Below are 72089 nucleotides of genomic sequence, written 5' to 3'. Positions count from 1 at the left end.
TTCATTGCTACCTATGGGGTCAGAGTCCAGGGTCAGTCCATGTATAGTCTTTAGGTAGTGGCTTAGTCCCTGGAAGCTCTGGTTGCTTGGCATTGTTGTACTTTTGGGGCCTCGAGCCCCTTCAAGCTCTTCCAGTTCTTTCTCTGATTCCTTCAATAGGGGACCTATTCTCAGTTCAGTGGTTTGCTGCTGGCATTCGCCTCTATATTTGCTGTATTCTGGCTGTGTCTCTCAGGAGCGATCTACATCCGGCTCCTGTCGGTCTGCACTTCTTTGCTTCATCCATCTTGTCTAATTGGGTGGCTGTATATGTATGGGCCACATGTGGGGCAGGCTCTGAATGGGTGTTCCTTCAGTCTCTGTTTTAATCTTTCCCTCTCCCTTCCCTGCCAAGGGTATTCTTTTTCCTCATTTAAAGAAGGAGTGAAGCATTCACATTTTGATCATCCGTCTTGAGTTTCGTTTGTTCTAGGGATCTAGGGTAATTCAAGCATTTAGGCTAATAGCCACTTATCAATGAGTGCATACCATGTATGTCTTTCTGTGATTGGGTTAGCTCACTCAGGATGATATTTTCCAGTTCCAACCATTTGCCTACGAATTTCATAAACTCGTTGTTTTTGATAGCTGAGTAATATACCATTGTGTAGATGTACCACATTTTCTGTATCCATTCATCTGTTGAAGGGCATCTGGGTTCTTTCCATTTTCTGGCTATTATAAATAAGGCTGCGATGAACATAGTGGAGCACGTGTCTCTTTTATATGTTGAGGCATCTTTTGGGTATATGCCCAAGAGAGGTATAGCTGGATCCTCAGGCAGTTCAATGTCCAATTTTCTGAGGAACCTCCAGACTGATTTCCAGAATGGTTTTACCAGTCTGCAATCCCACCAACAATGGAGGAGTGTTCCTCTTTCTCCACATCCTCGCCAGCATCTGCTGTCACCTGAGTTTTTGATCTTAGCCATTCTCACTGGTGTGAGGTGAAATCTCAGGGTTGTTTTGATTTGCATTTCCTTTATGACTAAAGATGTTGAACATTTCTTTAGGTGTTTCTCAGCCATTCGGCGTTCCTCAGCTGTGAATTCTTTGTTTAGCTCTGAACCCCATTTTTTAATAGGGTTATTTGTTTCCCTGTGGTCTAACTTCTTGAGTTCTTTGTATATTTTGGATATAAGGCCTCTATCTGTTGTAGGATTGGTAAAGATCTTTTCCCAATCTGTTGGTTGCCGTTTTGTCCTAACCACAGTGTCCTTTGCCTTACAGAAGCTTTGCAGTTTTATGAGATCCCATTTGTCGATTCTTGATCTTAGAGCATAAGCCATTGGTGTTTTGTTCAGGAAATTTTTTCCAGTGCCCATGTGTTCCAGATGCTTCCCTAGTTTTTCTTCTATTAGTTTGAGTGTGTCTGGTTTGATGTGGAGGTCCTTGATCCACTTGGACTTAAGCTTTGTACAGGGTGATAAGCATGGATCGATCTGCATTCTTCTACATGTTGACCTCCAGTTGAACCAGCACCATTTGCTGAAAATGCTATCTTTTTTCCATTGGATGGTTTTGGCTCCTTTGTCAAAAATCAAGTGACCATAGGTGTGTGGGTTCATTTCTGGGTCTTCAATTCTATTCCATTGGTCTATCTGTCTGTCTCTGTACCAATACCATGCAGTTTTTATCACTATTGCTCTGTAATACTGCTTGAGTTCAGGGATAGTGATTCCCCCTGAAGTCCTTTTATTGTTGAGGATAGCTTTAGCTATCCTGGGTTTTTTGTTATTCCAGATGAATTTGCAAATTGTTCTGTCTAACTCTTTGAAGAATTGGATTGGTATTTTGAAGGGGATTGCATTGAATCTGCAGATTGCTTTTGGTAAAATGGCCATTTTTAGTATATTAATCCTGCCAATCCATGAGCATGGGAGATCTTTCCATCTTCTGAGGTCTTCTTCAATTTCTTTCCTCAGTGTCTTGAAGTTCTTATTGTACAGATCTTTTACTTGCTTGGTTAAAGTCACACCGAGGTACTTTATAATATTTGGGTCTATTATGAAGGGTGTCGTTTCCCTAATTTCTTTCTCAGCTTGTTTCTCTTTTGTGTAGAGGAAGGCAACTGATTTATTTGAGTTAATTTTATACCCAGCTACTTTGCTGAAGTTGTTTATCAGCTTTAGTAGTTCTCTGGTGGAACTTTTGGGATCACTTAAATATACTATCATGTCATCTGCAAATAGTGATATTTTGACCTCTTCTTTTCCGATCTGTATCCCTTTGATCTCCTTTTGTTGTCTGATTGCTCTAGCTAGAACTTCAAGAACTATACTGAATAAGTAGGGAGAGAGTGGGCAGCCTTGTCTAGTCCCTGATTTTAGTGGGACTGCTTCAAGTTTCTCTCCATTTAGTTTAATGTTAGCAACTGGTTTGCTGTATATGGCTTTTACTATGTTCAGGTATGGGCCTTGAATTCCTATTCTTTCCAGGACTTTTATCATGAAGGGGTGTTGAATTTTGTCAAATGCTTTCTCAGCATCTAATGAAATGATCATGTGGTTCTGTTCTTTCAGTTTGTTTATATAATGGATCACGTTGATGGTTTTCCGTATATTAAACCATCCCTGCATGCCTGGGATGAAGCCTACTTGATCATGGTGGATGATTGTTTTGATGTGCTCTTGAATTCGGTTTACCAGAATTTTATTGAGTATTTTTGCGTCGATATTCATAAGGGAAATTGGTCTGAAGTTCTCTTTCTTTGTTGTGTCTTTGTGTGGTTTAGGTATAAGAGTAATTGCGGCTTCGTAGAAGGAATTCGGTAGGGCTCCATCTGTTTCAATTTTGTGGAATAGTTTGGATAATATTGGTATGAGGTCTTCTATGAAGGTTTGATAGAATTCTGCACTAAACCCATCTGGACCTGGGCTCTTTTTGGTTGGGAGACCTTTAATGACTGCTTCTATTTCCTTAGGAGTTATGGGGTTGTTTAACTGGTTTATCTGTTCCTGATTTAACTTCGATACCTGGTATCTGTCTAGGAAATTGTCCATTTCCTGAAGATTTTCAAATTTTGTTGAATATACGTTTTTATAGTAAGATCTGATGATTTTTTGAATTTCCTCCGAATCTGTAGTTATGTCTCCCTTTTCATTTCTGATTTTGTTAATTTGGACACACTCTCTGTGTCCTCTCGTTAGTCTGGCTAAGGGTTTATCTATCTTGTTGATTTTCTCAAAGAACCAACTTTTGGTTCTGTTGATTCTCTCTATGGTCCTTTTTGTTTCTACTTGGTTGATTTCAGCTCTGAGTTTGATTATTTCCTGCCTTCTACTCCTCCTGGGTGTATTTGCTTCTTTTTGTTCTAGAGCTTTTAGGTGTGCTGTCAAGCTGCTGACACATGCTCTTTCCTGTTTCTTTCTGCAGGCACTCAGCGCTATGAGTTTTCCTCTTAGCACAGCTTTCATTGTGTCCCATAAGTTTGAGTATGTTGTATCTTCATTTTCATTAATTCTAAAAAGTTTTTAATTTCTTTCTTTATTTCTTCCTTGACCAGGTTATCATTGAGTAGAGCATTGTTCAATTTCCACGTATATGTGGGCATTCTTCCCTTATTGTTATTGAAGACCAGTTTTAGGCCGTGGTGGTCCGATAGCACGCATGGGATTATTTCTAACTTCCTGTACCTGTTGAGGCCCGTTTTTTGACCAATTATATGGTCAATTTTGGAGAAAGTACCATGAGGAGCTGAGAAGAAGGTATATCCTTTTGCTTTAGGATAGAATGTTCTATAAATATCCGTTAAGTCCATTTGGCTCATGACTTCTCTTAGTCTGTCGACATCACTGTTTAATTTCTGTTTCCATGATCTGTCCATTGATGAGAGTGGGGTGTTGAAATCTCCCACTATTATTGTGTGAGGTGCAATGTGTGTTTTGAGCTTTAGTAAGGTTTCTTTTACGTATGTAGGTGCCCTTGTATTTGGGGCATAGATATTTAGGATTGAGAGTTCATCTTGGTTGATTTTTCCTTTGATGAATATGAAGTGTCCTTCCTTATCTTTTTTGATGACTTTTAGTTGGAAATTGATTTTATTTGATATTAGAATGGCTACTCCAGCTTGCTTCTTCTGACCATTTGCTTGGAAAATTGTTTTCCAGCCTTTCACTCTGAGGTAGTGTCTGTCGTTGTCTCTGAGGTGTGTTTCCTGTAGGCAGCAGAATGCAGGGTCCTCGTTGCGTATCCAGTTTGTTAATCTATGTCTTTTTATTGGGGAGTTGAGGCCATTGATATTGAGAGATATTAAGGAATAGTGATTATTGCTTCCCGTTATATTCATATTTGGATGTGAGGTTATGTTTGTGTGCTTTCATTCTCTTTGTTTTGTTGCCAAGACGATTAGTTTCTTGCTTCTTCTAGGGTATAGCTTGCCTCCTTATGTTGGGCTTTACCATTTATTATCCTTTGTAGTGCTGGATTTGTAGAAAGATATTATGTAAATTTGGTTTTGTCATGGAATATCTTGGTTTCTCCATCAATGTTAATTGAGAGTTTTGCTGGATACAGTTATCTGGGCTGGCATTTGTGTTCTCTTAGGGTCTGTATAACATCAGTCCAGGATCTTCTGGCCTTCATAGTTTCTGGCGAGAAGTCTGGTGTGATTCTGATAGGTCTCCCTTTATATGTTACTTGACCTTTTTCCCTTACTGATTTTAATATTCTTTCTTTATTTTTTGTGTTTGGTGTTTTGACAATTATGTGACGGGAGGTGTTTCTTTTCTGGTCCAATCTATTTGGAGTTCTGTAGGCTTCTTGTATGTCTATGGGTATCTCTTTTTTTAGGTTAGGGAAGTTTTCTTCTATGATTTTGTTGAAGATATTTACTGGTCCTTTGAGCTGGGAGTCTTCACTCTCTTCTATACCTATTATCCTTAGGTTTGATCTTCTCATTGAGTCCTGGATTTCCTGTATGTTTTGGACCAGTAGCTTTTTCCGCTTTACATTATCTTTGACAGTTGAGTCAATGATTTCTATGGAATCTTCTGCTCCTGAGATTCTCTCTTCCATCTCTTGTATTCTGTTGGTGAAGCTTGTATCTACAGCTCCTTGTCTCTTCTTTTGGTTTTCTATATCCAGGGTTGTTTCCATGTGTTCTTTCTTGATTGCTTCTATTTCCATTTTTAATTCCTTCAACTGTTTGATTGTGTTTTCCTGGAATTCTTTCAGGGATTTTTGCGATTCCTCTCTGTAGGCTTTTACTTGTTTATTAATGTTTTCCTGTGCTTCCCTAAGTGTGTTCATGTCTTTCTTGAAGTCCTCCAGCATCATGATCAAATATGATTTTGAAACTAGATCTTGCTTTTCTGGTGTGTTTGGATATTCCATGTTTGTTTTGGTGGGAGAATTGGGCTCTGATGATGGCATGTAGTCTTGGTTTCTGTTGCTTGGGTTCCTGCGCTTGCCTCTCGCCATCAGATTATCTCTAGTGTTACTTTGTTCTGCTATTTCTGACAGTGGCTAGCCTGTCCTATAAGCCTGTGTGTCAGGAGTGCTGTAGACCTGTTTTCCTCTCTTTCAGTCAGTTATGGGGACAGAGTGTTCTGCTTTCGGGCGTGTAGTTTTTCCTCTCTACAGGTCTTCAGCTGTTCCTGTGGGCCTGTGTCTTGAGTTCACCATGCAGCTTTCTTGCAGCAGAAAATTTGGTCTTACCTGTGGTCCCGAGGCTCAGGTTCGCTCGTGGGGTGCTGCCCAGGGGCTCTCTGCAGCGGCAGCAACCAGGAAGACCTGTGCCGCCCCTTCCGGGAGCTTCAGTGCACCAGGGTTCCAGATGGTCTTTTGCTTTTTCCTCTGGCGTCCGAGATGTGTGTGCAGGGAGCAGTCTCTTCTGGTTTCCCAGGCTTGTCTGCCTCTCTGAAGGTTTAGCTCTCCCTCCCCTGGATTTATTTTTTTATTTTTCAAATATTATCCCCTTTCCCCTATTCAATTACCCACTCCTTCCTGCTTCCCTGCTGTTACATTCTCCTACACTATGTGGTCCAGACTTGGTGGGACCAAAGGTTTCTCTTCCTTTTGGTGCCCAACAAGGCCATCCTTTCCTACATATGCAGCTGGAGCCATGGGTCTGATCATGTGTACTTTTAGGTGGTGGTTTAGTCCCTGGGAGCTCTGGTTAGTTGATATTGTTGTTCTTATGGGGTTGCAACCACATAAGCACTCTATCTCTTAAAATATAGCCCATTATAATAAATCAAAATTTGTAATTATCAATATGTATTAATGCATTTTTATTATATACAAAAAGACTTAATACTAACATAGATAGCCTTTGTAAAATATATGTCTTATTTTTCTGTGTGTCTAATAAATGGATGAGAAAAATGCTATCATGTTAAATATTGATAAGATTTTTTTCACACAGTAGAAAGACTAAAGTACTAAAGACTAAAGAACTAAGTAATACATTTGTACTCTGTTACAACAAAATCTAATCTCTTGAACACAGTTTTTACACATGGAAGATTTTATAATAATGTAAACTAGTTATTGATATTTTTAATAATTTGTTTTCTTAATTATGCAATTCTGAAACTATTGTTGCACTTTAATTTTGGGTCTCAACACATCAATATGTTAATATTAATTTTCCTTTCAGAGAAGATTTTAGGAGACATGAATCTCTGAACCTTCTATGTAAATACAATTTCACAATTTCCAATTTAACTTGAAATTTCACATAAAAACAATGACAACTATTCATAAAGTAACATTCCTACTTCATAATGATTTGTAGAAAATTGTTCTCAAATGCCAAAATTGATGTTTAAATAAACATTGTGGTATATGACAAAAGCAATAAGTCACATAAGTCCTTCTCTTCAGAATGAATATCTTTCATGAGCACAAACACAATTATCACTAGCCATTTAGTCAAACAGGATGTTATAAGGTTATACATTCCAGGGTTACTCAATTATTGCTCTCTGAAATAATGGAGAATAATATGGAGCCCTAATTAAAGAAGCCAAGCAGCCAAAACCTAATTATTTCAATATTGTTCTTTAAAGTGATATTTTAATTAAATCTCATAACCCTTTCTTTCCTATAACACTATTGCTTCTCCTTTTATTCTAAATAAAAACTATGTCCAAAGTTGAATTCTGTGCAGGAACATTTAAAGTTCACCGTCTTGACAAAATTTCTCTGTATTCTGTCATGGCAATGGTCTGGTTTTATGTTCTCTTAAGATAATTAAGATGTTCTTTATAAATTTCAAAACATATTTTTCTTTAAAAACCATATGTAAATGAAAATATCCTCACATTCATATTTCCTTCATGTGACTCCCCTTATGTCTTCCTGCACTGCTTAGGTTTTTTTCTCCTAGACATATCTGGGAGAAAGGGACATTAGTTGGGGAACTGCCTCTATCATATTGATCTGTGCACAAGTTTCTGAAGAATTTCTTGATTAGTAATGGATTTGGCATGGCTTAGCCCATAGGGAAGATGAAAACCATGGGCAAGTATTCTTAGGATGCATAAGTAAGAACCCCAGACAAGCCAGTAACAGCATTCTTCCATGGTCTGTGTGCCAGTTCCTAACCTCACAGTTCCTGTCTTGAGTGTCTGGGTTGGCTCCCCACAGTGACTTGTGACCTAGGATACCTAAGTCAAATGAATCCTTTCCTTCTCAACCTGATATTTTTATTATCTTTATCACAGTAGCAGAAAACCAACCTAAAACAGTTGTACATACATTCCCCTTCCAATAACATTCATTCTTCCTTCTTCTCCTTACCAACTAAGTCTTAATCCAGATCTATGGGCATAAACACAAGTATTTAGAAGGTAATTTGACAAGACTACCATTTGCAAAGTATTAGCAGATTCCCCCAAAGGGCCCATGATTTCCCTGGGTATGGGGTTTTCATACCTGGTTATACAATCCTATTTTTTTATATATTTGAACCATAAAATACAAGGCTGATTTTGATATTAACAACCTACTACATATCATATTGCTTAAACTTCTGGGTCAAATTATATGAAGGCTAAAATAATTTAGAGATATTTAGGAACTTCATGAATATGATTTAGTAACAATAACCAAAGCTTTTTAATTATTTTTCCAAATAGCTTCCATCAACCCCAAATTCCATAAAGAAATTCTATTAGTATTCAAAAATTATTGTATAAATATCTTTAAAATTCTTCATAGTTGAATTGAATCTTCTTTGTATTCAAGCTGCTTGAGTTAGTTGCAAATATGTACTTACATTTTTACCAAGTGTAGAAAAGTGGTTGGATTGATGCTGGCAAGTAGTAAATAAAAGCGAATGAATAGAAAAAAGATTATATCCCACAGAGGCCATTGTGTGTAGCAGGAGCTTCATACATTCCTTGTATCTTTGCTACTTCAAGAGAGCTAGACCAGTGTCATAAAAGGTAACTCCTTCACCAATAGAGGAGCCTCTTAATCATTTTAAATGATGTTCTTAAGAATATGTAAGCACTGAGGCCAGATAATGTATTGTAGAAAAGTTTACAGATAAGTTTAAATATAAGAGGTTAGTATTTATAATTCTAACTGGGGATTAAAAGAAAGAGAAGTTTCTGTTACTGTGATAAATCTTAAAACAGTCATAAATTATGAAATGTTGCAATTAAAAAAAACTATTTTTTTAATTATTAGTAGTGAAGAGCTTATCCAAAGGACTCAAGTTCAGTTCCTAGTACCCATACAGCACAATTCAGAAGCAATAACTCCTGCTCCAGCAGAGCCTTCCCTCTTCTGGACTCCACAGATGCAAGCACGACTGTGCTTTCAGGCATAGTCCAACACAGAAATACAAAATTAAAAACAATGTAAAAAATCATGACAATTTTCACCCTATTTATATCAACTTATTTCATTCATCCTTTCTTCTCTCCCATCGTCTTCTTCATACTTTATTTACTTGCATATGCTTAAATCTTAAATTTTATAATGAAATAAAACTTAAATATTGTGCTTCTGAATTAGGTTTAATTTACTTAAAAGGTGATATTCATCTTTTTCATGATAATATATAAAGCCTTGAGTTTGTGATTGGGATATACTATACAATTTTGAGTTTTTGGTGTTCATAATAAATCTGTGTGGCTTCCATAATCACAGGAGTTCTTTTTTGAGACTTATTTCAGTATGATCATAGAACATGTGTGCAAATGGGTATGCATGTAGGGGTGAGTGTGTTTCTGTAGGCTATGCATATATTTCTGAATGGTGTGTGTGTGTGTGTGTGTGTGTGTGTGTGTGTGTGTGTGTGTGTAGTTTGTTTACATGTGTATTCCAGAACAAGCAGTACAAAATCCAAAATCCAGTTACAACCTGGTATCTATGAGATGTTCAACATAAGATTTTACTATATTTTCTATTGAGTGCATCAAACAAGGAAAACTAAGAACTCATTAAAGATGGCTGTACATTTTGTGCAGAGCATATTTCTAGTTGAAAGACTTGTGCATAGTTTATCCATCATTTTCCCTGCCATATCTCTCTATTGGTTATATAAAAGAAGAAAAAAGTATCTCAATTCTAAGTAATTCTACATTGTAAGCTGGATAGATAGAAGACCAGAAACACCCCCTAACCTCAGATTTACACACCCAAGTAATGACTTCAAATATTCTAGTATATTTTCAATGCTTTATGCAAATTAATTATACATTAACTTGATATACTTGATATTAAATCTCGTTGTCCGATTCCATTAGCTCTAAAATTCATGCTTTATAGCAATATGCTTGATGACTGGTGTTTCAGCATGAACTCCTAACAGTATTCCTAACATCTGCATTTTGTAAACATCTGTAACCATCAATATAGCTTTTTGTGATACATAAACCAGAGTGTCATACATGCTCAATATCTTAGATTTTCAAAGGTTACCTCATTTTCTAAACTGGTATCAAGATTTCATGTTTATTCATGATTAATGTATTTACAAAATTCCTAGTAAGGAAACACATCTAAAATTTCACATAGAATCATAAATCACATAAATGAAAATAATTTTCATAATGAATTCTGAACAAATATTCTAATATAAATTCCATAGGAAGGTTCAGGTAAATTGTGATTCAGTGACGTTAATCTATAGAGATTTGTGAATTTCCAAGTACCTTCACTTAGAGCACCCACCCAGCACAAACTTAATCACACATATTTAAATCCTATAGCTGCTCTCTGTGTAAATTATTTCCCCAGCAGTGCCCAATCTCCTTGTCAGCAGGCTCTGTATTATGCTGCCTTCATATCCCATTGAGTGACCTTTAATTCCACTCAGTAGGTATACAGAAGTGTTAATAGAATTGACTCACTAATGTCATAAATGATAAATTAAAATGACTGTTTAATCTTTTTAATTGTGAGATTTCTCGACTTGGGTTCCTATTTGTGTATATCTCTCTAAATTGAAACTGAAAGAGAATGTGTCTTGTGGACGCATATGTTCTCTTTCCATATTGGTGATTTATAGACTAAAAGCCAAGGTGCTTAACTCTATTTAATGCACTAGACAGTGAAGGTGCCTTCAGCTATTAGACGGAATCTGATGTATTTCCAAATAATTGGTGGTACATTGTAACAGGCAACATGTGAGTGCATTTCATCAGATCTTCCTTTCTGAGAAGACTTAATCTCCCAATAAAAGATGAGACCTAGGGACATTGCAGACCCTATTAATTTGCATTATCTTATCAAGCCTATGGAGTAAACCTGACTTGAGCAAGTCAGTCAAATTCTTCCTCAATTTTGTAGAAATAACTTTTGTGGACGGTGATGCAAAGTGTTACTGAAGATAACAGGTAGGAAGGTTCTGGAAAGAAAATATGTGAAGGCAAAGAAATCAAGCTAAAACAAGAAGGAGAGTTATAAAGAATGGAGAAGCCTGGCACCAGCAGTCTGACTGGTCCTAATCTCCTTGAAGGTGTGCTTACCTCTTACTCTGTTTCCAAGATGCACTTTAGGGCAATGATAAGCTACTCTTAGGCTTTCATACTGCTTCCACACATGAAACATCTTATTAGTTCAAAATGCTGAATGATTTGTGAGGCACTGCATGGGCTGAGAAGACAATGAGTGGGCTTGGAGTTAGTCAGATCATTTGAGCACCTGTGTCAGCTCTAATACATGTGATGTGTGAAAAAGCAAAGGCCAGCTTTCTGTTTTGTGAGTAAAAGGATGAGAAAGCAGTTCAGAGCCCAGGACTCTCAGGCTGCCGCCAAATTCTGTGATTATGCCATGGGGTCAGTCATGTAAATGAATGCAGTACATCTATTGAGACAAATAATACTTAACACTCAGATGGTTTGTGGATTTGTTTATAATTTGTAGCATTTTATTATATTTATTTTTATTTAAATGATTTAATTTTTTAAAGATTTATTTATTTATAAATGATTTAATCTTAATAGGTAGTTTGTTATTTAATTAGTGTCATGCTCTTCCACACTTGTTTATCACCAGATCTTTTTCCTGAGACTTCCCACAGATAGCACACATGAATTCACTATTATGATTTTTTATTGAGGAAGTGTTGATTTTGGCTCACAGGTCAAGGGGATACAGAGTTTCATGGAGAGGAAAGAACGAATTATGCTTCAATGTGCATGAAACACCTGCATTTTCATAACTACAGAAGAGTACTTCATTAAAAATTTAGTAATGCAGCTCTACATCCTTTTTGATCTGAATATACTGAGTAGCTTATCCAAGAGAAGATTTCCTGGAAAAATATCAATGTAACAAGGGTGATAACACTGAGACAATCAATACACGAGATATAAAGAATAGGATAGCCTGGTGCACCAAAAGGCTAATCATCATCGTGCCAACTCTATTCTATGAAGAAGACCTAGATATTGGTTACTAAATATAAAATTGCAGTTTTCATGTACTAAAAAAACACATTTTGAAACAATCTATTCTTTCTTTCATTAAGAAACTACAGAATAAGCTAGTATATATAATGAGCCTCACACACAGGCCTATGTAACAACCAATTGCTAAGTAAATTTTGATGAAAGAAATAAAAGGTAGAGAATACAAGAAGAAAGAAACAAAAAGAAACTACAGAATATTTTCCCCAACCCAAATTGAAGAGTGCACAAAATCATGTGTGTTATGCAACAATATTTCTATGAAACAAGATTTTCAGACTTTATTCCAAAGTTCAAAATGTCGGCTTTGTTCATGCATTTATTTGTGATATGATCACATTGTATGATTGGCTGGAGAACCTATAGTCAAAACGATGGTAAAATTCTGCGTGAACCATAAACTCATCCCTACAGCCGCACCATTATACAAAAACCTGATAATGTTGATTTCTAGTACAGGTGACATCTGTTTAGTCTCTGAGGCACATAGGAAGTTAGAGAGGCTATGCATGCTTAGTTGGTCTCTCTTTGTGAGATAGTGAGAATCAGTGTCCCTTTCCACTTTCCAGTGGCGTGCAATGTTTACAATGCTGACTGACAGGATGTGTGGGAAGACTAACTGGCAATCAGTGATATGAAGAAAAGCTAAGAAATGGGATTAATCTAGGGCACTGAAAAGTCAGCAAATGTGCAAAAAGTAACAAACATTTCCATTCAGCAAACACATCCAATTAGATGTTTCAGCAAGTAGAAAATGAACCTAAAATATTGAGATTATAAATGGCATTCATTGCCAACCTAAGGAACATAATGTAAAAGAATAAGAGATATCATAGATTATTTTAGAGGACTGACTTAAAATAATTAAAATAGGAATGACAGTAATAGATCATAATAATATATTGCCATTGACTATATATTTGAATAATACTACATGAATAAGATTAATGATACATACCCATTACTCAGAAAGGAAAACCATGTATTCCTACAACAAAAGAGAATTAATAAAATAGACCTTGGCTCCATGGCATGAAATATTAACTTTTATAAGAAGGGAAAAATGCTTTGGGGTTTGCCTTAGTTCTGTATATTTGATGATTCTTTCTCATTTTTATTTCTTCAAAGAATTAATTATATTTGACCCACCATCAACCCAGTTCTACTTTCAGTCTTTAGAAACAAATAAATCTTTAGAAAACAAAATAGACCATATATATCATTTGTACTTATGTATAATATATAATAAATATATTATACATTTTGATCATATTCACAGTAGCTCATTCTTGATCCAAATACTCCTTCCTACCCACCCAATGCACACTATTTTTAGATATTAAATCCATAAAGTCCAATATGTGCTGCCAATGTATTCTGGTATGTCTGACCTTTCCTTGGAACTTGATCAACTTACCAATGGCTACAATCTTAGAAAAAATGGACTATCCTTTCCCAGTAGCAGTCAACTACCAATATCTCCTTAGCCAGGAGTGAGATTTCATGCCCACCTCCCTTCTCCATGCTGAGATATTTGTCTGGCTTGACATGTGAGTTCATAAGCTCAGAACTGTAGTCACTGGATAAACTTTAATCTACTAGTTTGGTAACACAAGAGTTACATTTTGCTGTCCATAGCTAGCTAGTATCCTTTGAGTGTCCTGAAGATGTTAGGTATAATTATAGTTATTTGAAAGCCTTAATTCATTCAATGTTTCTACAAACTCTATACTACCTTGTAAGGCCTTTTTCACTTTAACGAAAGAAATACTAAAAAATTTACCCAAGGTCATACAGTATTTTCTGTTCTTATTCTAAACACACATGGTATACTATATAATTTAAAATTATAACATGGTAAAAAGGTCTCCTGCCTTCATAGTTTTTGCCTTTTCCCTCTGAACCTGTCTGCTTCCTGTATTCAAATTCTCTTACATGATTTCCTTGTTCTTTGACCTTTTTAAAATGCCTTTGGGAAAAATTATCTCTGCTTACTTACATCTAGTGCTGCACCTTACAGCACCCTAGGCCACACCCACATTCCACAGGCACTCATGAACTCATCATGTTAAATTCAAGTACAGCCCCATGGCATGCTTTAGAAAGTCATATTTAAATTTATTTGATATTTTTTCTAATGGAGATACATAGATGTGAGTAATAATTCTCCAAGGCTTCTCTTTTCACCTTTACATAAAGGCCATGGTTTTTGGTAAAATGTCACCAACTTGGCTTCAAAATAAAGATTTTTTTTTAGAAAAATGCCATATCCCATACTTACCAGTAATAGACAATACACAGAGAACCAACATGGCTACATGTGTCTCCTATCTAATAAAACATAATTGCTCTTTCTCAGCCCCTCAGGCTTAGACTCCAACTCATAGAATACATTTCTGCCATAAGTGTTTGTAAGTCACATCTCTCAGGAAATAGGCAAAGAACTTCTAGGATTTCTAGTTGAGAAGTCTAGTGAGAAGTGATCTGGTGAGGGTAGCAGACCTGGCAAAGTGGAGAAAGGACCAGTAATGTAGTTCCAGAGACATTTCTGCTGATCTATTTGGAGACAAAATCAAAATTCCTCATGGAATTCTCCCATTTGAATAAAAGGAAATGAACATTTGTATATCCATCCCACGGTCCTGTCATTAAATATATGCTGTGTCTTTAGTAAGGCAGCTTCCTTGTCCAAGGATAATTACTGGGAAATGACTTAATCCACTGGAGAAATATTACTCAGTTTTGAGAAAATATGCTTGTCTGTCCCAAGGAAACATGAAAACATGCCCAAAGTCCAACATTGGTACAAATATTGAATGCCTACATAGTAGAAACAGCTTCTCAGGATTCTGGTTGGTCTCTTTCTCTAGCATTACTTATATGAGAAAAGTTAGAGGAACAACTGCATCCTTTGATACACAATAGGTCCTAATCCCTTCTCTTTTGTCCTCATTTAATATAGTTACTTTCCTTCTATGGTACGAGACTTATCAAATATGGCAATTAGGTACTTATTCCTAAAGCTCAGTGACACCATCCACCTTGCACTTCTCTGAGTTTTGTATCTATGTTTGTCCTCTGATCGTGAAAACTGAACTTTGTTCCAGTGACTCATATGAGTGCTACGAACTGTCTTTCTGCCAGTTACAGAAACAACAGCTTTGTCTCAATTGTCCAGCTAAAGATGGAATCTTCTCTTGTCTGCTAGCTTTTTAAAAGAAGCCAACGGTGCTTGGATAATTGTCACTTATTTAACATAAATATAAATATGTTTGAACTCCAAGTAGACATATTCTCTATTCTTATAGTATGTATGAAAGTAGAAGGAACTAACTCCCAAGTAGAGGTTCATAAAATTAGATATTATGACAATATATTTATATATAAATCTCTACAAGAAATGCATTTCTAGAAGTAAAAAGGATCTATGTCTCAATGCTAAAATGTCATTTCTGCTTTCTTTCCTGCTGTCAGCTTATAAGCTCTATGGCCTATAATACAATGAATAAATTCTTCGGTATTACACTGATTTTCTTTTTGAAAATTGTATAAATGATCTTATAATTGATTATACATGTGATCTCATTTGGGTTCATGATATTTTCAATAATCTCAGATGATAGGTATATATGAGGCTATGTGGGCAGGAAGACAAATATAAACCATTGTGTGTGTTCAGTCCAGTCATGATAAAAAGCCTGCTCTCCTGCTTGGAAGAGAAACAACAGAATCACCTGAATTAAAGCTTCCACTGCTTCTAGGATAAACTCTAGACAACATGAAATCATCCGGGTGAGTAGCGTAAAACATACTACTAACAGGTACACATTAGAGCCTTATAATCCAGAACACCATGCTTCTTACAATCCTAGTTACAATGCTAATCTAATGGGTACATGCCAGCAATAGAAATGCAGTAAAACATGATGCAAAATCAAGTTGTCACACTGTGTATCTGATTTTGTTAATGTACATATCACCTGGAATGATGCTATAATGAGATATTAAATGATGTATAAAAGTTTGAAACTCTGTGTTCATTTTTGTTAGCCAGAAATTTCTATTTCTTTGTGGATCTCTGTGTCTGTGACCAGTCAACATTTTTCATTGCTAACTCCTTACTAATCAAGCAGGCCATGTTTCTTGTCCTGTAAGTCAAAGACAGTTTTACTTAAGGCTACATTTATTTCTGCACAACAAGAAGGCATGACGTATTAACTGAAAGTTGGTCAATGAGAACATTTATTTCACTGGAACATTAGTCATGAAATGGATCTTTTTCATTTACCACATATTACTCATGTGCCAAACAACATTGATTCTATGTTTTCCTTCCCCTACTTGCTATTCATAAGGAAACCAGATGTGGTCTTAGATGTGGAATTAATGGGAGGCACTAGTGAAAAATGCTTATGTAAGCTACCCACTCACACAACTCTTGTGTGTTTCCCTCCTTGCTTAGATCTAATCTTCGTCGTTATATTTCCGTTTTCTTCCCAGTCAAAGCAACCTAATCCTAATTAGGATCAACCTAATATAATTCAAGAGTTCTGACAAACACAGCTTTTGATCATATCATGCTGCATTTGTACTTTCTCTAGTTTCTGGTTTCTTAAACCTTGGTTACCTATTATGGTCTATAATTCTGACATTCATATAACTATTTTTTAAAATGTAATTTTAAATATACTAACCATCTGAAACATGTCAAATCCACACAGTATCTTCTCCAGTATCATCATAGGAACTTTTGGTTTATGTGAGACAGCTATTCTGTTGTCCAGGAATCTATCAATATTTTCCTCCTTTCCTTATCTACTTTATGAATGAGAAGAAAACATATACAATGTCAATGGTTATATATTAGGTATAACCTCCAAAATTGATTGAGTGTGTGTGTGTGTGTGTGTGTGTGTGTGTGTGTGTGTGTGTAATAAATAAGGTTAAAATGGCTTCACAATTCCAACAATTTTATCTCCTTAAATATAGCAGTACATATTCTTAGTTTAGACAAAACACAATATTCCTCAAGTATATTTTATGTTATTAAAGAAACTGGTTTTTTTTTCTGAAGTTCTCCTGACAGTTGCCAATCTTGTTACTTCCAATAGAAATCCTAGAGGTGAGGTGTTTTATCCTATTATGGAATATAGTAAAAAGAGAAATGACCACAAAGTCTTCCTTGAGACTAGGTAAAAAAGGACTAAGTTTCTGTTTATAGTTCCAATATGCACCTACCTTTAAAAACATGATCTCTTGTGGCGATGATTACTGAAATTTCAAAATGTAAACTTTAAAATTAATCTGAAAAAACATATTTTTAAAAGAGTAGAGACTAAAGGAAAGGGTCTTAGTTAAGGGTTTCTATTCCTCTGCAAAACATCATGACCAAGAAGTGAGTTGGAGAGGAAAGGGTTTATTTAGCTTACACTTCCAAATTGCTGTTCATCACCAAAGGAAGTCAGGACAGGAACTCTTGTAGAGTAGGAACTTGAAGGCAGGAGTGGATGGAGAAGCTATGGAAATGGAAGAATGCTGCTTACTGGCGTGCTTCCCCTGGTTTGCTCAGCTTGCTTTCTTATAGAACCCAGGACTATCAGCCCAGGAATGGCACCACCCATAATGGGTCCTCGCACCCTTGATCACTAATTTAAAAAAAATTGCCTTACAGCTGGATCTCATGAAGGCATTTCCTCAAGGGAGGTTCCTTTCTCTGTGACAACACCAGCTTGTGTCAAGTTGACACATATAACCAGCCAATTAGCGGGACACTTTGGGATCCATCCTACAGGCAGACACTCAACCCTGACACTATTATTGGTGCTATGTTGTACTTGCCAACAGAAGCTTACCATGGCTGTTCTCTAAGAGGCTATACCAGCAGCTGACTGAGACAGACACAGATACTTAGAGTCAACCATTCGACTGAGGTCAGGGACCCCTATGGAAAGAGTTGGGGGAAGGATTGAAGAAGCTGAAGGAGATGGCAACCCATAGGAAGAAGAAATGTTTCAACTAACCCAGAACCCTGGGAGCTTCCAGAGTCTAAGAGAACAACCAAAGTTCATACAGAGGCTGTTCCTGGGCCTCTCTTCAGATGTGTAGCAGAGTCTACCTTGTCTGCCTTCAGTGGGAGAGGATGCACCTAATCCTATAGATACTTGATGCCCCAGGGAAGGGAGATGCCCTGGGGAAGGAGCACTCTCTCAGAGGCAAAGGGGAAGAGGGCTGGGGTGAAGAACTCTGGGACTAGAGACTGGGGGGTGTACAACATTTGGGATGTAAATAAATAAAATAACTAATTTTAAAAAATAAAGCTATATACCAATTATGCTAAGAAGTTGAGATACTGCTATTATTATCTTCTCATTTAGAGTTGATTATTCCTTCATTATTTATATGCAATATATCAAATACACTGTTTAAGGGACATGAGTTTCGAATATGTTACCCTTCCAGATTGCACAGAACATTTCTTCCTTTGTTTATTGACTGAGCAAGAACCTTATTATCAACCATATCAAAAACTATTTACATGTATCAATGTTTACCTGTATACTCACATCTATGACATATGTACCTGATACTACAGAGGTCAAAAGAGGCTTACAGATCCTGGAATTGGAGTTATTATTGCCTTTGAACCACCATGTGGGTGTTTAGAGCCAAATCTGGCCCCTTCACAAGAGTAACAAGTGTGCTTAACAGTTGAGACAACATTCTGGATCCAGTAATCCTCATACTTTATTTCTAAGATTGTATAGTTACTTAGAAGGTTTATTTATCTTTAGCTTTACTGATATAAAAATATAAAACAATAAGCTTATAATTTAAAAAAGACTATTTCCTTAACTATTCTAGATGATAAGAATTTTAACATGAAAGTTTTAGCTTTTGATCAGGTTCTACTTGTTATATTAGAATTTATAGGTATAATCTTGGTAATAAAAATGATGTTGAACTACGTACAAGAGCAGTAACCAGTTCTGTAAAAAATGCCATTAGCCCATTATAAAGTGCAGCATGCTCATGGCTTTTTCCACTTTACCACAACATTACCATGACAGTTAAATTTCAACTTGAGTTTCAGATCGACAAACACTCCAATGATAGTAAACTTTCCACCATTGGTGAGTTTGAATAGCCATGTGGCTTTCTTTAACTAAAAATTCGATCATAGCCACTACCAGGGATCTCAGCATTTTTCAATACAAGATGTTTAATACAAATATTCATTATTGGATTCATTATTTCATCAACCTTGATAAGTAATCTCAATATATGCATCCAATTCTTTTCTACATATTCCTGCTGGGACACAGTGAGATTTGCAGAAATTTCTCAAATAAATATTTTTTTTCCAGTAAACTCAGTACTTTCTAAGGAGGTTAGGAGGGGAGAAGGAAGTCATGATTAATCTCTGACAGAGGTTCATGTGGTCATAAAAGTAGATGACTCAATCCCTTGGGGAAGAGCCAATTTGACATTATTAATGACACTCTGTTACACTTGAAGACCTAATCCTAGCATAATTGTCCTCTGGGAGGCTGCACAGAACAGCAAACTGAAAAAGATACAGAGACCCACAGCCAGACATTCAATGGAGCTTAGGAAGTCTCATGGAAGAGCCTGGGGGAGGGAAAAGGATTGAGGGACCCAAAGACGATCATAACTCCACAAGAAGATCAGCAAAGTCAACAACCTGGACCCTTTTCGGCTCTCAAGCACCAACCCTAGAGCAAACATGGACTGGACCACCCCCAACATCAACCGCCACTGACCTTCCTCACATATGGAGCAAATGTGTAGCTTAGTCTTCATGCAGGTCACCCCCCCACAACAACTGAGTGGGGGAAGTTCCCAAATTTGTTGCCTGCCTGAGGATCTCATTACCCTTACTTGGCAGCCTTGTCTGGATTCAGTGAGAGGAAATGCACCTAGTCCTGCAGTGACTCATATGAGGTAGTGAGGATTGGTTAGGAAAGGAGCTATGAGATGGGGAGACTTGCAGGAGAGGGTAAGTGATATTGGGATATAAAGTGAATAGATAGATAGATAGATAGATAGATAGATAGATAGATAGATAGATAGATAGATGATAGATAGATACATAGATAGATAGATAGATAGATAGATAGATAGATAGATAGATAGATAGATAGATAGTAAATGACTGCAAATTCTTAAAGAAAAGGAAGACTTCTAGCCTTTTCTGAATAGTGGGTAATTACTACAGGATCAAATGGTTCACAGAAACAGAAAGTTTGTGACTTTGAGAACATCACTCCAGATACTACCATTTCAAATGTACTAGTTTCATCTCTTTAAAATGGAAGTCCTGATCACGGCACTATATCCATACACAAGAAAGAAGAAAGATCCTCTTCTCTTTTGATCTCTGATATTCTTCTGGAGCTTCATCTTTTCCTGACTATTGGCTGGAGATAATACTGTCTCTTTATACTACAATAGCAGTGTTAGTCCTTAGTATACTGACTTATATTGGAGCTTTTCAATTGTATGTTCTGATGATCTGTCTGCAATGTACTAATAACACCTAAAAAAGGCCATCATTAAAATCTACCCAGTTCCTGATATAGTTAGCATACATACCACACAATCCCATCAGAATTCCATTGTAGGCAGCAATGGTGAAAGCTGGAGGTTTATTTCACTGTCATATGCCATGACCAGTCAGCCCTCCTTCTTCCACACATTTTCATTGCTAACCAGCCACTGAATAAATCATGTTCCAGATAACATTTCAGATTTGACTCAACAGTCATAAATACAATTCCCAGAGAGTAGATATATTGAGTCGCTGGAGTTTTTAGACAAATATCTTATTCAAGAGAAGAGAGGAGAACAGCCAGATTGGCAGATGGAGAGATTGAGCTGTGATGAAATTTCAAGGAAGATTTTATCTAGGTACTGTGGTAGATTCTGGAGCAGAACTTCAGCTGCTTTCAAATAGGTCAAGAGAGCCATGTCTTTCAACCCTGTATCAGTTTATTGTGTGAAACATATTCCAAGGATACTGACATATACATGGGGAAAAATTTATTTCAACTGTGGGCAGTTCTTAGACAGAGCTTGAGATGTGGGCTGTGAGTAGATAAGACAGACAAAACAGGAACCGTGAAATAAATACTAACACTAAAAGCAACATAGGAGGATTGGCACTTCCCAGTCAAATAGAGTCCTCAGGTAATGTGGGGAATGTTTTGTTTAATTTGATATTCATTGGTCACCTTGGCTAGCCCACTTAGTCTGGGACTACTATTTTACTCTATTGTTGCAAAGCTCTTGTGACACCCTGACACCCTGACATGGAACACTGTTTTTCCTTTTTCAGTATATATTATTCATACACAATAATTGTGTTTTAATCAATATTCTCTATTGTTCTTTTTTCTTACATTGATACCCTTCCATGTCCCAAACTGCATGCCAACTACTTTCAGGACTATTTTTAGTTATTTATTTTGTGGTCATTTTAATGAGCATGGATAAGGGTTATTTACAGGAATATACAAAAGATGCACAGCTGAAGACACTGCCTTTCCCTCCCCATCAATGATTAACTAGCTAATACTATCTCTTCAGGAAGTATGGGCCTTAGAAGTCCTTCCCACACCCATGCCAGAATGTTAATAGCACACTCGTGTAAGTAACTCCAGCCACTCTGGGTTCATGAATTCAATGTCATTGCAAATATACTTCAGTACATTCTGCCAGGTAGACTATCCTATAACTGGAGTCCCCTTGCCCTCTTTTATTTATTTTTCTTAATAATTTTTATTTTAATTAAAATATATCATTTCCATCTTTTCCTTCTCTCCCTCCAGCCCCTTCATGATTCTCCCTTACTCCCTTTCAAATATATAATCTCTTTTTCTTTGATATATAATATCTGTTGTAGTATTGTGTGGAATATAATACAAATTGTATAAATATATAAATACAAACTGCAAAGCTTGTTTACTGTTGTTTCACGTATATAATTTTAGGGGTTGGTGCCTTGGTATTGTATACTCAACTAAGAGTTACTAGCAGCTCTTTTATTGGACTTACGGTCTACTCAACAGGAGAGAAATATTGTCTGATAGAGTAAATAAACCAAGTACACAGGAGTAGTAGGGTTATGATTCTAAGAAGAGAACCTATTAATGTTATTTTACTAGACTAAAATAATTCCCCACTAAAATCTAGATATCTTTACCCTCATGGATAAATATAGCCCTCATACCTCATCTAAGAAGCTTCTCTTTACAGCAAATGGAGACTATCATGGAAAATCACCCATGATAAAATATAGAGGATAACTGGTCATGGCACAGCCAATCCCAGTGGAGAGATCTATAACAGGACTCCTGCATCTAAGGCTCATGGAACATCAAGGATGAGGAGCACAGTTAGACTGCAACAATCAGAGAACTGGGAAGTATGCTGTGACCTAATGTCTCCTGGAAATGACAGGAAAGCTACACCCATGATATCCAAAGAGCATGGCCACCTAAAGAGGAGTCAAGCAATGACAACACTAATAGACATGTTGACGTGGAAGAGGGAAAGCCCATGGGCACCTATTTCTAAATAAAGAACAGGACACTGATAACTTCTGAGAGACAGAGAATTAATTTTCTCTATAAATAAATTTTCCCTTTTGTACCTTCCATTCTTTTGGCATGTTCTTCCAGAATGTTATAAAAGCATTATAGAGGGTGGTAGAGATGCTTAATTTATAGCTGGGCATTCAGCAATCACTTGTTGTTATCACTTTTCCCATTAATGAGTCTCAGCAATAACACTACCCACTGCTTCCAGAAGCTTCTCTAATGAGAGCTAACATCAGCACTAAACATGTGTATAAACATGGGCCTTTAAAAGGCAGTTCGGGTGTTCTAACATGTTCATTTTGAGAACTAACAGCAGTAGCTTCCCCAATAGTGCCTGTGACTTCATAACCATAGGCTTTTGATCAGGTTTACAGTAGCAGTCCCATAGAGTAGGCCTCAAACTCAGTACAAGTGTTACTGGTTACTCTATGTCCTCTAGGGTCCTGTGACCTGTGGGTACACTTTACAGGTCACTCTGAGAATGTAACATTGTTCATAGGCTGGTCATACTAATTCTGAGCTTTTTATTCTCAGAAACCTACACAGTATCTATTATCATTGTGATAGCTATTCAACAGGGAGATTACTGCAAAATATGATTCAGAATGTTCATTCTCTCCCTCTCTCCCTCCCTCCTACCTTCTCTCTCTTACAACTAAAGAACTGTGGCATTTACAACAACCATATTTTATCTGGTTCTGATTGACACCCAAAAAGAATAAGAATAGTCTATACTATTTAGGAGGGCTGAGGGATCTCTCTCACTTTTGTGTAACAGTTTCATCTGACATAACACATTTCATCCTGAAGGAATATTTATTTTAAAAAAAATAAGATATTGCCGGGTGCAGTAGCAAACAGTTTTTATCCCAGAAATCTTGTGAGTTCTAGGCCAGCCAAGTCAACAAACTGAGTCAAGCAAAGCCAGGGTAAGGAGTGTGTGTGTGTGTGTGTGTGTGTGTGTGTGTGTGTGTGTGTGTGTGTGTGTGTATTTCACCCTGCAAGTGAGCTCCTTAAACTCAGGAATAAAAAAATTGGTAGCTTAAATGAGTTCCTGAAACTGATCAATTCATTAGAACCAGCCCTCCCAGGCATATACAGGCAGAAAAAACTGCTGATAGATACTCTGACCAGTTGAGCTATCTAGAAGTGTCAGATCATTTGAGATAACTTAAAGAGACTCTGTCCAACTAAACTCCCTGGAGAAGATGCTCTCCAAACTTAGAGCTACCTATGAGCTGTTCAGTGCACTCCTGCTCTCTCTCTCTCTCTCTCTCTCTCTCTCTCTCTCTCTCTCTGGTGATATGCTACCCATACTCTGATAGGTTTTGGGGATGTAGTGATCTTTGTGTAATTTCAGCTTCTATAAATAAACACACACCCAAAGTTCTAAGTCAAACTTATAGGTTCACTAAATCAGATTTATATAGCATTTGCATTTTAACTTACTGTTAGTGCCCTGTCTCAGTTGACAATAAATTTGTTTATGTTTCCTCAGATGCAGTATTACAGAAACTAAGAAATCATGGGGAGGTAGGACACCATGGCACTGAGATTTACATTTAATCACACTTACCATTTAAGTTCAGCTTTAGTGTCACCCATGAAAGGTACATTCATTCAAGTCCTTGTGCTTTTATTCATTTGTAATTAAAATACACATGAGCAAGTCTCCTTAACACTTTATCATGCATTCTCAGATTGAGTTGGCTTTGCCCACCCCTTCCACACTTACTTTCTCTCAACAAAATGCAAATAAGGCTTTACCAAAACATGGTGTTATGTGTGTTTAGTCTGCAGTAAATGTGAAATTCAAGAAACTAATAATGGGACAGTGGGTATAAGAAGTTGTTCATTTAGGAAAGATGGTTGATCATAGGTGAGTTGAGATTGGCGAGAAAGAAAACTGGGTGCTGAAAGCCTCAAGTAGATACTACAGTGATGGGGTTCGGGGAACATGGGTGTCTGGAAAGGGTTAATCAAAATGAAGTGTGCATGAAGAACCTATGTAGGAAACTATGATCTTCCAGGCTGACTGCACAGAATCCAAAAATAAAAAAATAAAAAAAACATGTAGTATATGAAAGAACAATTGAAGGTATGTGTTCAGAGATAAAGGGTTAAGTTGTGATGAGCCCAGTGATAGAGGAAGTGAATAGCCATATGGTAAGAAACCCTGGTGGAACATTTGGGATCACTTAAGTATACTATCATATCATCTGCAAATAGTGATATTTTGACTTCTTCCCTTCCCTTCCCTTTGACTTCCTTTCATTGTCTGATTGCTCTGACTAGAACTTCAAGAACTATATTGAATAAGTAGGGAGAGAGTGGGGAGCTTTGTCTAGTCCCTGATTTTAGTGGGATTGCTTCAAGTTTCTCTCCATTTAGTTTAATGTTAGTGACTGGTTTGCTGTATATTGCTTTTACTATGTTTAGGTATGGGCCTTAAATTCCTGATTTTTCTAAGACTTATATCATGAAGGGGTGTTGAATTTTGTCAAATGCTTTCTCAGCATCTAATGAAATGATAATATGATTTTTACCTTTGAGTTTGTTTATATAGTGGATAACGTTGATGGATTTCTGAATGTTAAATCATCCCTGCATCCTTAGGATGAAGCCTACTTGATCGTGATGGATGATGGTTTTGGTGTGTTACTGGGTTCAGTTTGAAAAAATTTTATTGAGTATTTTTGTGTTGATATTCATAAGGGAAATTGGTCTGAAGTTCTCTTCCCTTGTTGGGTCTTTGTGTGATTTAGTGGTAGGAGTAATTGTGGCCTCATTGAAGGAATTTGGTACTGCTCAGTCTGATTCTATTTTGTGGAATAGTTTGCAAAGTATTGGTATGAGGTCTTCTATGAAGGTCTTATAGAATTCTGCACTATACCCATCTGGTCCTGGGCTCTTGTTTTTATTAGATATATTTCTTTATTTACATTTCAAATGTTATTCCCTTTCACAGTTTCCTGTCCATAAGCCCCCATCTATGCCCCCTCCCCAATATGGGTGTTCCCCCCATTAGTCCCCTTACTGCAACCAACTGCTCTCTTGACAACATTGAAGGTCTACATAGACCTGTGCTGTCTTCAGCTTTGGCGAGAGAGACTTATGACTTGTGAAGTCCTGAGAATAAGTGATTGTGAGGTCTTAGCCATCAGATGGGATTTCTATATCAATTCCCTCTAGAAGAAGGAAGAAACATCATAGAACAGGGGAGGGAAATAATGTGAGAGCAGGAGAATGTGAAGGAAAGCTGTGAACAACCAGCTTCTGGATATGATGATATGAGATCACGACATCCATAGCGTATCCAATGCACATGATTAAGATCAAGGACATATGAGGAAGGGTTCCTAATGCTCTAACCCTAGCTACAGAGCTGTTTGTGTTGATGGCTGCTGAAAGAGGAAGAATCACTTTTCTTTGAGGTACAGAATGACCATTGTTAGATTACCCTTGGCCCATGTGATGACCTCACACACATTTGCATGTGGACATAACTACATGGACTTAGCAAGATATTTCTTTTAAGTCATAAAAATGAATATGACAAAGGTATATTGGATAAAGTATATAAAACTTAAAAGAAATCTAGTGAACCTGTGGAGTTGCCATTTCCTTTAGTTTCTTCAATCCCTCCCCTAATTCCATAGGGATTCCCAGCCTCAGTCGAATACTTAGCTGTAAGTATCTGCATCTGTCTCAGTCAGCTACTGATATATCCTCTCAGTGGATAGTGTCAACTAACCTGGACCCATGGGAGCTCCAGGAAACTAAGCCATGGATAAAGAGCATATACAAATTGGTTAGAAGGGGCTGGAGAGATGGCTCAGAGGTTAAGAGCACAGACTGCTCATCAAGAGGTCCTGAGTTCAATTCCCAGCAACCACAGGGTGGCTCACAACCATCTGTAATGGAATCTGATGCCCTCTTCTGGTGTGTCTGAGGACAGCATACTCACACAAATTGGTTGGAAGATCTAGACACATATGAAGCAAAGGACTGCTTTGTCTAGCTTCAGTGGGAGAAGATGCACCTAATCCTGTAGAAACTTGATATCCCCAGAAAAGAGGGATGCCCAGGGACATGGTACGGGGAAGCATCTTCTCAGAGGATGAGGTGAGGGAGGTTGGGGAAAGAACCCTGGGAGGGGGGAACTGGAGTGGGCCAACATTTGGGATGTAAATAAAATAATTGATAATTTTTTCTAAGCAAAATAAAATAGTCTCTAATATTGCTGCATACTGTTTTATTTTTTATAATTCTAAGATGTTGGCAGTTTTCAGAAAAAGTAAGATACCAACTGTAACCATTTAGCTTGGGGAGTGACAATACGAGGACCAGAAAACCAATAGCCTGCATTATAAGGAATATTATTTTGTTTTACAAAAGAAAAAAAAACAATCAAGCAAAAGTTGGATTAAAATAGTTACTATATAACATGTATGAAACAGTCATGAAATGGATATGACAAAGATATATTGTATAAAATGTATAAAATTTAAACAGATGACAACATTGAGCTATCAAACTGTAAAGGGAAAAGTGTATCAAAGGTTTCAGCAAATGAAATTCTGATGTGCCTATGTCCAGGGACAGGTAAAAAAAGCACTGTGCTGCCAGCGTAACACAGTGAAAGTCACACCATACGAATGACTATATGTGTATTATACGAAGAGAATGCATTTCTTTGGGGATATCTGAAGATTCCTATCACACTTCAAATACTGAATCCAGACATTAAATGCTAAGCATTAGGATGTATTATGTTCTCTTTTGATTCTGGTAGTTTTTACTTTTTTTAAGTTTTTTTTATTTATTTAATACTTAATAATAATTCTTTGGTTTCCGGGCAAACATCCCCCTCCCCCCTCCCCTTCCTTATGGGTGTTCCCCTCCCAACCCTCCCCCCATTGCCGCCCTCCCCCCAACAGTCTAGTTCACTGGGGGTTCAGTCTTAGCAGGACCCAGGGCTTCCCCTTCCACTGGTGCTCTTACTAGGATATTCATTGCTACCTATGAGGTCAGAGTCCAGGGTCAGTCCATGTATAGTCTTTAGGTAGTGGCTTAGTCCCTGGAAGCTCTGGTTGCTTGGCATTGTTGTACATATGGGGTCTCGAGCCCCTTCAAGCTCTTCCAGTTCTTTCTCTGATTCCTTCAACGGGGGTCCTATTCTCAGTTCAGTGGTTTCCTACTGGCATTCGCCTCTGTATTTGCTGTATTCTGGCTGTGTCTCTCAGGAGCGATCTACATCCGGCTCCTGTCGGTCTGCACTTCTTTGCTTCATCCATCTTGTCTAATTGGATGGCTGTATATCTATGGGCCACATGTGGGGCAGGCTCTGAATGGGAGTTCCTTCAGTCTCTGTTTTAATCTTTGCCTCTCTCTTCCCTGCCAAGGGTATTCTTGTTCCCATTTTAGAGAAGGAGTGAAGCATTCACATTTTGATCATCCGTCTTGAGTTTCATTTGTTCTAGGCATCTAGGGTAATTCAAGCATTTGGGCTAATAGCCATTTATCAGTGAGTGCATACCATGTATGTCTTTCTGTGATTGGGTTCGCTCACTCAGGATGATATTTCCAGTTCCAACCATTTGCCTACGAATTTCATAAAGCCGTTGTTTTTGATAGCTGAGTAATATTCCATTGTGTAGATGTACCACATTTTCTGTATCCATTCCTCTGTTGAAGGGCATCTGGGTTCTTTCCAGCTTCTGGCTATTATAAATAAGGCTGCGGTGAACATAGTGGAGCACGTGTCTTTTTTATATGTTGGGGCATCTTTTGGGTATATGCCCAAGAGAGGTATAGCTGCATCCTCAGGCAGTTCAATGTCCAATTTTCTGAGGAACCTCCAGACTGATTTCCAGAATGGTTGTACCAGTCTGCAATCCCACCAACAATGGAGGAGTGTTCCTCTTTCTCCACAACCTCGCCAGCATTTGCTGTCACCGGAGTTTTTGATCTTAGCCATTCTCACTGGTGTGAGGTGAAATCTCAGGGTTGTTTTGATTTGCATTTCCCTTATGACTAAAGATGTTGAACATTTCTTTAGGTGTTTCTCAGCCATTCGGCATTCCTCAGCTGTGAATTCTTTGTTTAGCTCTGAACCCCATTTTTTAATAGGGTTATTTGTCTCCCTGCGGTCTAACTTCTTGAGTTCTTTGTATATTTTGGATATAAGGCCTCTATCTGTTGTAGGATTGGTAAAGATCTTTTCCCAATCTATTGGTTGCCGATTTGTCCTAACCACAGTGTCCTTTGCCTTACAGAAGCTTTGCAGTTTTATGAGATCCCATTTGTTGATTCTTGATCTTAGAGCATAAGCCATTGGTGTTTTGTTCAGGAAATTATTTCCAGTGCCCATGTGTTCCATATGCTTCCCTAGTTTTTCTTCTATTAGTTTGAGTGTATCAGGTTTGATGTGGAGGTCCTTGATCCACTTGGACTTAAGCTTTGTACAGGGTGATAAGCCTGGATCAATCTGCATTCTTCTACATGTTGACCTCCAGTTGAACCAGCACCATTTGCTGAACATGCTATCTTTTTTCCATTGGATGGTTTTGGCTCCTTTGTCAAAAATCAAGTGACCATAGGTGTGTGGGTTCATTTCTGGGTCTTCAATTCTATTCCATTGGTCTATCTGTCTGTCTCTGTACCAATACCATGCAGTTTTTATCACTATTGCTCTGTAATACTGCTTGAGTTCAGGGATAGTGATTCCCCCTGAAGTCCTTTTATTGTTGAGGATAGTTTTAGCTATCCTGGGTTTTTTGTTATTCCAGATGAATTTGCAAATTTTTCTGTCTAACTCTTTGAAGAATTGGATTGGTATTTTGATGGGGATTGCATTGAATCTGTAGATTGCTTTTGGTAAAATGGCCATTTTTACTATATTAATCCTGCCAATCCATGAGCATGGGAGATCTTTCCATCTTCTGAGGTCTTCTTCAATTTCCTCCTTCAGTGTCTTGAAGTTCTTATTGTACAGATCTTTTACTTGCTTGGTTAAAGTCACACCGAGGTACTTTATATTATTTGGGTCTATTATGAAGGGTGTCGTTTCCCTAATTTCTTTCTCTGCTTGTTTCTCTTTTGTGTAGAGGAAGGCTACTGATTTATTTGAGTTAATTTTATACCCAGCCACTTTGCTGAAGTTGTTTATCAGCTTTAGTAGTTCTCTGGTGGAACTTTTGGGATCACTTAAATATACTATCATATCATCTGCAAATAGTGATATTTTGACTTCTTCTTTTCCGATCTGTATCCCCTTGACCTCCTTTTGTTGTCTGATTGCTCTGGCTAGAAATTCAAGAACTATATTGAATAAGTAGGGAGAGAGTGGGCAGCCTTGTCTAGTCCCTGATTTTAGTGGGATTTCTTCAAGTTTCTCTCCATTTAGTTTAATGTTAGCAACTGGTTTGCTGTATATGGCTTTTACTATGTTTAGGTATGGGCCTTGAATTCCTATTCTTTCCAGGACTTTTATCATGAAGGGGTGTTGAATTTTGTCAAATGCTTTCTCAGCATCTAATGAAATGATCATGTGGTTTTGTTCTTTCAGTTTGTTTATATAATGGATCACGTTGATGGTTTTCCGTATATTAAACCATCCCTGCATGCCTGGGATGAAGCCTACTTGATCATGGTGGATGATTGTTTTGATGTGCTCTTGGATTCTGTTTGCCAGAATTTTATTGAGTATTTTTGCGTCGAAATTCATAAGGGAAATTGTTCTGAAGTTCTCTTTCTTTGTTGTGTCTTTGTGTGGTTTAGGTATAAGAGTAATTGTGGCTTCATAGAAGGAATTCGGGAGTGATCCATCTGTTTCAATTTTGTGGAATAGTTTGGATAATATTGGTATGAGGTCTTCTATGAAGGTTTGATAGAATTCTACACTAAACCCATCTGGACCTGGGTTCTTTTTGGTTGGGAGACCTTTAATGACTGCTTCTATTTCCTTAGGAGTTATGGGGTTGTTTAACTGGTTTATCTGTTCCTGATTTAACTTTGGTACCTCCCGCTCTTTCCGGGAGCCTCCGTGCACCAGGGTTCCAGATGGCCTTTGGTGTTTTCCTCTGGCGTCTGGATGTGCGCAGAGTGCAGTCTCTTCTGGTTTCCCAGGCGTGTCTGCCTCTCTGTAGGTTTAGCTCTCCCTCCCACGGGATTTGGGTGCAGAGAACTGTTTATCAGGTCTGCTTCCTTCTGGTTCCGGCGGTGTCTCAGGCGCAGGGGTCCTGCTGCTCCTGGGCCCTCCCCTACGGGAACCCAGAGGCCTTATACAGTTTCCTCTTGGGCCAGGGATGTGGGCAGGGGTGGGCAGTGTTGGTGGTCTCCTCTGCTCTGCAGCCTCAGGAGTGCCCACCTGAGCAGGCGGTGAGGTCTCTCTCCCACGGGGTTTGGGAGCAGAGAGCTGCTGCGGGCCGGGATACGCGGGTGTGGGACTTCCGGTCTAGTAGTTTTTAAAGTTGGCTTAAATTATTTGCTTGTAGAGTTTCATTCGGTTTGCCTTATTTAACATATTTGTTTTATCTACCCTGTGTAAGAAGTAGTTCAGCATAGAGCATATGGAGGTTTTGTGATGATCTATCATGTGCTTTATTATTTATACTCAAATTAGAGATTTTTGCATATGTACAAAATATTTCTCTAAGAAAAACAGTATTAAGAATGTAGCAAAATAAACTGTTTCAAATGCATTAAGTACAAACATAGCTGAATATGATTCTATTATTTTGGTTTTCTAAAAAATATTTGCCAACAAGTAAAAACTTTCAACTACATTTGTCTTTAATTAAATGAGAAATTCAGAGAGTCCATTATACCCCCAACTATGAAAGAAAATATCTAAGCAGCTGGAATAGTTGTAAAATATGACAGTTGTAATTGTGCCCCTCACTGAGAATAGGAAATTCCTGAGCAGGACTTCACATGTATTTACAAAAGTTTTTGTCGAAGGGTAACTGGAGAAGAAACAAAAAGCCATTAGCACAGATCAGCTAACTGAAGTCACTCAGCTTGTGTGTGACATTTCTGTAATGAAGGATGATTACCTTTGATTTGTATTGTGATTATGATTGTAACTTTCATAATGTGACTGTTCAAAAAATTCCACAAAACATCGAGTCTCACAAAATATCCCCAAATTAGAATCTGTACCAGATTCATTTGTACGATCTCACTGTATCCTTAGTAAATTGCAAATTCCGGTTTCAGTTCTATTTCAACACAACAAAAACGTTCTAACAGTTTTGTGTTTGTGATGCACTTTTGCTATAAACAAGCACAGCCCAGCATTGTTATATAAATCCATCTTATTAATTGCAATTATAACCTAAAATTATCATTCCAAAATGTATATAAAAATTACAAATATTAATAATCTTAATGGCTTCCTACCTGAAGAGAAAGTTGGTAGAAATTGCAGGATGACTCTTGATTGTAGGCCGAGTGCATGGAGCGAAGGTAACAGTTTGTCGTTAAGAAAATGTAAAAGTCTCTCGCTATTCTTTTTCATGGTTCTGATCTTTCCCAGAAGTTTCCTACACTAGAGGTGAGAGTTAGTATGGATATAAATCATCCTTTTCAGACCACATGTCTACCTCCTACCTCTCATGAAGCATATGGCAGGATAGGCTGGGCTGGGCAGGGAGCGTTTCAGGGGAGGAGCCTCCTGTAGTCTCTGCTCTTTTCAGTGAATTTTCAAATTTATTTCCAGTTTCTACCACTGCGAAAATTAAGTTATTTCTTATAATCACTGTCCATACAAAATGTTAATTTGTTGTTCACAGATAACAAGCAAGACTTTACTAAGTATCCATTGACAAACACCTTTATGGCATTTTCAACCTTAGCTCATGATCATTCTAATAAAAAAAATTAAAATACTTTTCACTCAAAAAAAATCATTACCTATGCTGATACTGTCTGAAAATCAGACACTACCCAAAGGAAATCAATTCTAAAAGCAATAAGCTAAGAATAATCCATATGTTCAAAATATAATTACAGGAGAAATAATGCTACACCCTAAACCGTGGTGCCAAACTATCCTAAAATTGCATGAGTGGGAGAGTTCAGCAGCTAAAGGGGCTTGTTGTGTGATCTTTGTCAACCTAAGTCTTAGCCTTATATCATACACTGAAATGAGAAACCAAAGTCACAAGTGTGGTTTTCTGACCTCCACACGTGCCTTGTGACATGCACACATGTATACTCATGTCCATAATAAACAATAATATTAATAATATTCTACATTTAAAAATATTCAAAGTGTTGACTTGCATTTCTTTGTTAAATAAACCTATCAGTATAACAAATGCTCAGGATACTATGAAATCATATTTGTCCTTATTGTAATAAACATTAAAAAAGTGTATACAATATAATATTCTTGTTCCTTAAAGCTCACGATAATTATCAGGTACATAACAAAACTTTTTTTTAATTTTATTTATTTATTTTTATATGAGTACATTATAGCCATCCACAGACACACCAGAAGAGGGCGATGGATCCCATTACAGATGGTTGTGAGCCACCATGTGGTTGCTGGGAATTGAACTCAGGACCTCTGGAAGAGCAGTCAGTGCTTTTAACCGCTGAGCCATCTCTCCAGCCCCCATAACAAAACTTTGAGCTAAACGTTTTACAGACCTTCATTGCAGATGACTTTCTTGTAACATAGCTCCCAATATAGAAAGCCAAAAGGCCATGCAATCCTGTGACTCCAAATGCTTGAGAAACCCAATGGATACTGAAATGAGCAGATGCTCCAAAGGACATAATGTTGGTTCTCAATCAATGCTCCTTCCCAGTTTAAAGTTCTTTGGGAATACAATGCAAATGCCTTCAAAACAGTAGTTAGGCTCTACTGTTTGGGAATGAAATAAAAGAAGGACCCGATAGTTGTTCAGGCCAGACCCAACCATAACATCCATAACTACAGAGAGAATTACCAAACAGCACAGAGGAAAAGTAATTTTCATGCAGCATATGCTAGCCAGGTTGACAGCTCTCTCAAAACAGCCATGCAGGTGATGTCTAAAATAGTTCACCTTCATTCACTAGAGTACTTGGCATGTGTCTGATTCAAGTTTCCATTTTGAAAGTTTCAAGAGAGGTAACTGCCCTCTTATGCCTACCCTTGAGTACAGAGATGATTGCCGGAACTTGAGCTGTCTTGGCTATGACGTCATTGATAAATGAAGCCACCCTAGGAAATTTTCTAGCACGGATTTTATGTGAGAAGCACATAAGTGAAGGAACATGCTTTTTGGTGGTTTTTGGTGGTCTTGATTTTATTATTATGGAAGTTACACATGGTGCTAAGTTGGTAGGCATGCACAGACAGTTTGAAAGAAATATGACAAGCAACAAAAGGATATAAATAGGGACAGAGTCTTTGAGATCAAATTGTTTTGATTTAAATCTCCAACCTGATACACCGTAATTTCTCGTTTTCATTGCATTAATCTCTGCCCCATCTTCATAATTTATCTCTATGTAATGATTCAAGATTTGACTTGTTCTCGCTTTTCTAAGATATTCAGGAATTTTGTTACTGATGTGGAATTACTTTTGTTCTTTCTTTTATTTTTAAATATTACAATTACATCATTGCCTCTTCCATTTTTCTCCCCCTCCATAACTTCCCATATAACCTTCTTCCCTGTTTCAAACTTAATGGCCTGTATTTTCACTAATGGTTGGTGTGTAGGAGGGTGGAGGTATAGTCAAATACATAAATTCAACCTGCTCAGTCTTTATTCTGCTACTTACGTGGCCAATCCTAAAAACACATTCATACAAGGTTTCCCTGATTCCTAACATAGTCAGTGAGAGATATGAGTTTCTTCGGATTACCAAAGTAAAATTGTAACACGGTTTTATAAATAGAAATGGCTTGATTTTATTATAACATAAATGTCAAATTTTGAATCAATAATTTGCCAAAGAGGGAGAACCTTAAATACTAAAATGAAGACATATTTGGGTCAAAATGCCATAACCACAGGATACCTTATACTTTCTGCTCAATTAAACTTAGTAGTTGGTGTTATGATAAGTCAAAATTCTCAATGTGCAAAAATTCAACTCACCCAATTGAGGATGGGCTTTATCTGAAATACTCTGACATGGTGTTTGTCCTTCCATCACTCTGCTGCTCTTCATCAGCACAGTAGGTGACATGCAGCTCCTTGTGACTTTTCATGTTAAAATAGAGAGTGTGAAATATCCTCTATCTGAAGAGTGGATTAAAACCTAAGCACACAAACAGGTGTATGTTGTTCAAGAAAGAAATGATATGAAAACAATAGAGAGAAATTTTCAATGATTGCATTTATTTCAAATAATGTCTTAAATAAATGTCCACCTACAGCTGTCTATCAGGGTGGTCTCCTCAGCATTCTTAACTTCCAGTGTGCCTGGTAGATGTTTTAAAGTCAATTAAACTGTTAGTCCATGAGAAATGGCCTCCATATTCTGGAGGTTTTATTGGCAAGATTGTGATATGTATATTTCTTGTTTTGCTATGATTGTAGAGGAAAATGTTGTAATTCTTTAACACAGAATGATTTATTCCTTCATTTACTAAGCAAGAGAATTTGAAATTGGCAAAATAATTCTGCACATTGCTATGGCAACTCTTAATATTCTGTGTGATTATGTTGAACCAATCAATCAATTTACATATTTATCATCTTGTAATTCTGTTTGCTCCGGAATTTACTGGTTCACTGTCCAAATTGACTCACTGCATGCACTTAAACAATTATTGCGCCTTTGTGTGGATTTTAAATGTGATTCAGAAGGGAAAATATTATTTTCATGCCTGAGTTTTCTTAATTTTCTCTATTTCCATATATTTTTAATAAGTTCTGGTGGCCTATAAACCAACTGTCTTAGTTCTCAGCATATTTGAGATACTAACAATTCCAAGTTTATGTTTCACTGCTGGAAATAGTCCTTAGGCTTCTCACAGCGTAGCCTCAGAAAACATGTAACCACAAGTCAATTGAAGCTGACTTTTGAAACTCATGAGCAGAACAAAACAGTAGATTTTATCCAGGACATATACAGAAACAACAAAACATTGTAATGTAAATGTAGACTACAACAACAGGAGGAAGCACAAGCTTTAGTCATCTTGTCAACATTGTATCCAATTCTTATAGTTACCTTTAATTTAAATTAGATGATATTATAAGCTTCTGTTTGCATGGTTAATGGGACAAGAACAGTAGTTCTACCACCAAAATCATATACACAAATTTTTGTGAAAAAAGCTGATTTTATGTGTTGTTATTCCTTTATCTTAGCATGTGTGTGTGTGTGTGTGTGCGTGTGTGTGTGTGCGTGTGTGTGTGTGTGCGTGTGTGTGTGCGTGTGTGTGTGTGTGCGTGCGTGTGTGTGTGCGTGTGTGTGTGTGCGTGTGTGTGTGCGTGTGTGTGTGTGTGCGCGTGTGTGTGTGTGTGTGTGTGCGCGCGCGCGCGCGTGTGTGTGTGTGTGTGTGTGTGTGTGTGTGAATGCACACCATGGCACATATATAGAAATAAGAGGACAACTTTCAGAAGGCTTTGATCTCCTTTACTACATGCATCGCAGGGATCTAATTCAGGTCCTCTAAGTAGGGAGCAAACCCTTTGCCCACTGAATCCTCTCATCTGGGAGGAGATGATACTTAGCTCTTTATTACAGGTAACTTTAAATAGGAAACTTGTTGATATTCAACAGGCCACAATATGTATGCTTTTCCAATTTTAATATTAAACAGAATATTTGAATATTTTACTAATTCACTCAAAATGGTACCAATTATAGTACGTTACAATAAATATTTTTATAAATTTCAACATTTCCCCAAAATAAGCATTATAGCAAAAAGAACAAAGGGATTTTCTGTTTTTCTGTCTCTTTAATATCAGCAACCTTTGTTTTGGTATTAGACTGTGGTTAAGAATATGAACATATGCTAAATAACTAAATAACCAACTGAAAATTATGTCAAAGATATAATTATTTTTAAAATCTGAGATCCTATCATTAATCTTTAGGTTATTTCATAGAATCTATTATTGCATTTGATCAATTTTTTGTTTTGTTTTATTTTGAACACTGAATATATATATATATAATGGTTTTTTAATATTATACATTGTAAATTTAGAAAATATCAGTTCACGGAGTTGTGTATATCTCCTGAACTTTCACACATTTACAAATATACTAAGCAACATAAAAATCCTTTGTCAATATCACTGGCAATCTTGTCAGATTAATTCTTACAGATTGTCAGTGATATATGTATATATATATATATACATATATATATATCAATAACAAAAGGCTAAAGTCATGTAAGAGGAATCTTTATTAAGAAAATGCCTTCATAGGAGCAGTCTGCAGACAAGCCTATATGTAGGGTATCTTCTTAATTGATGAATTATGGAGTATGGTGCAGTCCACTGTGATTGCTGCCATCTCTAGACTATGGGTCCTTTTTAAAAATGGCTGTACAAAGAATGAGTAACAAGCCAATAAGCAGCACCCCTCCATGGCATGTGCATCAGATCCTGCCTCCAGGTTTCTGCCCTGTTTGAGCTGCTATCTTAATTCCCTTCTATGATGAACAATTATAGAGAAGTGTGTTTTGTTCATGGTGTTTTATTGCAACAACAGCAATAGTAACAGACGCATACAATTTATATATATACATATATATATTTATATGACATAATATATTATATACACATAAATGTAATGATCATAATATATTTTATAAAAATATAATATTAATATATAGAATATATGGGTATATTGATATATATTTCACAATTCTAATTTCTCCTAGAGACTGTAGGATATACCATGTTCTCAAATGTTATGTTTTGTGTTTTGTTTCCTTTGCAAATGAAATCTTGTTTAACTATTTTAGGGAAAATTCATGATGAAGAATTAGATCTAACTAAATGTCATGGCCTTTCAGTCATTTTTTTTAAGAAAGAAAAGTAGAAAGCAGAGTAGTTTGATATCTGCTTAGGACCCAATGAGCTCAGAAGTGCATTTTTGGCAGGCAGGGTCACGCTTCTGTGGGGAGCAAAGGGCTTGACGTGCGTGCAGTTTATCATGCAGACTGTCAAAGCTAATAGAATTTGATAGACAAGCTCTACTATCCTCCCATGCAAACATGGACAACCTAAGTGCTCTCAGGGAGCTACTGATAACAATAAACAGCTGTACATTAAACTGGGGGGTAGACTGAAGTTAAGACCACGGGTGGAGTTTGGCTGATAGTATCAGAATGTACAAATATACAAACATTTCACATCAAAAATACAAAAATAATATAGTTAAAACTGCAAAAGTAGATGTGAATTGTAATGATACCTATTTATTCAAATGTACCACATTTTAGTATATGTGTTGAGTAAATGAAACCTTATTTGTGGGGATATGGAATATGTTTTTTGTAAGCATGGGTTTCCATTAAGATAGTAAAGCAAATATAGGTAGAGGTAAGAATATTTATATTGAAGAATTAAATTAAATTAATTTATTAACTTTCTGAAGGTCTGATATACAAATGCCTAAAGAGCTAGCCAGAAGACTGCTAGAAAGAAACGTGGTGTATTGGCTCACATTGTGTTTCTTCCAAGTTTCATCTCTTATTCTTCTAAGCTGTCCTTTCCTTGCTCCCACTGCCTGCAGTGAGAGCTTGCATCATAGCACACAGGCAGCTCCCATCTGCATGTGTTTTACTTTTACTACTATGCAAACATTTTATTTCTTACTGCATTATGTTTTGTGGCCTTTTTTTGTAGTCTTACTATGCTTCAATTATTAACCTGAATGCTCAAATTAATTTTAATATTGTTTTAATTATTAAGGGAAATGCCATTCTTTCTCAAAAACAGTATTTTCCTACCTATATAAATATTTCTGTATTTTTCCATTAAGAATTCCTGTTTATTTCTCTCCACTGCCTCAAAATGCAAGTCTACTTCTGCAAGAAATCTACCCCTACAGCTCTAACAAGGATCTTTATTGTTCAGTGCAATATTATTTATTAGAACAAATTGTTAGACACAAGCTAACATACATAAAAGAGCCATGATGAAATATGGCATATGTCAATATAAATATGTCTGTTCTCCTGTAACATAAAACAAAGAAGATATAAACATGGTGCACAACTGCATACAAAAAAGATATTAGGACCTACCGATAGAATATATGGATATTATATTAGCTTATATTGTATGACATGTCTTTGACATAACAGACTACAATATGTGATACATGTTTATGTACAACTACATAAAAATAATCGTGTGGTAGTGATGAACCTACCCATTTACTTGCCTAACTATAGGTAGACTCTAAATTAATAGCTAAATTGTGTAGCACACAACAGATATGATATTTGGCAGTTAGTATCTGACAGGATGTTTCCCCAGAAGAAAACATACCATGATGATAACTACATTGAATCCATGAGGACATTTTATAAGAAGCAAGGTTTCATGCTCTTTAATAAGGTCCACATGATTTATGTTTAATCTACAGTTTGTTGAGCTATTGAATGATGTATGCATAGAAAATCTATAGCTACAGTAATGGGGCATGTATGTGTGTGCATAGAACCACTGTAGCCACAGTGATATGCATATATGTGTGTATATAAAGTCATTGTCATTTCAGTGATGGTGCATATGCACATTTCTATGGAGCAGAAATCTGGAAGAGGCTAACAAATCAAAGAGAAGATGTGACATCTAAGCTGTATAGCAGTGGGGATAGAAAATCGAAGATCTGTGTTTTAGTGACGTGAAGTCCTCCATAATGGAGAACTCATTGTGTGAGAAGAGATGAGTATTAGAGACATAAGCAAGTCGTTTATGAGTGAAAAAGAGGAATATGTTCAAATGTAGGGGCTCCATCTTGCTCCAGAAAACTTTGGATCTGCTCTCAAATCTTTGGACATGAATTTGATCTCCAGTCTTCACTTATTCTTCACTTGGCTTCCAAGTTAAGGGATGCTCCACATACACAGACACAGAATTAATCCCACCTAATCCTGAATGTAATGTATTTAGTAAGAGGTATTAAGATTTCACAGGATTTCTCAGTAATGGGAGAGAAATCTAGGTTCAACTCCCCAAAGAAACCCTGTAATCACACCATAGTGCTCCAGCTGCACACAGGCACCATCATAACATAAAACTCTGGATGCCCTTTCTGGCAGATGCCAAGACCTTGTCACCTGATATTTAGTTTAGAAAATTGGATAAGAATGTTTTGCCTATTTATTCAGTTACTTCATTATTTAACTCAAGGAGTGCAGTGTATGTGTGCAATTGTTAAGAATTAACCTACATGTTTCCTCATCACATAGTTGAGAAGGCGGCAGGTGCAGCACTTTAGTTACCGGGAAGTGTTTGACAACACAGTAATAATAAAGTGTGAGAAATAGTAACAAAGATCTTTGGCTAGACATCAAAAAGACTCCAGGGAGTCTTTTTCAATCTTAAATATCTTGTTTTGAAAGTTGCTTGATGGCCTCAACATCAGGTCTTCAATGAAGGAGTTAGAGAAAGGACCGAAGAACCTGAAGTAGTTTGCAACCACATAAGAAGAACAACAATACCAACCAACAAGAACCCCAGAGCTCCCAGGGACTAAATCACCAACCAAAGAGTACACAGGAATGGACATATGGCTCCAGCTGAATGTGTAACAGAGCATGGTCTTGTAGGACATCAATAGGAGGAGAGGGCCTTGGTCTTGTGAAAACTGGACGTCCCAGTGTAGAGGAATGCCAGGATGGCGAGGCAACATCAATTGGTTGATTGGGTTAGCAACCTCATAGAAGTAGGGGGATTGAGGATGAGATAGGGATTTTCTAGAGGGGAAACTGAGAAAGGGGATAACATTTGAAATGTAAATAAATAAAATATCCAATTAAATATTGCAGTAAAAAAATTAACAAGTGTACAACTAAAAAGAGAAAGTTGCTTGATGTTGTTAAATTCTAAGTTGGGCATTATTAATCCCATGATTATTTAAGCAGTATCTTATATAAAACATTCTTAGGAGTGAGAAGTTTGTTACAAATGAGCAGAAGAGGCTCAGAGGTATCCAGGAAGCCTCCCTATATGACCTACTCATGTTTTCACAAGAAAATTGGCTTGCACTTTCTATTCAAAACAAAGTGCAGAGTTATATCACAACTTCCACACTGTAAAATCGTTCCTTTGAAAATATGTAGAAGTGCCCCATTTGGTCTCAAAGTGAGAATTATTTGATTTTTTAAAAATATGCTAAAAGTATTATCCTAGCCTGAAAAAAATTAACTTGAAATTCTATAGTCAGACCTTCATATAAAATAGAGTTTTGAGGGTTGGAGACAGCTCAGACACTACAGGACAAGACTCAAAGTTTCTAAAAGCAGAATTTTACAAATACTTCTTTTTGTCTTACCAAATAACTCAGGCAAATGCACACTTTTAGACTAAACTCAAGTGCTCTCCTTAATCCTGGATCCTTTAGCTACTGTGCAGCCTCTTATACACTAAAATAAAGTTGGAGAAACACTTCTGTGAAAACAAGTCTTTACAAAGATAGAGAAACCCTGTAATTTTCAGCAAGATGATTATATAAAGGATTACCTATAATTTCATTTAATTGTACGTTCTTATTTCATTTTCTCAACCTAGCTTCTTTCTCTCCCCCTGTCTCCAAAGGAACATCTTATACTATCTTCAAAGCAAAATGTTCAGGTATATTTATGCAATTTGTGTCTAAAATTACAGCACTTTCAACAGAGAAGTTAAGACCCATTCTACATCTTTTGCTTTAGTACCAGTACTGAGAAAAGTTCTTTTCAAATGCTGAGCATAAAATATTGATCAGGTGCTGTGCACATAAGTGAAAGTAATAAAAAATCTAGATAAAAATTACAAGTAGGCCAACAAGTGTACATGTGTCTTGAATATGAGAACTCCCATCTATATTTTGGGATAACAGATTTAATCTGTTAAATCCTCATGGTGTAACAAAGGAGAGGGCTTTCTCTTATCCTTTATACTAAATAGTATCCCCTTCTGGGTAATAAGGGAGATTAAGTTTCCCTTTACCTTGTGTTTGTGAATAATTAATGTTACAGAGAACATGAGAAAGCAGGCATTTCTTTAAATTCTTTTTTTCCTTTTTTTTTTCCGGAGCTGGGGACCGAACCCAGAGCCTTGAGCTTGCTAGGCAAGTGCTCTACCACTGAGCTAAATCCCCAAGCCCCTAAATTCTTGATTTTAATTCTTCAGGCTACATATTTCCGAGTGGGGTTGTCTTGTCATATTCCATATCTGGTTTTCTGAAGAAGTTTCATAACATATCCCAGAATGACTTGGCTGCATTTTTCAATTTTAACTAGCAATGTTCAAAGGATCCACTTTCTCGTTATCATGTTTGTTATCATTTGGTTTTGATAAATAAATTAAAAAAACACACACCAGTCCTATAAAGTCAAAATGGTATCATTCCACTAATAAAAGGGATCTAAAATACTGTCTATTCCAGAGGTCTATGAAAGCTGGAGGAAAATCAAGGGCAGCTCTTTAGAAGGTATGAATGTTGAGTGAGTGATGAAAAATCTGAAAGCTTCTATAAGATTCTGAATAGCTGATTAATCATGGCTGCAGGTAACATTTCTAAGTTGTCCCCTTGCTAAAATAGTAGATATCATGTTAAGGATTCACACCCCAATCACACAAAACTGAACATGAGGGAAATGTTGATGCTGATATATTTACAAAATAATCTTATCGACCATGAAGGAATCACATTTGTTTCTTAATGTTCAAGTTTCTATTAAGTTGATCAGTGACTACATGTACTGAGAGTGAATTTTCCAAAACAAATCTATTCAATATAGCTTCAAAAAAGATTTAGAATAATCATTAAAAGGGGTTATTGAGGAAGGCACTAGAAGATAGGACAATCTCCCAGGCACATGGAATAGAAGAATTAATCTTGTAAAATTGGCTATTCAACTAAAAGCAATCAACAGATTGACTGTAATTCTAATACAAAATTTTATGATGAGCAGAGAGAGAAATTTAGACAGTTTACAACACTGAATGTTCTTATACAGCACCTGGGTTTAGTTCCCAGAGTATGCATGGTGGATGAATACCTTCCATAGCTTGAGTTACAGGGGTTTTACCGATCTCTTCTTCTCTCTAGTGGTACAGGGTGTGCAGATAGGGCACATATCCACATGTGTGGAAACATTCACACACATAAATAAGACGATATAAATCTTTTAGAAATTCAAGTGACATTCTTCATCAATAGAGAGGAAAACAGTCTTAAAATCTTACAGAAGCACAGAAGATTCTGACTAGCTGATTAATCATAAACAAAATAATGCCACTGGAATTAGCACCACGACTGGTTCCATGTTGCAATGAAAATAAAAATATAAACAGCACAGTATTGGCACAAAAACAGAAGTGTTGATCTGTCAATTATAATAGAGCCGCACACTATAACCCAATGATGATTTACACAGATGCTGTTTTAGTTAGGGGTTTACTGCTGTGAACAGACTCTATGACAAATGCAACTGTTATAAGGACAACATTTAATTGGGGCTGGGATACAGGTTCACAGCTTCAATCCATTATCATCAAGGCAGAATGATGGCAGCATCTAGTCAGGCATGGTTCAGGAGGAGCTGAGATTTCTATATCTTCATCTGAAGACAGCTAGAAGAAGACTGACTTCCAGGCAGCAAGAATGAGAGTATTAAAGCCCACATCTATAATGACACACTTTCTCCAATAAGGCCACAGCCCCTAAAAGTGCCACTTCCCTCGGCCAAGTATACAAACCCTCATATTCCACACCCTCATCTGAGTCTATGGAGCCATACATACTCAGAATAATAAAAATACATTTAGTCCAACTTCCAAAGCCCCATAGTCAATAGCAGTCTCAACAATGTTAAGACTCAATGAAGTTCAAGTTCTCTTCAATCACTTAACTGTAATCACCACAAGAAGACCGGAAACGAACTGAGCAAACTTTAAACTCTGTGTCTCCATGTTTGATTTCAAAACAGTTTTAGATCTCCAACTCCTTTTCATCTTTGTTGATTGCAATAAGCTTCTTTCTCCTGGGCTGGTCCCATGCCCTCTTAACAGCATTGCTCAGCAGATAGCCCAGGGCTCTGGCATCTACAACATCTTGGGGTCTCCAAGGCAACTTCAATGTTATAGCTTCTTGTTTTTTCTTTTTCTTTTTTCTTTCTTTTTTTAATCTTTATTAACTTGAGTATTTCTTATTTACTTTTCGGTTGTTATTCCCTTTCCCGGTTTCCGGGCAACATCACCAACCCCTCCCCCTCCTCTTCTATATGGGCTTCCCCACCCCATCCTCCCCCATTACCGCCCGCCCCCCAACAATCACATTCACTGGGGGGGTTCAGTCTTGGCAGGACCAAGAGCTTCCCCTTACCACTGGTGCTCTTGCTAGGCTATTCACTGCTACCTATGAGGTTGGGGCCCAGGGTCAGTCCATGTATAGTCTTTGGGTAGTGGCTTAGTCCCTGGAAGCTCTGGTTGGTTGGCATTATTGTTCATATGGGGTCTTGAACCCCTTCAAGCTCTTCCAGTCCTTTCTCTGATTCCTTCAATGGGGGTCCCGTTCTCAGTTCAGTGGTTTGCTGCTGGCATTCGCCTATGTATTTGCTGTATTCTGGCTGTGTCTCTCAGGAGAGATCTACATCTGTTTCTGTGTGCGTGAGGTGTGTATATGCTTGTGTGTGTGTGTGTGTGTGTGTGTGTGTGTATCTGTGTGTGTGTGTAGTGTAGTGTAGTGTATGTGTGTCTTATTCAGGATCTGCATTCCTATACAGAACATCATAACCAAGATGCAAGTTAGGAAGGAAAGGGTTTATTTATCTTGTACTTCCACAGTGCTATTTCTCACTAAAGGAAGTCAGGACAGGAACTCACACAGGGGAGGAACTTGATGAAGAGGCCATGGATGATGCTGCTTATTGGCTTGCTTCCCCTGGCTTACCAGTTTGCTTTCTAATAAAACCCAAGTCTACCTGACCAGTGATGGCACCACTCACAATGAGCCGGACCCTCCCACCTTGATTACTAATTAATAAAATGCCTTATAGCTAGATCTCATGGAGGCATTTCTTCAAGAGAGGCACCTTTCTCCGTGATAACTCTAGTGTCAAGATGACACACAAAACCAGCTGATACAATGTGTTTATTATAAGTGTGTCTAGTGTGTTAGTGTAGTGTTTGTGAATATATGTGCAGGTATTTGTGTATGCATGGTATGCCTTTGTTTATACTCCTCTTAAAGTCCTCTATCATCATCAGAAGATGTGTTATTAAATCCCAATCCAGGACATGCTGTGAGGGGAAAATTATGTTCTCATGATGCCAAGTAGTCTTGGTTTTTGTTGCCTAAGTTCTTGAGCTTGCCTCTAGCCATCTAGTTATCTCCGATGTTAGTTGGTTTTGCTGTCTCTGACTGGAGCTTGTTCCCCCTCTGTACCCATGAACCTGTGATCTTAGGTGTGTCAGCACTCCTAGGAGAACAGCTCTCTCCTAGTGGGATTTGGGTAAGGAGGCCTGTGGTACAGCTTTAGCTCCAGAGCACAGATGGAGATAGGAAATTTGTGTTTTAGAACATTTTATCTGAACTTTTATAAACTACAGAATTTTAAAGTTATGTTGAAAAGTAGATTAGTTACATCATTATGGAAATGTATATAAATACTATAAAATACAAAAAGTATATCATAATAGTCTAGTAATCCCAGTTCTAGACACACACATACCCACACATATCACGAAGCTAAAATTCCAACTTAATGTGCCAGTAGATATATTCAACAACTATTCCACTCCTGGGCATACACACAAAAGATGCTCCAAAATATAACAAAGGCACATGATCCACTATTTATGTTTATAGCATACATAACCTTTTTATAATAGCCATAAGGTGGAAAGAACCCAGGTGTTCTTCAACAGAGGAATGGATACAGAAAATATGGTACATGGGCACGAGGGATTACTACTCAGCCATTAAAAGCAATGACTACATGAAATTTTTAGGCAAATGGATGGAACCAGAAAATATTATCTTGAGTGAAAAAACCCAATCTCACACACACACACACACACACACACACACACACACACACACACACACAACATGCACTCACCGATAAATGGATATTAGCCCAAAGCCATGCAATGCATAAGAAAAAATTTGCAGATCATTTGAAGCCCAAGACGAAGGAAGAGCTAAATGTGGATGCTTCATTCCTTCTTATAAGAGAGAACAAAATACTCACGGGAAATGCAGGGACAAAGAGTGAAGCATGGACTGAAGAAAAGGTCATCTAGACACTGCTTCACTATTGCTGATGCCAAGAAGTACTTGCTGGCAGGAGTCAGATATGGGTGTCTCCTGAGAGGCTCTGCCAAAGCCCGAATGATACAAATGAGGATGATTATATAGCAAACCATTGGAATAAACAAGAGGACCCCAATGAAGGAGTTAGGGAAAAGTTTGCAACCCCATAGAAAGAACAACAATATCAATCGACCAGACAACCCAGAGCTCTCAGGAACTAAACCACCAATCAATGAATGCACTTGGAGGGACCCATGACTACAAACACTACATGTATATCAGAGGATGTCATTGTCCAGCATCAATAATAGGAAAAGCCCTTGATGCTGTGAAGCTCATTTCCCCAATGTAGGGTAATTCCAGGGTGTTGAGGTTGGGGTGGGTGGGAGTGGGACCATCCTCATAGAACCATGGGGAAGGTATGGGAGAAGAGGGAAAGAATATAACATTTGAAATGTAAATGCATAAAATATCCAAGAAAAGTAAAATTTAAAAATAATTATAGAAGAAACTTTACTAATGTAAAGAAAGAGATGCCCATGAACATACAAGAAGCCTACAGAACTCCAAACAGATTAGACCAGAAAAGAAATCCCACCATTACATAATAGTCAAAACACCAAATACACAAAACAAAACTAAAAAGGAATATTAAAAGCAGTCGTGGAAAAGATAAAGTAACATATAAAGTCAGACCTATCAGTATTACACCAGACTCCTCAACAGAGACTGTGAAAGCAAGAAGATGCTATGCAGATGCCATACAACCATAAGGGAACACAAATGCCAACCGAGGCTACTATATTCAGCAAATCTCTCAATTAATATAGATTGAGAAACCAAGATATTCCATGATATAACCAAATTTACACAATATCTTTCCACAAATCCAACCCTGCAAAGGATAATAGATGGAAAACTCCAATATAAGGAGGGAGCTACACCCTAAAAAAAGCAAGAAAGTAATCTTCTTGCAACAAACTAACAACAAAAAAATAGGAATCAATAATCACTTTTCCTTAATACCTCTTAACATCAATGGACTCAATTCCCTAATAAAAAGATATAGACTAACAGATTGAATAATTATGTAAACAGGAGCCAGCATTTTTCTGAATACAGCAAACCCACCTCAATGACAAAGACAGACACTACCTAAGAGTAAAAGTCTGGAAAAAAATTACCAAGCAAATTATCCTAAGGAACAACTTGGAGTAGCCATTCCAGTATCAAATAAAATCGACTTTCAACCAAAAATTATCAAAAAAGATAAGAAAGGACACCTTGTAATCATCAAAGGAAAAATCTACCAAGATGAACTCTCAATTCTGAACATCTATGCTCCAAATTTAAGGGCACCCGCATTCATAAAAGAAACATTACTAAAGCTCAAAGAACAAAATTTACCTCACACAATACTAGTGGGATACTTCAACACAGCAATATCATCAATGGACAGATCAAGAAAACACAAACTAAACAGAGACACTGTGAAACTAACAGAAGTTATGAAACAAATGGATTTAGCACATATCTATAGAACATTTCATCCTAAAACAAAGGAATATTATTTCTTTTCAGCACCTCATGGTACTTTCTCCAAGTTCACCATCTAGTCAGTGACAAAACAGGCCTCAACAGATGGAAATAGATTGAAATAATCCCATGCATCCTATCATATCACCATGGTTATATTGAAGACTGGTCTTCAATAAAAACAATAAACAACAGAAAGTTCACATATATATGAAAGCTTAACAACACTCTACTCAATGATAACTTGGTCAAGGAAGAAATAAAGAAAGAAATTAAAGACAATGAAAATGAAGGCACAAAATACCAAAACTTATAGCACACAGTAAAAGCATTGCTGAGAGAAACACTCATAGCTCTGAGGGCCTAGAAGAAGAAATGGGAGATTATATGCACTCTAGCAACTTGACAGCACAACTAAAAGCTCTAGACCAAAAAGAAACAAATATACCCAAGAGAAGTAGAAGGTGGGGAATAATCAAACTCAGGACTGAAATCAACCAATTAGCAACAAAAAGAACTATACAAAGAATAAACAAAACCTGCAGCTGGTAGTTTGAGAAAATCAACAAAACAGATAAATCCTTTGCCAAACTAACCAGAGGGCACAGAGAGTGTGTCCAAATTAACAAAATCAGGAATAAAAAGGGAGACATAACAACAAAATCTGAGGAAACTTAAAAAAATCATCAGATCCTACTACAAAAACCTCTATTCAACAAAACTGGAAAATCTGGATGAAATGGAATTTTTTCTAGACAGATACCAGGTACCAAAGTTAAAACAGGATCAGATAAACCATCTAACCCATCCCACATCCTGTGAAGATATAGAAGTCATTAAAACTTTCCTAACCAACAAAAGCCCAGGACAAGATGGATTCAGTACAGAATTCTGTCAGACCCTCAAAGAATACCTAATACCAATACTCTTCGAACTATTTCAGAAAATAGAAGCAAGCAGCACTACCTAATTCTTTCTATGAATTCACAATTACACTGATACCTAAACCACACAAAGACCCAACAAAGAAAGAACTTCAGACCAATTTCCCTTATGAATATTGATGCAAAAATATAAAATAAAATTCTGTCAAATATAATCCAAGAACATATCAAAACAATTATTCATGAAGATCAAGCAGGCTTCATGTGAAGGATTCAGGGATGGTTCAATATAGAGAAATTCATAAAATGTAATTCACTATATAAACAAACTCAAAGAAAAATCACATGATCATTTCATTAAATAAAAGCATTTGACAAAATTCAACACTGCTTAATGGTAATAGTCTTATAAAGACCAGGAATTCAAGGCCCATACCTAAACTGAGTAAAAGCTATATGCAGGAAACCAGTACCCAACATCAAATAAATGGAGAGAAACGATGCAATCCCATTAAAATCAGGGACTAGAAAAGGCTGATAACTCTCTGCCTACCTATTCAATATTGTACTCAAAGTCCTAGCCAGTGCACTGAGACAAAAAAGGGAGGTCAAAGAGATACAATTTGGAAAGGAAGAAGTCAAAATATCACTATATGCAGATGCTCCAACATATAACAAGTTCATAGCAGACTTATTTATAATAGCCAGAATTTGGAAAGAACCCAGATGTCCTTCAACAGAGGATAAGTACAGAAAATGTGGTACATCTACACAATAAAATACTACTCAGCTATTAAAAACAATAACTTCATGAAATTCTTAGGCAAAAGGATAGAACTCGAAACTATCATGCTGAGTGAGGTAACTCAACCACAAAAGAACACCTATGGTATGCACTCACTGATACGTGTATATTTTAGCCCAAAATCTTGGAATTTATAAACCTTATGAAATTCAAGAAGAAGGAAGACCAAATGTGGATCCTTCAGTCCTTAGAAAGGGGAACAAAATACTGAAGGGAGGTAGAGGGTAGGAGGGATTTGAAAGGAAGAGAGGAGGGGAGGGCAAGAAGGGAACCAGGATCAGGTATAGGAGGAGACAGGGATGATATACAGAGGCTTGGGAATCTGCAGAGAGGTTTGTAGAAATGGGGTATGTGGAACTGGGACTAGCCACAAGCAAGTCCTAGATGCCAGGAATGCAAGAAGCTCCCAGGAACCAATGGGCATGCGATTAGCTGAAATGCCCAATAAAGGGGAGGAAGAATCTGTAGACACCATCTCCAGAGAGTACGCAGGGCTCCCAGTTGGGGTATGGGTCTACACACTCATCTCCAAATTTTTAACTCAAAATTGTTCCTATTTAAATGGAATAGTTTTACAATCCACCAACAATGTGGGAGTGTTCCTCTTTCTCCACATCCTCGCCAGCATATGCTGTCACCTGAGTTTTTGTTCTTAGTCATTCTGACTGCTGTGAGGTAGAATCTCAGGGTTGTTTTGATTTGTATTTCCCTGATGGCTAAGCATTGAGCATTTCTTTAAGTACTTCTCAGCCATTCAACATTCCTCAGCTGAGAATTCTTTGTTTAGCTCTGTACCCCATTTTTTGATAGGGTTATTTGGCTCTCTGGAGTCTAACTTTTTTAGTTCTTTATATATTTTGGATATTAGCCCTTTATCATATATAGGATTGGTATAGATCTTTTCCCAGTCTGTTGGTTGCCATTTTGTCCTAATGACAGTGTCCTTGGCCTTACAGAAGCTTCGCAGTTTTTTGAGATCCCATTTGTCGATTCTTAATCTTAGAGCATAAGCCATTTGTGTGTTGTTCAGGAAATTTTCCCCAGTGCCCATGTGATCAAGTCTCTTCCCCTCTTTTTCTTCTATTAGTTTGAGTGTATCTGGTTTGATGTGGAGGTCCTTGATGCACTTGGACCTAAGCTTCGTACGGGGTGATAAGCATGGATCGATCTCCATTCTTCTACATGCTGACCTCCAGTTGAACCAGCACCATTTGTTCAAAATGCTATCTTTTTTCCATTGGATGGTTTTAGTTCTTTTGTCAAAGATCATGAGACCATAGCTGTGTGGGTTTATTTCTGGGCCTTGAATTCTACTTCACTGATCTATCTGTCTGTCTCTGTGCCATTGCCATACAGTTTTTAATCATTATTGTTCTATAATACAGCTTGAGGTCATAGATGGTGATTCCTCCAGAAATTCTTTTGTTGTTGAGTATAGATTTTGCTATCCAGGGTTTTTATTATTCCAAATGAATTTGCAAATTGCTCTTTCTAACTCTATGAACAATTGAATGGGAATTTTGATGGGGACTGCCATGAAGTGTAGATTGCTTTTGGAAAAGTGACCATTTTTACTATATTAATCCTACCAATCTATGAGCATGGGAGGTCTTTCCATCTTCTGAGATCCTTTTCAATTTCTTTCTTCAGAGACTTCATGTTGGAAATCAGTCTGGAGGTTCTTCAGAAAATTGGACATTCCACTACCTAAGGACCCAGCTATACCTCTCTTTGGCATATAACCAACAGATGCTCCAACATACAACAAAGACACATGCTCCACTGTGTTTGTAGCAGCTTTATTTATAATAGCCAGATGCTGGAAAGAATCCAGATGCCCTTCGACAGAGGAATGGATACACAAAATGTGGTACATCTACACAATGGAGTAATACTCAGTTATCAAAAACAATGATTTCATGAATTCATAGGCAAACGAATTGAACTAGAAAATATAATCCTGAGTGAGGTAACCTAATCACAAAAAAACACATATGGTATGCAATCACAGATAAGTGGATATTAGCCCAAAAGCTCTAATTACCCAAGATACAATCCACAGACCACATGAAGCTCAAGAAGAAGGATGACCAAAGTGCAGATGTCTTGCTCCTTCTTAAAAGGAGGAACAAAAATATTCATAGGAGGGGATATGGAGGCAAAGCTTGAAGCAGAGACTGAAGGTATGGCCATTCAGAACTTGCCCCACATGTGGCCCATATATATACAGCCACCAAAACTAGATAAGATGAATGAAGCTAAGAAGTGCTTGCTGACAGAAACCGGATTTAGATATCTCCTGAGAGACACAGCCAGAGCATGTCAAATACAGAGGGAAATGCTAACAGCAAACCATTGAAGTGACAATGGGACCCCTATTGAAGGAATTTGAGAAAGGATTGAAAGAGCTGCAGGGGCTTGCAGTCCCATAAGAACAACAATGCCAACCAACCAGAGGTCCCAGGGACTAAACCACTACCCAAAGACTATACATGGATTGGCCCATGGCTCCAGCAGCACATGTAGCAGAGGATGGCCTTTCTGTGCACAAAGGGAAGGAGAACCCTTTGGGCTGCCAAAGTTGGACCCCCAGTGTAGGGGAATGTCGGGCAGCAGCGGGAAGGTAGGATGGATGGGAAGGGGAACACCCTTATAGAAGACCGGTAGGGGGAAGGGATAGGAGGCTTATGGACAGAAGACCAGGAAAAGAAATAACATTTAAAATGTAAATAAAAATTATAACCAATAAAACTAAAAACATACTAAAGGTAATATGGAGAGAAAGTGTGGAGCAGAGACTGAAGGAAAGCCCATCCAGTGACTGCCCCACCTGGGAAGCCAGCCCATATACAGACACCAGACCCATACACTATTGTGGATGACAAGAAGTGCTTGGTGGTAGGAGCTTGTTATAGCTGTCTCCTGAGAGGCTCTGCCAGAACCTAACAAATACAGAGGCAGATGCCTGCAGCCAATTATTGGACTGAGCACAGGGACCCCAATGGAGGAATTAGGGAAAGGACTGAAAGAGGTGAAAACGTTTGTAATCCCATAACAACAGTACCAACCAACCACAGCTCCTAGGGACTAAACCACCATTGAGAGAGTACATATGGAGGAAGCCATGGTTCCAGCCACATGTAGCAGAGGATGGACTTGTTGGGTATCAATGGGAGTAGATGCCCTTGGTCCTGTGAAGGTTCAGTGCCCCAGTGTAGGGGAATGCCAGGACGGGGAGGCAGGACTAAGTGGGGGACCACCCTCATAAAAGCGGGAGGGTGTGAATGGGATAGGGGTTTTCTGGAGGGGAAGCTGGGACAGTAGATAGCATTTGAAATGGAAATAAATAAAATATATCTAAGTAGAAAAAAAACAAGATTCTTCTACAATCACCAGAATTCACATAATACACTACTTTTCATGCCCTTAAAACTTGTTTTTAGAAGTGCCTCGGTGGAGAGGAAACCTTGGTGTGCTTGCAGATGATCAGAGTTTGAGTTTAAGCACCCACACCAGGCAGTTCACAACAGAGTGTAACTCCAGTCCAGGTGATCTGACACTCTCTTCTAGAATCCACGGGCACCCTCATACGTGTAAGCACACACACACACACACACACACACACACACACACACGCACGCACGCACGCACGCACGCACACACACACGTAAATATAATTTGCAGCTTAATGAAGATACCTCTTGCACTCTTTCAAGATGATAGGCAAGGAAAACTTAATATGTGCTTCAGTTCCAACGTACTAGAAAAGCTTAAACACCACAAGGTATAGGTGTTGTCTAGAATGAGAAGCATAAGAAAGACTAAGATTAACCTTAGCAAGTTCAAGCAGCCATTAAAATCGCTGACCTTTGACAAGGAGATCTAATACTGAAGAATCCCCACCTCCTGTATCGGCCCCTCCCAACATGTTGGGTAACCCAGCTGAAGAGTGTAATATCATTGAAAAACATCAAATAAGTTAAATGCTTTGGGGATCTTTTTTCATCTTAAGAATTATGATGTATGTATGGCATGTGACATTAATTGCCTTGATAGAACTCAGTGAAACACCAAGGTCAGTATCTTAATGTCAAATTCTGGTTCTTCAAACTGTTAGGAGAATATAGAAATTCTATGTAGAATATAGAATGTGAAATTAAAGAGTATTCTTCAAAGTGGAACTGAGTTTTCAACATGTCATTTCATGATATTTGTCCTCACTTTGCATAAAGTACACTCGGTTTAATGTTTAGAGCCATTCCTTGTGGTGTACAGATCAACAAGACTTATATTTCAGTGAAGCTAATGAACTAAAGATCAAAAGGCTAATAGTATTACAGAACAGGAAGAATGGGAAATGAAGAATCAAGAAGAGGTTGATTATGAAGTTTGTATGTCAAAACAATAAAAATTAAGGAACTTTGGATATATGAAATTATCACCAGATTTTTAAGTAATTTTTCTGTAGATATAGCATATCTGCTGTCTGGAGTACAGGGGACACATACAAGTAAGATGACCTTCTGTTGCTCTGCTTGGTCTAGAATTTATATTATGTAGCAAGGCTTGCCTCACAGCAATCCTCCTGCCTTGAACCTTCTGTCCTTGGCATGGTAGACACGAGTCACCATGTGTATGCTCTAAAAGCTATCTTGGCTTAATTGCAGCTTTATATTATGAGCTTGCAGTGCTATACTTTTACATCAGAAGATGCTACAGTTCTGTAGAGGCTTCCAAAGAAAAAAGAATAACAACCAGTCTTGAAAGATGGTCATGCAAAGATTTTGATCTTAAATCTCATTGACTATGAACTGTACCATATGGAAACTGAGTTATTTTTTTTTTGTTTTTTTGTTTGTTTTGTTTTGTTTCTCTCTCTCTCTCTCTCTCTCTCTCTCTCTCTCTCTCTCTCTCTGTGTGTGTGTGTGTGTGTGTGTGTGTGTGTGTGTGTGTGTGTGTGCATGAGAGAGATGGGGGAGGGAAAGGCAGAGGGGGGAGGGGAGGGGGAGAGGAAGGGGAGGAAGAACTGGAGAGGAAGAGGGAGGGGGAGAAGGAAACTTACTATTTTTCTCCCTCTCATTCTTCTTATCTCTTCCTTAGATCTCCTTCTTTCTTACTATCAGGGAAATGCTTACTTTAGTTACAATTTGTTTCAATTTTACACAGCCATTTGTTCAGCCAAGACAGTTATGAGCTCAAAGTATCAGCTACTGACTTATGTCACTGTGTTTCCAGACTTCTTTGTTATGAAAGCTCAACATGTCTGCCCCTGCTCTGACTGATACAAACACAGGTACACTTTCAAGGCTGACTCAACAGCTGGTAGAAGCTTAATTAAACACTAAATTATATATAACAGAAATTAAAGTAAAAAGTATATACTGTGAAAATAAAGGTTTGACTTTTCTGTAATTTCCTGCAGTATTTATGTTACTTTAATTTTTTAATCATAAATTATTTTTTATTTGATGATTAAGTAGTTTTATATGTAAACATAAAGTACAAAAAATGTCCAACAAATTTTAATGCTTTTATTTTCCAATGTTTTATGTATTGCAAGTCCCAAAATTGTGTGTCATTTTGTTCTTTAAGCAGTAACTCTGAACCATGATATTATATGCAGCAATAATTAAGGTAGAAGCCCTCTCCATAAGATGAGCATGCCTTTGTAGGATTTCTGAGTTATATTTTGTAAACAGATCTTTGTATGAATATCAAATCAACTGGAACAATACAACAACTGATTACTGAAAATAAATTTTATTGTCCAACATAATAACAGTCAAGTAGCCATGAAATGTTTCTAAAGATCATTAAGCTTACTGAGAAGTTTTAAATTGTATTTGAATTTTTGTTTATCACTGCTGGTGTAAAAATAGCCATGCTATCTACATATTGCAGCAATCTCTCTTTACTGTAGACAAATTCTATCTGAGCAGTATTTGGGATCAAGGACATTTGGGTCTGAATTTTAAAAACTTGCTCTTAGTAATTGAAACTTCCTTTGAGACAAATGCAACAGCTATAATTTGCTTTCATAGCAACATATAAGAAGTCTAAATATTAATGACAAAAATACCATATCGGGAGTGGAATTCAGCAGAATTAAAAATATGGTACAAATTTTCAGCATTTGTAAAATGAAACAAAATAACAGTAAAAAAAAACCAAACTCGTTATCTTATGAAGATAAAAGGATTACTTTGGCTCCTGGGTTTATATGGTTCAGTCACTCTTATTTGCCAGTACTCTTTACCCTTTGCCTTAAGTTAGAGCATCACAATCATTCAGTTCCCTGGAGCAAAGGCATGTGCTTTAAAGTGGCCAAAAATCAAGGGAATTGCAAAGGTCCCGTGTAATTTTCAATTGCATTCCCATAATGAACTATCTTCCTTCCATCAGGGCCGTCTACTATCTTCTAGTAGTGTCACAGACTGTGAGCAGCTATTCTAACCCATGACATTTTAGGGATCTTGGAGATCCATATAATCATCATTTAAAATAATACAAATGTGTGAGCTCTCAGTTGCACCGTTGTATAGATTATGTTCTGTGACTGCTAGTGCAGATGATTATGGGTGAATTTACTATGCTGAGGCTTTATCCAAAAATCGATCAGGTAAACTCTATGGTCCATCTTGAAATATTCCATTTTCCCCTTTGTTTGTCCCTATAAACACCAGTGGAAAGACTATATCACATTGAATCATTGAATAAAATTAAAGGCTAAGTTCACTAAAATTTTTAGATCCATCCTTATGACAAAATGCTTTACTGTAATTTGTTAAATACTTAACATTAAATGAATCCATTGAAATATAAGTTCATTGGGAATAAGTGGAAAAAACAGAGTTAGGAGCTACTTTGAGAGAATATTACTTCCCTAATTCATGGTACAGAAAATAATTTTTATTGGGCATTTTTTATTTACATTTCAAATGTTATTCCCTTTCTTGGTTTCCCGTCCATAAGCCCCCATCACATCCCCTTCCCTTCTTCTATAAGGATGTTCCTCCCTCCCCAACCACCGCCCCTTCCCACCACCCTTCCCTGACATTCTCTGTGGGGTCCAGCCTTGGTAGGACCAAGGGCTTCTCCTCCCATTGGTGCTCCACAAAGCCATCCTCTGCTACATATGCAGCTAGATTCATGGGTCTGTCCATGTGTAGTCTTTGGGTAGTGGTTTAGTCCCTGGGAGCTCTTGTTGGTTAGTATTGTTGTTCTCATGGAGTTACATTTCAAGTTCACAGTTAATATGAGATACTTTCAAAATTTTTAGGGACTTTAGAAATCCACATAATCATAGTTTAAAAAAATACATGTGTGTGAGTTCTCAATTATACCATTTAAAGTGTCGTGTTCTGTTATAGCTTTGGTTCACTTACAATGTCCCTGAACGAATGTTAATTTGTTTTTTCAGAAAGTTTATGAAAAAAAAATACTATATTTAACCAGGCCCCTCTTCATGTGTTAAATGAGAACGATTTCTTTATAATGTAACTTAAGTCAAATGTATATATTTTGTCTCTTGATTATTTCTGGATACTTAAAGATATTCCAGTAGAATGCTACAGAGTAAATTTCCATTTAAATCACATATGGGTCATAAAGGCTCACAATGTCTGTCTGTCCTCAGCTGTCACGACATATACTGTGGGATTCAGAGCAGAATGACCACCTGGGGTGACATATTTGGAACATGCATATGCTCGAAACAGAACTCGTTATTTCTCTGAAATTTATATTTGCATTCTCTTTGGAGACACCAGTGATAATATAGTTCTGAGGAATACAGTAATGGTCAAGTTAAATAACTTAATAGTTCTGTTTTCTCTGCTTGAAATAAATGATTCACCCATGCTGAGCAGTGTGCAAACAATAATAAAGTCAAACCCATATTTATATGACACTCATGACAAACTGCTACTATATTAAAGAAATAAATTACAGCTGCATGTCTGTCATGGCTGTTTTTGAGGCATTTCAATCTACTTCGCGATCTTCACTGAGTTGTGAGATATTAAGCATATACTTCATTCATCTTGAAGTACTATTGATTTTGAAGCTGTGCAAATTTTAACTTTTTCCTCTAGATAATGGTCATTCTAGTCCAATGGATTATAAATTAGGTTTTTCATGGCTAATGTATTTAGCATCATCTCTTATTCAACAAGCAGAAATTATGTCATTGCAAAGCTCTGGTGCAGCATAAAAAGAGTGTAAATGTTAGGATTGATGATGATGGCTTGGAGCCAGCTCATTAAAGGCGGCAGTGTGAATAATATAACTGTGTTGTTTTGGAAAAAAGCAAATATGTGTTATCCACCTATCGATGCTCTGAAGCAGCATCATAAACAGGGATCTCAAACTGCATCCCATTTAAATGATGAAAGGATGGATATTAATCTGTGAAATAGATTTCACCCAGGAAAAAATGTTATTCTTACTATTTATGAAACTTAAAAAAAATCACTGCATAGAGAATCACCCATCACAGCACCCATAGTATACAGATAGAGTTCACCAATACTTACTCCTAAGAAAAATAGGTGTTGGTGATTTTAAAAAATGCTATCATAATTTAAGAAAGAGAAGCAAAAAGAACAATGGGTAGTCAGATCTTTGTAAGGCACAGATAGTATGTATTTGTAACTTGCCTAGCTTCTGTGTTTCATATATTTAATCCAAACGTCATTGATAATACATGAGAATAAATATAAATATAGATGAGCTATATGGAAAGTATCTGAATGGTTTTCCATACTTAATGACCATGAAAGGAAAGGTAATAAATCTTTTCTCAATTATTGCAAGCCTCAGTTTGACTTGCAGTCTCAGAACCATAAGACCACCTTACAATTTTTCAAATTATCTAACTACATGAATTATTTCATAGTCTTAGAGTTCATTTGATCAGGAAATTTTAGAATAACTATGCAACTTGAGTACTGGCCATAAAAAAATTTCAGATTCATTGCATAGTAAGTACTACTCAGAATATTTGTCTACTATAAATAATAATCTAAACTGCAATATGAGGGAGTTTTTAATTGAAACAGCCACAAATTATACTGACTTCAATCCTTAATTGTTAATGCTCAATTTACAGATTTTAATGAGAAATCAAATTTCAAATTATTTAATAAACAACCACTTTTATTTCAGAGTATAATATATATTTAATGTTCAGCCCTTAGTATCTGTGGGATTGGTTTTAGGACCATTCACAGCTAATGAATTCTTCAGATGTTCAAGTCCCTTCTATAAGTAATATATTATCAACAAATAGCTCGTACACTGTGTCTTATATTATTTATGTCATTCTGACTCCCTGCGATGCATGATAAATTAAAGTGCTAATTCAATATTTGCTGTAGTTATACTGCCTAGGAAATAGCAAGAAAATAGTCCTAAAGATTCAGAACAGATACTGTTTTCAAGTATTTGTAATCTCTTGTTGGATGGATTCACAAATGCAGAATCGAAAAATGTGGAGCACTGACTGTACCATCTCCTCCTGAATCCTCATGTAGTTCTGCAAAATCAGTGGGGTTATTTTTAGTTTGTAGAGCAAGACATTTATAATTCAAAACATGACATGTGCTATCAGCCATGCCCTAGATAGCAGGTAGTAATGTTTAAACCTGAACTCCGTCTTTAGGCAGATACTCTTCCCTAAGGAAGACATGAAACATTCCAAATCTTTGGCTAAATCGGACTGCATGCCACATCATCTTCCTCTCATAGAGGCTGTCTACCTGTTTCACATTGCAATATGACATTGTTGTTTCTAAGTGTCTTGGGATACATTCGTAGACATCCTAGAACACATGAAGCTACAGGCCACAGGTTGGACACAACTAGGTTGTACTAGAACATGGCAGCTTTGTGTTTAAGTTTTGTTGAATGACACATTCTATGGTTTTAATGTGTTCTCACCAAAATTCAAATGTCAATATAAAAGTATTAGAAAGTGGGATCTTCTGTGTGATTGGGATTTGGTTCCTAAAGAAATTTCACACAGTATAGTTTGTTGTCTCACCCTCCCATGAGCTAAGAGGCAAAAAGGTACCATCTTGGAGGCAAATAGACATTCAAATCAGATCTTTTGATACCATAATCTTGAACTTTTAACCATTAGAATTTCAAGAATTTCAGTCTTGATAAATTTCATTCAGATTCGTGATGTCCAATCAATGACTCAATTTAAATTGTGTGGTTTTTGGTCAAATGATGAGTAATATGTGTCAAGGCACCCAGCTGAGCATTCCACAGGTACACACTCCTTTGTCTTGAGCTTTATTGCTGCTGCAATTGTCCACATTCTTGGAGTAGCTCATTGGGACTACTGTGTTAATACCTGAGTTAGCCTTTCATACAAATAAGTAAGGTTACCCTCTCATCAGTACTACTATATTTTCAAAGGAAATATCATTCCAGAATATATGTGAAGCTATGCTTCCATCCTACTTAAATTATTTCAACACCACCTAATTTTTCTATAAATAAAACCCAAAAGCCTTTGTATGGTCCATATATGCTCCTTCGTGACTCAGTCATCTACATAACTTTTAGACTTGTTTCTTACTATGAGTCTTAGGAATTGTAAATTACTTCAAACTTCCTGAGCATTCTGTTTAATTCTCTAACACCAGCTTTTTATTACACCATTGCCAATTTCTCCCTGGACCAAAACAATGCTGCACAGATTGTGTTTATATTTCAAAATGGCTTCAAATGGCTCTATGAAGTATGGCCTTTAAACCCAGAAGAGTCTCACACAATCATGATCTCTCCCTCCTACTCTCTTCCCTTTCTATCTCCTTTCTCTCTGTGTGTATATATGTGCTTCTGAATGTATCCTCAAAGGATTTTAAATACTGAAACTGTTTATGATTCTCAAACATGGCCCTGAGCTATGCCAGCTTTTTAGAATAAAATACAAAAATGACCTCATTTACCTCTCTAGTTTCATCGATCAATAGCTCCGTTTACTTGGATCTCACCAGACTTCCCTTTTATCTCCAAATGTATCCTTCACCAGTACTGCCAGGAAGTTCTTGTCAATTTCATTCTTTAAAGAATGTCTTAGACTTTCTATTACTTTGAAGACGCACCATGACCATGGAAACTCTTAGAAAGGAAAACATTTCATTTGGGCTGGCTTACAATTCAGAGGTTTAATTATCATCATAGAGGGAAATTTAACAACAAGCAGATAGAAGTGGTGCTGAGAATTCTACATCTTGATCTATAGGCTGTAGGAAGAGATTGACTTGAAATTCTGGGATCTCAAAGCCCATCCCTTAGTGATACACATCCTCCAATCTATCTGCAACTCATAACAATGCCACTCCCTATGAACCAAATATTCAAACACATGGCAGAGTATATGGAAACTATACATATTCAAACTACCATATTCAACTCCCTAGCCACCATAGATTTGTAACCATTACATAATGCAGAAACACATTCAGTCCAACTTCAAAAGTCCCTATAAACTATAACAGTCCCAACATTGTTGAAAAGTCCAAAGTTCAAGGTCTCCTATTTGAGCTTAGTTTTCTGTTATAATCAGGAAGAACTAAGTATCGTGGTAGAAGCACAAAACTAGAATTTAAATTGTGTCTTAGATTCTATTTCCCTTGCAACTTGTCACACACCATTAAACAAGGCAATCTTGAAGACAAATCTACATTAACCTGAAGCAGTGCACTTCTATGACAGTATCTAGGGATGAGTAATCCTTTTATTGTGGAGAGAGGTGAGTATTTGTTTATAATAACTCAAGTCACCTCTGTTCGCCTCCCTAATTAAATTCATTTGAGTTATTTATCTCTAGAGCCTTTCCCTTCTTTGATGAAGGAAATGTGACTCATTGAGATTTGTGTCTTCCTCATCTATTGCAACTACAGAAACACAATAACATTCATAATCTGGAGCCAAATAAATTATTGAATGGATGAATAGACAAATAAATGAAGGAGTAAATGAAGGCAACTTACCAATGCTGTGTTGTAATTAACTTTTGGCAGCTGCATTGTCCTGGAACATAACATAATTTCTAGAGGGTACATGTTTTATTAAATTTCTATCACCCCATTCCTCAGTATTTTGTCAGATGCTTTACATCAAGAGAGTATATGTTTAGAAGATCTTCAGCAAATGATGGAGAAATAAATCAATAAATAAATAATAAGAGTAAACAGCTGTTGACATTTTCATGCACTACTGTCTTCACCTCCAGATGCACCTTTGTTCCTCTCTGACTCAGCCTTGTCAAGGAGAAGACCACACCCCTGGCTGTCCCTTATACATTTTCAGGAATAGACTTCACATTTACTTTATCAAATTTATCTCGCAAAACAATGCTAAAATACACGTTTCTTTTATTTGACTTAGTTTAAATTGATCTCTATAGTTTAAAACTCCAGGCAGAGGAACTGCATACATATAATAGCTATATAACCACAGTATATTCCTATGTTGTATTAATAAATCCCCCAAAATTAATACACATTCATCTGGTCTTTTGGTACAAATTAAAATATATTCTTTCATGGGATATTCTTGAGAGATTATGTTGTATTTGAGAGGAAAAATAAGCTTCAAAAATAGTTCAGTTATTAAGAAATCAGGAAGAAATAATTTCGATGTAAGTATATTACAGCTGGGAAGATTAATTCTGTCTGAGTGTGAAATCTGGGCAGTGCCATCATCTGCTTATTCATGTAGACATTTGGTTGTTTCAAAAGTGATGACAGTGCTATAATTGGCGTAGATGTTGGCACTTCGCACTGAGTGTGCCTGAGTGCCATTAATCCCACCCTTGGCTTGCAAGTGCCATTTATTTCCCTTCAGTCTGTCAGATAAAATGTCTTCCTAAATCTCCCACTGAAACTCTAATAAGTTTTCCTACTCTGGTGTTCGGTTTTGAATGTGATTTTTTTCTCTACATGCTAAATTAAGTACCTTGTGAAATAAGAGAAAAATAAACATATCTAATTTATTTGTCACACTTGGGAAGTAAGGTTCTGAAGAAGGGTTGAGGATATCATAGCCATAACCACTTAAAGAATCATAAAACCTAATAGTAACTAGTTAATGAACTATTTCCCAGATCAAGAAATACCTTTTAAAATGCACATCGCATCTGCTGACTCTGTATTATTGTTACAGTAAACTTGCCACTCAAGTGCCTAATGCTGACACCCTTTTTTATGTAGTAAAATATAATCCTGCAATAAAAATTTACCTATTTATTTAGTTATTGAACACATTGACAATATATAGTGCTAAATATGAGTTTACATAATTTTAATTTGTTTTGCTTATTACCTGAGAATGTCACACATGTATACAATATTTTAAACAAATCTGTGCCGCACTGCCTTTCACATGGGTTTTAACAGAAACACAAACAATAGCTTCCCCTCGAAACTTGATATACTCTTTCTGAATAATTTTTATTTAAAAATTTTCATGCATTACATTTGGTTACACTCCTTGGACTCTTCCAACTCCCTCCAGATCCTTCTTCACTTGCTACCCAACAATTACATATTCTGTATATCTCTCCTTTATAAAAAATGAGAAGCAGAAAAAAAAGCAAATATTACATCAGACAAATTAAAAATAAAATAAATAAGATAAAAATTCCAGAATAAACAAAATACAAAATCATAAAAAACATGAAATATGCCCTAATGCAAGGGTATCCACATCTATAAAAGAAACTTTACTAAAGCTTAAATCACACAGTGAACTGCATACAATAATAGTGGGGGACTTAAGCTTCCAGTTCTCACCAATGAATAAGTTATCAAAACAGAAAATAAGCATTCCTCGACCTCCCTGATCCCAGCCCACAGTTCTCTGCCCCCAAGCCCAATGGGAGAGAGAGCCCATTGCCCAGACAGGTGAAACTACACTCCTGAAACTACAGGGCAGGAGAGACCTCCAGTACTGCCCACCCTTGCACACATCCCTGGCCCAAGAGGAAACTGTATAGGGCCTCTGGGAACAGGAAGATAGGGGCACTCAATGCTGTGGTCCAGACACAGCCCGGGTCTGAAGGGACCCAGTCAAACAGCTCCCTGCACCCAAATCCCATGGGAGGGAAAGCTAGATTTTCAGAGGGGCAGACAAGCCAGGGAAGCCAGAGGAGACTACTCTCTGCCCTCATTTCTGACTCTAGAAGAAAATGCCTAGCGCCATGTGGGCCCCCTGTGCACAGGGTACAGAGCAAAGGTGGGGCAGGGCCTTCTGATTGCTGCCCTCATGGAGAGCTGAAACCAGGCCCTGAGGAGCTACTCCAGGCCCGAGACCAGAGGTAAGACCAAATTTTCTGTTCCAAGAGACCTGCCTGCTGGACTCAGGACACACGCCACTGGAAGACCTGAAGACCAGCAGACAGGAACAATTACACACCTGAAAGCAGAACACTCTGTTCCCATAACTGGCTGAAAGAGAACAGGAAAACAGGTCTACAACACTCCTGAAACTCAGGCCTACAGGATGGTCCAACTCAGAGCTGAAATCAATCAATTAGAAACAAAGAGAACTATACAAAGATCAACAAAACCAACTAAAAGACACAGAGACAGTATCCAATTTACAAAATCAGAAATGAAAAGAAAGATACATAACAACAAACACTGGGGAAATAAAAACATTATTAGGTCTTACTTCAAAAGCCTGTTTGCTATGAAAATGGAAAAATCTAAATGAAATGGATGATTTTATAGGCAGATACAACTTAGCAAAGTTAAACCAAGATCAGAGAAACTATCTAAACAGTCTATAAGCCATAAGGAAATAGAAGCAGTCATTAAAGTCTGCCAGCCCACCAAAACAAATCAAAACAAAAAATCCAGGGCCAGAGAGGTTTATTGCAGAATTCTACCAGACTTTGAAAGAAGAGCTAATGCCAACACTCATCAAACTATCCCACAAAATAGAAACAGATGAAACACTGTCAAACTCATTCTATGAGGTCAAATCACCCTGATATTAAATCACAAAAAGACTCAACATAGAAAGAGAACTTCAAACCAATTTTGCTTCTGAAATTGTAAAAGTACTTGATAAAATATTCACAAACTGAAATAAAAAACATCAAAAATATCATCCACCATGGCTAAGTTGGATACATCCCAATGATGAAAGGATGGTTTACTACATGAAAATAAATCAGTGTAATCAACTATATAAAAAATTGATAGGAAAAAAATCAACATGCTCATCTCATTAGATGCTGAAAAAACTTTCAACAAATCCAATACTCCTTTATGCTAAAAGTCTTAGAAAGATCAGAGATTCAAGGCATGTACTTAAACATAATAAAAGCAATATACAGCAAGCCAATAGCCAACATCAAATTAAATGAAAAGAAGCAATGAAGAGAAGTAATCCCACTAAAACCACAGACAATACTGCCCACTCCCTCCCAAACTATTCAATATAGTACTTGAAATCTAGCTAGAACAAGAAGACAAGAAAATGAGATTAAATGGATATAAATTGGAAATGAATAATTCATGATATCACTATTTGTGGATAACCTGATAGTATATGTAAGCAACCCCCAGAAACTCTACCAGAGCACTCCTTCAGCTGATAAACTACTCCAGAATAGTGGTGAGATATGAAACTAACTCAAAGAAATCAATAGCCTTCCTTTATACTAATGACAAATACACAAAAAATAGGGAAACAAAATTCTTTATAATAGTCACAAATAATATAAGACATCTTGATGTAACTCTAAGCAAGCAAGTAAAAAATCTGAAAACAAGAACTTAAAAGTCTCTGAAGAAGGAAATTGAAGAAGATATGAGAAGATGGAAAGATCTCCCATGTTAGGTAGGATTAACATAGGGAAATTGACCATCTTACATAAAGCAATCTATGGATTCAATACAATCTGCATCAAAATTTCAACCAATTTTTATAGATTTTGAGAAAACAATACTCAACTTCATATAGAAAGACAAAAAGCACAGGATAGGTAAAACAATCCTGAGAAATAAAATAACTTTTGGAGGATTCACCATCTCTGATCTCAAGTTATACTACAAAGCAATAGAGATCAAAATAACTATATGGTAATAATACAGAACCAGAGAGGTTGATCAACAGAATCCATTCAAAGACCCAGAAATAAACCCACACATCTATGGACATTTGATTTGTGACAAAGAAACCAAAATCTTACAATGGAAAATGAAAGCATCTTCAAAAAATGGGGCCTTACAAAGTGGATGTTTTCATATGGAAGAATGAAAAGAGATTCATATTTATAATCCTGTACAAAACTCAAGTCACAGTGGGTTAAGGACCTCAACATAAAATCAATACACTAAATTTAATAGAAGAGAAAGTGGCAGAACATGTTGGACAGGATATGGAGCAAGGGGAATATTCCTTTATTGCTGGTAGGAGTGAAAACTTGTAGCTACACTTCAGAAATCATTCTGGCCATTTCACAGAAAATTGGGAATAGTTCAACCTCAAGACCCAGTTATACCATTCCTGGGCATATATCTAAAAGATGTCCCACCATACTCCAAGGACTTGCTCCACTATGTTCATAGAAACTTTATTCATAATAGCTGGAAACTGGAAATACCACAGATGTCCCTAACCATAGAATAGATAAAGAAAATGCAGTTCATTTGCACAATGGAATACTGCTCAACTATTTAAAACAAGGACCTCATGACATTTGCAGGCAAAGAGTTAGTAATAGAAAATATTCTGAGTGAGGTAACACAGACTCAGAAACACATGTGTGGTATGTATTCACTTATAAGTAGACATTACCTATAAAGTACAGTACACCCATGCTGTATTCCACAGACCCAAGAAACTAAGCTATAAGGAGGGCCCAAGGGAAGACGCATGAATCTCAGAAGGGGAAACAAAATAGACAACAGAGGTGATGGAGAAAGGTAAGTGGTAGGAGATAGGATGAGGAAATGAATGGGTATGGGAATCAGGTGTGGGGAAAATCTCAAGAGAGGGCTGGGAGTGAGAATGGAAATCAGGACTGGGTCATCTCTGGGACTTGATGAATATTTGAGACAAGAGAGGTTTCAGGGGCTCTATAGGAATGACCCTACTTGATATTCTTACCTCGGGGATATGGAGAATGAAGTGTCCAACTTCTGAGGCCTGGGGGGACTTCCAGTGGATGGCAGGGGACATCAATTCACCCAATAGTTCTTTATATATTTTAAATATTAGACCTCCATTTGATATGTAGTTGGTAAATACCTTTTTCCATTCTTTAGCCTGCCATTAATCTGAAAGTTAGTATTCTGGTTTTAGTTCCATGAGTTCCTGTTTTATTTTTGTTTCATTCATTAATTTATTCATTTACTTATAATCCTAATATCTGCCCTCCCCTGAATGGGATCCACAGGCAGGCAGCAGATACAGAGACAGCCGACTCCATGTGGTGCTCAGAGGACATCTCACAGGAACTAGTTTTCTGCTTTCACATGTAAGTTTCAGGGATTGAACTCAGAATGTTCGGCTTGGTAGGAAACATACTCATCCACTTAGCCACCTCATAAACCCTTGAGTTATTTTACTAGATTGCAACTTTAAATTGAATTGTATCTCATGTGAATGAAGAGAATCATATGCCTGGATTGTCTCTAGGGTGTCCAGTCAGATAATAAGCAATGATCTGTGAATCTCTGGAAACCTAAGCGCAGTAGGCATTCCTATTGGCTTTGGTGGGCATCTCTGTATCTTAGTAAAGTTGCCATTCACTTCTTTTGTTCTTACCCTATATAGATCTAGTGAGGAATTGTGGGTTTTCCTCACATGTTCCTCTGAGGGTCTCCCAGATCTCCATGCTTCAATAGTAGCTCTGAAATCTATGCGTGTGAATATAAGAACAGATTTTTGATAATTTGTGATAATGCATGACTGCAGCTTATCAAAAAACTATTCATGTCTTTCTCACAAGCAGTACAGGCAGAGGTGTTTGCTCTCATTTGTATGTGGAATAGGTTTGCGTACATACCTTCATTTTTAAAACATGTTGACATATATACCCCTAAGTGTTTTGTAACTAGCTATGTAGAGTGGGTTAACCTTAGACTAATGGTGAATTATTTTTCTCTGCATCTTAAATGCTGGGGTTATAGAACAGTGTAGCCATGTATAGCTATGGTACATCTAATAGTTTCAACCATGTATATCTTATGTTTAACATGATAAAACTATTAGACAATACTGGTAATATAATTGATTGTTTTGTGTTCATTAAGCTATGAATCATAAATGGAAAGCAGTAAAATTTACATTCAACTTAAACTGTGAGCATTGTCCAAGGAAGTAAAAATAGTTATTGTAGACTAGGGTTCGAAAGGGACTTTAAGAACAATAAATCTTTAAATAGTTTATTCCATCTAACCAAAAACTAAACCCTTGCTCATTGCCATGAATACAAGAGAACAGTTATCACTATGCGTGCTTTTAGAAAAAGTATCTTCTCCAGTGACTGAAAGATGAACTTATAAAAGCAGACACAAGGGAGAACACAATGTTAAAATATGAAGATTTTTTTTTGGTGTGCCAAATAGTAAATTAGATGCTTCAGGCACAGGGCACACATAAAAAAGCTAGAAAATTTTGCAAACTCTGTCCTATCCTCGATGCACACATAAAAAGTGTTTAAGAGTTATACTGCACTGACAAGGAATTGACATTAAAAATCAGCTATGTTCTAGTTTCCAACAGAATTCTTCTGTTAGGAGAAGTTTCAGATCCTAGGGGAAAGCAAAGAGCTCATGTCTAGATAACTTAGAAGCAAAAAGCAAATTGTTCATCAACAAATAAAGAAAGCCAAGTCTTTAAAAACCACCTTGTTACAAATACCACCAATATCAGCAGAGTCACTGACCTTGATTTCAAATAAGTCATTGCAATTGATCTTAGGCTTTTCAAAGATCTTGTGATATTATCATGTTTCTGAGTTCACAGAAGTAATGTGACAAGTAAATGCTTAGATCAAGACTCAGAAATTACTGTGAAAAGTCATAGAATTTTAGTTAAAGTCCAATCTGTGAGCCCTTTGATTTGTCTCTTCTTATCTCCAGTGTCCGTTTTCTGTTGGCAGATTCACTGTGATATCTATTCTCTGTATTTATTGGATTTCTCCCTCCTTAATATTTTGCCATCTTTGAGTCCTATAGAAATTTTATGTATGATTAATAAATCAAGGAGAGTAAATATAAGTTGTGCTGAGAAGCACGCTAATTGATTTACAACAGCATGTGTGGACAAGAACTTCTTAGATTAAAATAATAGCTATTTTTTGGATATTTGACAATATTGAACAACTTATCCCAAGTCTCAGTATAAAGTAGAATCCCAATGGAAATAGCTTGTTTCAAAGAGGCTTTGTGACCCAAGTTTTCAGGTAAATCAAATAATTTTTCACATATAAAAATGAAGGTTGAAAAAGAAAGAGAACATGAAATTGAGAAGGAGAGGTGTCATTGTGCATCCTTGAGGGATCTGGACAGAGGAGGAATGCTTATGATCAAGGTACTCTGTTATGTGTATGAAAATAAAAGAAATAAAAACTGAAAACATATTCCAGTGAAGCTGCAAATTGCCTTCAGTAAGATGATCATTTTCATACTCTTCTACAAATCAATGGGTGTGGAAGTCATTGCATTGTCTAGCGAATTCTTCAGTCTCTTTCTTCAAAGAAGGAAATTTTCATGGTATTGGTATTTCATATCCTTGGGTAGGTTTATTTCTAGAAGTTTTTCCTTGGGTGACTGTGAAAGGCAGAGTGTCCACAAGCTTCCTCATCACACATGCTAATAGAGATAAGATGTTAATGTTCTAATTTTTAAAATAACTTTCAATTTGCTTTGAGTATTGAACATTTTTCAAAGTTTTCTTATGGAAATTTTTGTTATGTTTGTCACAGTAGAGACTAGGAAAAGTAAACCTAATGAATATATACTTCTACTGAAATTCAAATAAATATTTATGGTTTCCTCATAGCTCTTTTTGTAACGTTAGTTCTACATCATATCACTAAAATTATAACACAATTTTAAAATAATATTATATATTTTAATCATTAGCTAAACATATTTTTAGTTTTTCTTTCTTCATTTTTTATATTTAATGACAAATGGGGTTTCCTACATTTAAAATGATGCAGATTTTGTCTACCTTCAATATGTTGAGATAATTAGCTTCTACTCCTCTTCTCTTGAGGACTTTTATAGGAAGATATGTTGAATTTGGTCAAAGGTGTTTGCTGCATTTATTGAGATGATTGTGTGAATTTTGTCTTTAAGTCAATTTATATGGTGTATTACATTTATTGACTTGAATCAATGTCTGAAAAAAAACAATTTGAATCTTGTGCATGATCTTTCATACATGTTTCTATTTGAACTTCATGTATTTTATTGAGGATTTTTGCATATGTTTTCATCAGGGATAGTGTTTGTTGGTGTGTCCTTACTTGGTTTTAGAATTAGTGTCATAATAGCTTGTGGAATATGTTTGGAAGTATTTTTTTCTTCCTTCCTCCCTCCCCACCTCCCTTTTCTCCCCCTCCTTCACTCATGGTGTGTATATTTATAATGCCTGGACGCATCATGATCATTCTTTTGTGACCACCTGCCACTGATTCAGATTTCACCATGTTAAGAAACACCTCTTTTCTATAGGTCACAATTAAAGGTATTTTTTCTCATTGGATACGTACTTAGTTCCAAGGGCAAAAGAATTCATTCAGTGCTTCCAGAGTATGTCATAATTTTCTTTTGATGCACATCCAGCTCTGAGAGATAGGATACTTAAAGCAATATGCATTACTTCTGGTTTAGTAAAACACTGCTGTTCTCACGCTGCTATCGTCCATCTAAACTGATTATTCTGCTGAGGGAAGACATTAGCAAACCGAGCGCTCCACTTGCTTTCAGTGGAGCTGCATTCACTTTGCTGTAGAAAAGTGAAACCAGGTAATTGATTGAGGGCTATTTGCCAGAAGACAAGCCTGGCTGAGCTTCCTCATGGGGTTAGCACTGTTAGCAAGTGATCATAATGTATCCCGATTTTTTTTACAATTGCCTTAAATTTGTATTGATAATTTTCAGTAGTGGAAGTAAATACACTCATCACAAACCTTTGCATACATATAGGAAAGAAAACGACCTAACTCTTCCATGGCAGCCTTTAGTGATTTTCACTTTTCCCTCCCTTATCCACCTAGTTCTTTTCACTACCTCCTGTTCCTTCTCCTCACTGTAGTCTTTGTACCCAAAATGCCCTCCTCTGCATCCATTTCACATATGATTTATTACACTACACATCCCTCCTTAAGAGCCTCCATTTATAATAACACAGACCTCCCTCTATAGTTTACTGACCTCTATTCATACTTAGTCACACATAAATGCTTGCAGTTTTACATATACATATGTAACAGTTGGAAGCTTGGCTCTGTGAAGAAGAGATAGCCTGAAGTGTTTTGTTTCATGACATAAATTTCCCAAAAATTTTGTAATTTTGGATTTTGTTGGGGCTGAATGTATTCCCTGATGTCCTGTGCCACATTTTCTTTACCCACTCATCTGTTAGTGGGTATCTAGCCTGAGTCCATTCCCTTGTTATCCTGGACAAAGCAGCCATAAACATGATTGTACAAGTGTGTTTATGGTAAGATAAGGAATCCTTTAATACAGTATAGCTGTATCATATAATACTTCTGTCTTTAATGCATTATAGAAGAATTCAAACAATTTCATCATGGCTGTACTGGATTAAACTTGTGCCAACACTAAATAATTGTCCCTCTTTTCCCTATCCTCACCAGCATTTGCTGATACTTTTTTCTGTCATGTGATCTATTATGACTAGAGTGAGATGGGACTTCCAAAGCAGTTTTAATTTATATCTACTTGGTGGGTAACCATGTTTTTTGGGGGGATAGGGGGTGGGGTGGAGTTTCATAGCTCTTTAGACCTTCCTGATCTTGATTCTTTGTCTGATAACTGAAAAAACAGTTTCCCTGTTCTGTAGGCTGTTCATTTTACCCTGTTCATAGTCCATAGTTCAACATGGAAGAGGGCAATAGTTCATAGGAGCTTTTGATTCGACTTTTAATCTATGGAGTTATTTCCTGTGCTATTGGAATTACAGGAGTTCTTGTTTGTCCATATACACTGGTCCGTTTTATTTATGATTTCCTTTTGAACTTTCAACATTTCAGATTTTAAACTGAGGTATTAACTTATTTTATTTCTTTGCTGGGGGTGGTTGGATCTCACCATGCCACTCTGATTGGCATAGAATGTGCTGTATAAATGAGGCTGTCCTTGAACTCATACAGATGCACCTGACTCTACATCAAATATTGGAACAAAAGAGTCATGCTTCCACATCCAGTCAAAAGTAAACACTTCTATCCAATTGGGAATTTATATATATATATATATATATATATATTATAGATATAGATATACATATACATATACATATAGATATTTAGATATTTATGTATTTACATTTCAAATGTTATACCCTTTCCCTTGCTCTCATACCCCCTCTCACTCCCATTGCTTCTATGAAGATTCCCACCCACCCACTCCAACCTCATCTCCCTGTTATTCCCCTACACTGGGGCATCAAGCCTTCATAGGACCAAGGGCTTTTCCTCCCATTGATGCTTGACAATGCCATCTTCTGTCACATATGTGTCTGGAGTCATGGGTCCCTCCATGTGTACTCATTGGTTAGTAGTTTAGTACCTGGGAGCTCTGGTGGGGTTTGGTTGCTTGATCGAATTGGGACTTTTAATTATCTGTTTTTTTTTTAAGGTGAGGGAT

General features: G+C 37.0%; 1 long non-coding RNA gene across 1 annotated transcript; it reads left to right on the top strand.

Annotated features, from left to right (window-relative positions):
* Positions 1-15345: 15345 nt before the first annotated feature.
* On the top strand, positions 15346-50996 carry LOC134485868 (uncharacterized). The gene is made up of 2 exons (XR_010064162.1): positions 15346-15700; positions 50860-50996. It is a non-coding gene; the product is annotated as an uncharacterized LOC134485868 (long non-coding RNA).
* The last annotated feature ends 21093 nt before the right edge of the window (positions 50997-72089 follow it).

This window comes from Rattus norvegicus, chromosome 2, assembly GCF_036323735.1.
Source record: "Rattus norvegicus strain BN/NHsdMcwi chromosome 2, GRCr8, whole genome shotgun sequence".
Classification (NCBI taxonomy): Eukaryota; Metazoa; Chordata; class Mammalia; order Rodentia; family Muridae; genus Rattus; species Rattus norvegicus.
Note: the sequence above shows the minus strand (reverse complement) of the source record. Positions and strands in the feature narration are given on the sequence as shown.